At 39.4% G+C, this 72,089-nt stretch overlaps 4 protein-coding genes and 1 long non-coding RNA gene across 6 annotated transcripts in view; 3 read left to right on the top strand and 2 right to left on the bottom strand.

Annotated features, from left to right (window-relative positions):
• stau1 (staufen double-stranded RNA binding protein 1) overlaps positions 1–1,885 on the top strand; it is a 13,922-nt gene extending 12,037 nt beyond the window's left edge. For both annotated transcript variants that reach the window (XM_062997436.1, XM_062997435.1), the window contains exon 15: positions 1,084–1,885. In XM_062997436.1, coding sequence (XP_062853506.1) covers positions 1,084–1,171 — 88 coding nt within the window. In that variant the 3' untranslated portion in view covers positions 1,172–1,885. The remainder of the gene's footprint in view (positions 1–1,083) is intronic.
• Positions 1,886–6,545: 4,660 nt separating this feature from the next.
• Positions 6,546–12,976, top strand: si:dkey-7k24.5 (somatomedin-B and thrombospondin type-1 domain-containing protein). The gene is made up of 5 exons (XM_062996620.1): positions 6,546–6,694; positions 8,835–9,029; positions 9,126–9,204; positions 9,285–9,467; positions 11,949–12,976. The coding sequence occupies exons 1-5, from the start codon at positions 6,604–6,606 to the stop codon at positions 12,064–12,066; spliced, it is 666 nt and encodes a 221-aa protein (XP_062852690.1). The 5' UTR covers positions 6,546–6,603; the 3' UTR covers positions 12,067–12,976.
• Positions 12,977–17,443: 4,467 nt separating this feature from the next.
• kcnb1 (potassium voltage-gated channel, Shab-related subfamily, member 1) lies at positions 17,444–42,638 on the bottom strand. Its single transcript, XM_062997158.1, has 2 exons — positions 42,063–42,638; positions 17,444–19,330 (listed from the first exon to the last, which is right to left on the bottom strand). Exons 1-2 carry the CDS (start codon positions 42,636–42,638, stop codon positions 17,444–17,446), a joined length of 2,463 nt encoding a protein of 820 aa, XP_062853228.1.
• A 5,700-nt stretch (positions 42,639–48,338) lies between these two features.
• Positions 48,339–61,310, bottom strand: ptgis (prostaglandin I2 (prostacyclin) synthase). The gene is made up of 10 exons (XM_062996619.1): positions 61,221–61,310; positions 58,883–59,006; positions 57,012–57,187; positions 55,641–55,787; positions 55,201–55,325; positions 53,256–53,437; positions 51,199–51,334; positions 49,691–49,872; positions 48,842–48,993; positions 48,339–48,597 (listed from the first exon to the last, which is right to left on the bottom strand). The coding sequence occupies exons 1-10, from the start codon at positions 61,292–61,294 to the stop codon at positions 48,453–48,455; spliced, it is 1,443 nt and encodes a 480-aa protein (XP_062852689.1). The 5' UTR covers positions 61,295–61,310; the 3' UTR covers positions 48,339–48,452.
• LOC134316289 (uncharacterized) lies at positions 52,471–70,364 on the top strand. Its single transcript, XR_010013072.1, has 3 exons — positions 52,471–52,495; positions 56,587–56,607; positions 70,298–70,364. It is a non-coding gene; the product is annotated as an uncharacterized LOC134316289 (long non-coding RNA).
• The last annotated feature ends 1,725 nt before the right edge of the window (positions 70,365–72,089 follow it).

Here is a 72,089-nt window from a genome sequence, read left to right as displayed (position 1 = left end):
AGTTTAAAATACATTAGGATTTTGATTTATCTTCCCCTGCAACCAAAACTTAAATTAGTAAAGTAAAGTAAACATTTTACAATGTTAGTTAATATAGGGTACACTATATGGACAAAAGCATTGGAGAATCCCTTATAATTATTGACTTCATGTGTTTCAGCCACATGGTCAGTTGTTCAAATTTTGGCCATGTAGTGTATTGGCATTGTGTTTATTTGAATGCTTGTAGTTTAAATTGGTATGTATTATGGTTTTTAAGCAGAGCTTCTTATAAAGTTCAACTGTGTGTTTGTGATTTAGCAGAGGAAATTATTATCAGTTCAAAATATGTGCCATGAATGTAAATCAATATAATTCTTGTTTTACACGTTTAACCTACAAGCACAATTGGGCATGCTGTGTCGCAGTGCAAGCTTAGTGGGTACTGGACTAGTAATGAGGATATCTCTGGTTCAAGCCCAAACTAAGCCAAGTTGCCAATGTTGGGGCCCCTGAGCAAGGCCCTTAACCTTACTTTTGCATTGTATCTGTCACCATTGTAAGTTGCTTTGGCTAAAAATAATAATTTAAATGTAAAATGTGTAGTAAGTGTAGTACAAAGTGACATTTTGCAATTCACAGGACTGTCAATACAGATATTTGATATAACTTGCTATATTTACTTACCAATATTGATCAAATTGATAAAACCAGAAATAGGCCCATACCTTTTCTACATAGAGTATTTCACATTTTAATTTCAACCACTAATGAATGTTCCTAACAAATCTGTGCTTATCACTAATACAAATACAAGTCTGTCTTTATCAAGGCCCTTTAAAATTAAATATGAATTTAATATCAGAAGCTTCACATCAGTTTATTTGTGTTTCAGTTTAATCTGATCAACCGACTTAACGTTTATGCTTATCCCTTCTTTCCTTATTTCTTTATGTAAAGTCAACAGGACTTGTCAGCTGCTTTCCAAAAAATCCATAGATGTTATTACATCTTCCTCTTTACAAAGAGGTGTACTTCTCAATGAATATTTGATCATGTGTATTTGTTGTTACACGTTTTTCACACTTCTTTTCTCTAATGCAGGTGTGGAAAACAAGAGCTTGAAGGCGACTTGCTGCTCAAACCGGCTAACTCAAACACCATGGGAAAAAGTCTGGACGGCACTGTCTAGAGTATCTGATTGGTCATGCCATTTAGGAAACACTAGAGAAAAGACAGATGCAGAGTTCATGTTGATTTTAAATCTTTCTAAAGTGTTTCACAGTTAAACAAGATTTACTGAGAGATCTCTGCTCCTTGATGTTGTTTAATTGTACTCATAGTTGTTTTTGCTTCATCATATCCAGTAGTGGTTTTGTTTATTTTTGTTATTGATTGCTAAAAAGTGTTTAAGAGTTATCACTTAAATGGTGACTTTTTTCTTCTGTTAAAATGAAGCCTAATGTTCTAATGTCATGCTTGTTTTTTTTTTAAATGCTGTTTCCGTGAGCACCCATAGAGAATGTGGTGGGATTGTTGTGCTAAAGCTGTAGTAACGTGCACTATAAAACCGCATGAGAGGATATGATGAAGCTAACGCAGGAGCTCTCTGTCGTGTTGATTTTTCTCCAGTGCTTTTAAAGTGGCAACCATAAAACTAGCATTAATTTGCATTTCCATGTAGGACCGGGAAGGTGTTTGATTTATAGTAGTGTCCTATAATCACCTAGCTATGTGTGTGTGAGGGAATGTAACAGACCTGTTTGAGTGTCCGAATGTTCGGTTCAAGCACGACCCATAACTTTCTCGTATAGTCAAACTGATGCACCCTTTCCCTCAGTGTAACCCAACCCATTTTGCCAGTTTTCCTCATGGAATGCAAGTAAAATGCATTTTGTGTTCTAAACGCTGCCGCTTTGTGTTTTATTGTGAAGAACAGTGAATGATGTGAAATGCCAGGAACATAGATGAAGCTAAGGAACATAGTGTCAAACTACCATGACCTTATCGTTTTAATCGTGCTTGAGCCACCCAGAGCTAAAATTTAACATGAGTTTAATATGAAATTCAACATGAATTTAAATGAATGATTCATACCAAAGTATCAAATTTTTTGGGACGGGGGCTTGGTTAAAATAGTTCAGGTTACCTGGAAAAGAAGAGATGGTGAGTATGAAATGATACACAGTCAAGTCGCATTATTATCACCGTTTCGTGAGCTGGCTTGGTGGGTATATAAGGTGTCTGATTGTCTGCACATATATCTCTCATTGCTGTCATAGGAGAAAAGTACCACTGGTAAAATTGTCTTTCCAGGAGTGGATGGGTTCTTTCAGCAAGATAATGCGACATGTCGCAAGGCTAGAAATGTCCGACATTGGTTGGAAGAGCATGACCAAAGACTTCCAAGAACTTTCCTGGTCCCCTAATTCCCCAGATTTAAACTCAAATGAGCATCTGTGGGACCACCTCGATCGTCATGTTCACTCTGTGGATCCTCCCCCAGGAACCCTCCAGCAGCTGTGGGATGCACTGCAGTCAGCATGGCTCCAGATACCTGTGACAACTAACCAGGACCTTGTTGAGTCACTCCCGGCCCGTCTAGCTGCTGTCTGTGCTGCACAGGGTGGTTACTCTGAATATTAGCTGGTGGTCATAATATTGTGACTTGACTGTGTAATAGTAAAGTGTGTTGGCTACAGAGTGAGCTTTGTCAAGGATACCATATAAAACTTCATGACATTGGAAAATGGAGCATTTCATTTAAAAAAATGCATAGTCCAAATTATTTTCAGAGCTCACAGTATTTTATGCAAATCATACTAACGCAGTCTGAAAAAATATTTCATGGATTTACTGAAATGACATTTACATGGTTGTAAATTTCCTATTAAACATTTATGTACAAAGTCAAAAAACCTTAGTGGAAAGCATGGAAATTGACAGGCTCTAGCTCAGACAGGTTGAGTTGAAATTCCTGGTCTGTGTGTGTCATGAATGTTTGTATATGTTTGCGGGTCATTGTGTCTGTGTGTGTAGTTTATCAGCATTTTTAGTGACATGACAAAACTGCAAGCTAGGTCAGCAAAGAGCCTGCAGTCCTAGAATAGAATGTAAACTTCCACCTGACCCTGACGCTCATTCAGACAATACACAGTCACGCGTATCTACAGTGGTGTTCAAAAAAATAGCAGTCCAACACCATTAACCTGATAAATCACTGTTTTTAGTAGAAGTGATATTTCTGCATAGCAAAAAATTTACTTGAAAGTGTAGTAGAGTAATGACAACAAAACAAACCCAACAATTAGGACATGCATGCCACTCACTCTGAGTAATCGAAGCATTGATTGAAAGGGGCTTGTTCAAAATAATAGCAGTGAGGAGTTCAATTGGTGAAGTCATTCATTCTGCAGAAGAACGGGTGTCAATTTTGGCCCTTATTTAAGGTAGGAGGGGGGCAAATGTTGCACAGCTTGGTCATAGCACATTTCCTTCTGAAATACTGGGTAAAATGGGTTGTTCCAGACATTGTTCTGATGAACGGCGTACTTTGATTAAAAAGTTGATTGTAGAGGGAAAAAACATACAGAGAAGTGCAGCAAATGATAGGCTGCTCAGCTAAAATGATCTCAAATGCCTTGAAGTGACAACCAAAACCTGAAAGATGCGGAAGGAAGTGTGGAACTACTGTTCAAAAGGATCGAAGAATAGCCAGAATGGCAAATACTCAGTCAATGATCACCTCCAGAAAGATCAAGGAACATCTGAAGTTATCAGTGAGTACAGAAGATGATTAAGTGAAGCCAATTTACCAGCAAGAACTCCTTGCAAAGTCCCGTTGTTAAGAAACAGACGTCCTGAATGGGTTAACATTTGCCAGGGAACACATTGACTGGTCCAAAGAGAAATGGCTCAACATTTTGTGGACTGGTGAAAGCAAAATTGTTCTTTTTGGGTCTAGTGGCCGTGGACAGTATGTCAGACGACCCCTGAGCACTGAATTCAAGCCCAAGTTCACTGTGAAGGTAGTAAAGCACGGTGGTACAAAATGATGATATGGGGATGTTTTTTATACCATTGTGTTACGTCTATTTATCACATACGAGGGATCATGGATCAGTTTAAATATATCAGAACACTTGAGATCATGTTGCCCTATGTCGAAAAAGAAATGTCCTTAAAATGGGTGTTTCAACATGACAATAACCAAAACATCTTGATTACAGACAAACAAGATTGAGGTAATAGAGTGACCAGCCCAATCCCCTGACTTCAATCCCAGAGAGAACTTGTGGGCTGATATCTGAAACATGTTTTTTTTTAGGCAAAACCCAAAATTGCAGAAGAACTGTGGAATGTCGTCTAATCATCCTGGACTGGAATACCTGTTCAGAGGTGCCAGAAGTTGGTCGACTCCATGCAACACAGATCTTAGAAACAATTGTTATATTAAATATTAGTTCAGTAATTTAAAGTAAAGTGAAACCTCAAACATTTTTTCATGTTATAGATAATTTTTTTTAGTATTTTTAAGAAAAATGCTGGCACTGCTATTTTTTTTAACAACCTAATATTCATTTTTCTTAATTTTCTGTAAAGGATGAACGCAAACTGGCTAAACTTTAATAATGTTTTGATTTAGAATTGAAAGTGTAGTATTTTCAATGCATTTACATTTATGGAAATAAAAGTTATTATAATGATTTTGTGCTTTATTCAGTTTTTTGAAATCACTGCTATTTTTTTTAACACTACTGTATAGGTGTGTATACATGCTTAAGAATTAAACAAAGCAAAAAGTAGGCCTACAATTTATCCTTTTAGATCAGTGATGAATTGTTTAACGGACCCGGTTAGTAACGAACCAGTGTCAGTTCTTGTCTCAGCTAACTATTTGTGAGGAATTGTTCGTGTAAATTACTGTTAAGAGCCAGGGTTTAAATCTTTGCTATTGGCTGGTCAGGCATCTATATAATTACATGACTGCCTGTACCTGGGCGCACCACATATCTGTCCACTTACACCTACAGACGGTTAGAGCAGATCTACTTGCTCCCATGTTATGGAAAGGTAGGAATAAACTACAATACCTGGACAAAACACATGCAAACATTGGGAGAACATGTCAAACTTTTCAAAGACAGTGAATGGAAATAAGGTACAGGTGATTTTCTTTGACACCAAATTTAGCATCCCATTTCTTGCAGTGTTTGAGGGAATTTGCGCCCATTTAGTCCAAAGAGGATTTGTGAGGTCAAATTTGTGTTTGTTGGGGTTAATGTCAGGGCTGTACAAAGGGGTGCACGGTGGCTTAGTGGGTAGCACTGTCGCCTCACAGCAAGAAGGTCCTGGGTTAGATCCCCAGTTGGGGCGGTCCGGGTCCTTTCTGTGCGGAGTTTGCATGTTCTCCCCGTGTCCGCGTATACGAGGTTTCCTCCGGGTGCTCCGGTTTCCTCCCACAGTCCAAAAACATGCCACCAGGCTAACTGGAAACACTGAATTGTCCTATAGATACCTAGCCGCTAGATGCACAAACCAGTGCATTGTAGTGCCGGTCCCAAGCCCGGATGAATAGGGAGGGTTGTGTCAGGAAGGGCGTCCGGCATAAAAACTGTGCCAAATCCCGCCGGCGACCCCTAACAGGAAGAAGCCGGAAAAGCTGACCCCGTAATCGAAAAACGGGACAAAGGCAGAGGAACAAGAATGTCAGGGGTGTACAGACTGTACAGTGCTTCACACAAGTTCCTCCACAACAAACCATGTTTTTATGGACCTCATTTTGTGCGTAGAAGTGCTGTCAAACTGGAACAGGAAAGGGCATTGGAAACATTTATTTTATATCATTGACAGTAGGGTGCCTGGGTTGCATAGCCGTCTGTTACCCTAGCTCATCATCTAGCTCAGGTTCTATCAGCCGGCTTGGCGTACAGACATGATTGGCCGTGTCTGGGGGAATGTAGAAAGCCCTGTAATAGTTTGGTGTATTTCTGCCCAACATTTCTGGGGAAACTAGATCCAGCATGACCTTGACAAGGATAAAGAAGAGGTAAAAATGAAATGATTGATTGTATTTCTTTTGGCAATTGGTGAGGCTGAAACACTTGAATTCAATAACTGATGAGTGTTCATAAAGTATACATTTGGCCATATAGTTAGAATGGGTTTCTACATGTGTGTTTTGTTATAAACTTGACAAGATACAATCACATTGTTTTTCTTTTCTTATCATTTATCTCATGCTTTAGCAGCTCATGTGTGTGCTGCAGTTATTTTCAACGAACCTAATAAGGTCACTGAATTGTTCAGCAGCCTTGGTGCACATCACTTATTCCATAACCCTCTTGTGAAGTTTGGAGTGGGGGGAAGATAATTCGGTGTGGTGCGTTAGTTCGGTTGATTACACCGCAGTGTTGGAGAAAGTGCGCATGTAGGATCGGGAGGTTCGGCATGTCTGTGCGCATCACTCCTCACCGCTCTCTGTTCCAGTTCCTGCAGCTGTATGTACCGCTGGGTATAACCCTGTGTATAACACTGGCTGTGAGCTCCGAAGCTGCAGGATCATGCCATGCTGCCAGTCTCTGCTGTGCCGATCGGAATGCCACATGTGTGGGTAAAGGTTGGATGTCAGAGCGCGTTCAGGAGAAGTGTTACTGCGATCAGGCTTGCAGAAGGACTCTGGACTGCTGTTATGATTATCACCTCACCTGCCCAGGTACACAGTACTCTACACTAACAGTAAAGTTCTTAACCCTTTGATGCACAACCTGGGTCAAAAGTGACCCAACTGAGTTTTTATTTTCTATATCTTTGCAATAAATTAATTTCGTCATTCAAGCTTCCATGAATTCTTCAATTAACTTGTTTCTGATCATCACAAATCCTTATTTCAGTTTTATATTTTTTATTTTTAATAAAAATCATTTTTGTATCACTACCCTTCTAATGCACATGGGTCAAAAATGACCCTTATGTATCTACTATGGAATTTGACAGAAACTACTGACATTTGTAAGTGTTTGTAGTCAAAAACATATTTACTGATCTTTTGAAAGACAACCAAAGATTAGGCTCTTGAATCTTGAATATGTCCAATACTATTTGCTTGCTAGCTGTTTACATATTCTAGTATAGATAGTTTTTATTAGCTAAGACAGCAAATACTTGAATATTCTTGAATGGATGAATATTGGTAATTTTTGACCCATGTTGTGCATTAGAAGGGGTTTGCTTAGCCTGTGCATCAAAGGGTTAACTGCGATGCCAAAAGACTATGGCTATGACTAATTCTATATAATTGTATTGGTGCTGCAATGAAATAATTAATACCAAAATATTACTAGTAAAAAATGAGTACTCAAAGATCTTTGTGCAACTTTATTTTGAATATTGTTGTCGCCTATGTAGTTTTATTTTACTTTTGGGTATGAAATGGTCAATAAGTTTGCATAACACGTAATAATACATTGGTTGAGGTGTGATTAAGAAGCCATTCTTTTTATTGCACTCAGATGTGTATTTGTGTCAAATGAACAGTGTGAAAAGAGAAGGGAAGTCTTAAGTAGGCCACTTTGGATCATTTTAATGTTTCAAACACCTAGGTTCTGCACTTCAGTTCTTAGAACCAATTGTGCTTCTAATAATATTATTTTGGTTGTACTGGCTATTCTGCTGTTTTTAACCTAAGCAATAATTCATATTGTATACCACATACCACTCTTTTTGACGCTACCCACTATTTCTAACCGGGCTTGTGGCCAGCACTGAATGTGCCTCCCAATAACTAGGCTGTTTCGACCATTCCCCCTGGGCATTAGCCAATCGTGTCCATGCAGACACCCGGCCACCTGAGAGCACCTCTAAGATTCAAACCCTGGATACCCAGATCTCAGCAGTAGTGGGCTAGTGTACTTTACCACTGCACCACCCAACCAAATTCTTACAAATGGTTATAAATGAGCTATACTTGGTGTCAGATTGTTAAGATAGAAAGTTTAGATCAGTTGTTAGACTTTTTTTTATCATGTTTACTGTAATAAGAACAATGCAGTGTGTGCCAGCTTATTCAGGCATGTGATAATATGAAGCTTAGTGATCAAATATGATAAGTATGCAGTACTCAAGGACAACAGCACTGAGGGTGAATTTATATGTGAAGAATGACATGACAGGACTTTACAAAAGTGTAGAGCAGGTTTTGCTAGCACTTGAGAGGAATCTGTTTCTCAAAACCATTTATGAGAAAAGAACAAAGAAAACTGGACCAGTGCTGCATTTTTTAGTCCCAATTTTATAAATATTTACTTTTGCATTGTGACATCTGACACCCACACTCTTTCCAAGAGCGCTTTCTGTTGATATTCTTCACATTGTTGAACACTATTTTCAATTATATTTTTGCATTTCCCCTTTTTCCTCAGTGACGATTTAATTCCCCAATTATAACTTCCTCATCTGATGCAGGCCCTCACCTGAGGAGAGCTGCAGACTATAATGGGTCTCCTCTGACATATGCACATTTGCTGGCCACTTCCGAGAGCCGTAATGAGTACATAACATGACCTGTTGTGAGTGAATCAACGATCCCTTGTGCACGTGCCTTAACCAGCCTGCAAAGGCCTAAATTGCAGCATCAATGAGGAACCCGTCCCTTGGCTTATTGTGCCTGTTAGATGTCCTACCAGGTTGATATCACAGCTATGATTAGAACTTGAGAGCTTGAGAGCTCAGTGATGGTTGGCAGCCAACCTGAGCACCAAGTCATTTTAGCTTTTGGAGGGCTGGCAGTAATGAGCATCAGTTCTAAATGCATGTCTATTGATTTCATTTTGGGTGTATGTGTGTGCTTGGGTTAGATGTATCTTGTGAAGTGAGTGAGTGGAGTGCGTGGTCAGGCTGTTCAGAGCCATGTAAGGTCTCTGTGCGTGTGAGGCAGCGGTCAGTGCTACAGAAGCCAGAGAATGGAGGTAAACCGTGTCCTCCACTTCAGCAAACAGCAGGCTGTGCAGAGTATCATCATCATCAGCATGGACACTGCCTTAAATCCCTGGGTAAATAAAGTCAATTCATATCATGTTACGTTTTCTGGCTTTACTCATTTTTGATAAAAACCCACAAGCATTTTGTTCTGTCATTATGAACTCCAGTACCTGCGCTCATAACTTCTGGGGGCTATGGCAGTGCCCGCAAGAAGAGAGAAGTTACTAATACAAGTGATGCCACGGGGTAAGACATTATTCTTCTACATATTTGTGGTAGTCATTCTTTTTAACAGCCCGTGTTACCCATGTGTGTGTTCTGTGTAGCTACTGTGTAGAGTTCGATCTCATCTCAGTGACCGTGGCTTGCCACCACAGTACTGGCCCTCACACACAGTGGATGCTGTACCTACGTGAGGGACACAGGGTCTGTATGGAATGTCAGTCGCCAGCTCTGGCAGCAAACCAGAAGCACTGTACTGGAGATGGAGAGAATGTGGAGCAAGACAGGTCAGACTGCTCATTAATTTTTTGCTACTGATACATACTGTAAGTAGGTATATGGATATAATACAGTTGAACATCAGAGAGAGAGAGTCAGTAGTTGGGACATGGCCAATTAAATATTAACAGATTACATTAGGTCAACAGAATATTTTATTTAATATTTATTAATTTAATATTTAAGCTACACTGTTTTGAAGTATTCCACGATTAGAACTGGCAACAGTTGAGGTAATTATGATTGAGCCTTCAAATGATCCTTCTTTTATACCCAGTCTTTGCAAGCAACTATAGGTTGTGGCTCACCAGTTAGTGCCAGACTTAATGAATGAACAGTTAAAAAAAACATTGGTCCACACCAAACACAACAGCCTTTGTTGACCTCATAGTTTGTTTTTCCTTGGACCACTGTCAGTAAATACTCACCACAGCTGCTTGTGAGCACCTCTTGCTATTTTGAAGATGCAACCCAGTTGTCTTGACCATAACAGTTTGGCTCTTAATTAAATTAAAAGTCAGTCAGGTGTTTATGACAGACAATATCTGCTGCATTCAGCAGTTGTTCTACGAGTAACTACCATTAGCCTACCATTTTATATATCCCTGACCATGACATGCATAGTTATAAAATTAGTGTTGCCATGATTATATGGAGATGCTCATCAGTTTTGGTTCATCAGTGTATATTGAGAAAAGCCATGTACTGTATATACAGGCCTTAAAATTAGATGTCCAACAAGCTCATGGTTAGTTGGACTGGCACATTGGCTTATTGATTTGATTTCCAGGTGGAGTGGTGTCTAGGTTCTTTTCTGTGTGGGGGTTGCATGTTCTTTCTGTGTCTGTGTGGGTTTTCTTCTAGAAGCTCCTGTTATCTCCCACAGTCCAAAGACATGTAAGTGCGGTGAACTAGAGATACAAAATTGCCCGTGACTGTGTTATACACTGAATTTGAAATGATGAATCATGTGTAACCTGTAACTACGTGTCCTGTCATGAATGGAACCAAGGTGTAAAACATGACGTTAAAATCCTAAAAAAAACAAAAATGATTTATTTAAAGGAAACATTTTGCGCATGTGCCAGTAGAGGGCACAGTGAGACTGTTTGGTCAGATGGCATTTACTGAATGCCTCATATACTGTATAACGTTTACAGATTCAATCCAAAATTGTATACATACAGTTGTCTGCAATGCCATTTGAATGTGATACACAGTCTGTCAGTGTAAAATGGACAAGTAAAACTGTCTGTCTAATTACACCAAATAAATGGCCAGCACAATATTTACCATGTTTCTCCTCTTTTTATTTGTTAATAATTTACCACTAGCCAAAAATGTGAAAACATGATCCTGGCATTTTGAGCAATATGTGTTTGACAGAACATTGTTGCCTTCAGGTGACTGCATTTTCTAATCGTGCTTTGAACTTTGACATGTCAGAACAAACAGCTCTTTGATGCTTACAGCTAAGGCCCTACCTAATTCACAGCCGTGAAAATCGTGTCACAGACCGTGCAATGAGCCATCTCCCGTGAAATGAGCAGTTTTCCGTGTAATATGCGATTTGCTGTACAAGTCCAAATTTAAGGTTTGTGTTCAGCGATTTACACCGATCAGGCATAACATCATGACCACCTAATATTGTGTTGGTCCCCCCTTTGCTGCCCCATACGCAACAAACTGTGATGCACTGTGTATTTTGACACCTTTCTATCAGAACCAACATTAACTTCTACAGGAATTTGATCTATAGTAGCTCATCTGTTGGATCGGACCACACGGGCCAGCCTTCGCTTCCCACGTGCATCAATGAGCCTTGGCCTCCCATGACCCTGTCGTCGGTTTACCACTGTTCCTTCCTTGGACCACTTTTGATAGATACTGACCACTGCAGACCAGGAACACCCCACAAGAGCTGCAGTTTTGGAGATGCTCTGACCCAGTTGTCTAGCCATCACAATTTGGTCCTTGTCAAACTCGCTCAAATCCTCACGCTTGCCCATTTTTCCTGCTTCTAACACATCAACATTGAGGATAAAATGTTCACTTGCTGCCTAATATATCTCACCCACTAACAGGTGCTGTGATGAAGAGATAATCAGTGTTATACACTTCACATGTTGGTGGTCATAATGTTATGCCTATTCGAAAAAGTACCCGGATGACCTACTGCGATAGTTTGTGTACAGCTTATTTCTAACTTTATAAACGCAGCAAACTCTAAAGATGCTCAATTACACTAGAAGTCAGTTAGACAAAATGTTCAAGATGTCGCAGTCTCAAGCAGCTAAAACATGACTCGGGTAACTGAGTTTGGAAAACTCCCAACCGATTCTGTAGAAGCAGAGGATGGTGTGTCAAAAAAACGACACAAAAAAACGAATTTAGTAGGGCCCTACTTATAGCCCTACTTATAGTTTGGGAGTTTAGGTTTTGTGTTTTTCTAACAGTGGACAAATATTAAATACTCTTTCTTCTTGTAGAAGCATGTCTCTGCAGTGGCAGGCCATGGGTAACCCGCAGTGCAGAGGGCTTTGGAGACGCATTCGCCGCCAACATTTCTGCTCTTGCCCCACTGTACACAGCTTTCTCTTCATTTAACACACAGAAGCAGTACCCAGCAGTTACATACTTACCACATATAAGTTGTAAAGCACCATCCTGTGGTAGGCCAACTAATCATCATTTATTTGATTTTAAGAACTGCATTGTAATTGCCAGAGTTAAACTGGGTTCAGGTAACAGGTAGGAATACACACTGGACAATGCAAAGGCATATCATCATTCACTTATCCAGACCTGAGAGAGCTTAGAGTAGCCAAATTAATAGGTAACATAGCATTAATAGGTAGCATAATTGGTAAGCACAATGCTTTTGGTGGTGCATTGTAAGACTAATTTACTGTAAACCTCACCGTAAACCCTACTTGTTCTGCAGGCTATAGGAACAAAATTACACAATTAAAGCAAAGAGCTGTGTAATCCACACCACTTCTAGTTCACTTGTGTAACAATAAATCACTATTGGTTTATTTTCATTAACCACCTCATGCTAATCAGGCTGGCGATGTGCTCGGTACCACCCAGAAACAATGGCTGCAAGCCAAAAATAGATCCTGAAAAGGGTCTAATGCAAACTGACACTTACCCACACGTTAACTTAATTACTGGCTCACACCTGGAGGCAATTTAAAGCAGCCAAGCCACCTACTGTGTGTTTTTGCGAAGTGAAACCCCATGTATATACAGGACTTGAAATTAGATGTCCAGCAAGCTAATGGTCAATTGGACTGGCACAGTAGCTGATTTAATTCAATTTGATTTCTATGTGGAGCGGTTCTGTGTGGCTTTCCTCCAGGAGCTCCTGTTTCCTTCCACAGTCCAAAGACATACTAGTGAGGTGAACTGATACGAAATTGCCCATGACTGTGTTTCAGATTGAACTTAAACTGATGAATCATGTGTAACCTCTAACTACCTGTCCTGTCATGAATGTAACCAAAGTGTAAAACATGACAATAAAATCCTATTAAACATAAACACAACATGGTCTGTTTTCCTTTTAATGTTAGCCTTACTTTGTACATCTGCTTTTTTAGATAAAAAGGGATAGAAAATGATAAACAAAACCTTTAATATTTTTTAATCATTTATTTAATGTTCAGCCAGTCAAAAGGGGCAGGGGTTCATTTTACTGAAAAGAAACATAAAGGACATTTTGACACATTTTCCCATTTCTATTCAAGACAAAGTAACATCACATACAGAACAAGATCTTCAGAGGTACTACGTGCATTAAACGACAGAACACATAACAGCAGAAACACCAGCATAGAAAGTCGACAGGTAGAAATTTTACAAAACACACCCCCTTTAGTCCTACAAACAACACTGTAAAAGAGTTTTAGGGGATTTGGGGTGTAAACAATGCTCTCTTCTGTTTTGTTCCCTGTAAATTAAATAGATGATGTTTTTAAATTAAGGCATATTTTAAATAAAATGAACAAGATCACAACTACTCTAAAGTGTCTTATGTAAAGTAATAATAATAGTAACAACAATAAAGCACTGTTTTTTTTCCAATTAATGCTACATTCAAACCATAAATTGAACTGGAGGATAAATAATTTTGAATATTTAATCACAGTCTTACTTATGAAGGATTTTTTTTGTATGTAATTTAGTAAACTAGACTAGTGAGTGCGTCGTCAGGAACATTCTGTAACTTGCCAATAACACAGCCATTAGTCATTGTTAAATAACTGATTGTCATCACTGTTTTGTTGAGTGTCACGTTAAATATTTTACACTGAAAATATCATACATTTATATGATATCTATAAGATTTGAAAATACTTCATAGTATAAAAGCAGCTGTAAAACATCCGCTACAGAATTCAACAAACACCGCGTCATAAAATAATGCTCTGCTAATAGGTCGACTGTACAACAAATTAATTCCTATTAATCAGATTAGGTCTGAAAAATAAATATAATGCATTTGCTTTGCTTACCTAAACAGCTTAAACTTCAATCCCTGTAAAATTAACATAGCCTAACATTTAATTAAGTACCTTAGTAGTAACCCGCCTAATAAATGCTTTTTTTTTTTACAAACTGGCTGCAATAACCTGCTGTGTTGCTATTCAGTTCACATTTGTGTTTGTTGAATAGCTTAGATAAAGATGGTACCATGCATGAAAACAACTTAATAGATTGATTCAATTATCCAGTCACTTCATCACGTCTTATTTATTGTGTATAAGCATATGATTTCAATAGATTAAATCATCCTACCCTTAGAGCCAATGCCTTGATAAGCACAATGACAAGGGTTTGTGGTTGTCATAGAAACTGCTTGCTGTCATTAACAGGACATCGTATACATGCAGTAGCAAAAGGAACCCTTTGAAGTTACCTGAATTTCTGCATTAATTACTCAAATTCAGTCTGATTTTCATTCATAATGCTAGTTGATCAATTTACTTTTAATGTCATTATTTACCACAGTGACTTAACATTCACAGGTCAGATATAAAAGGGATGAGAACCTCTGGGTTCCAGTTAATAAGATGAGAGTGGGTTGAAGGTGACCTTATAAAAAATCAAACAAAGTTTTACTCTGCACCACTAAAGATCTGTTTATATGTTCCTATCCCAATCCCAATAAACTTTACTGTGGGTGCAGGCTGATTTATATAAATATATATTTATTTATATCATTTATATCATGTTTGAAAGTTTACCAGCTTACTGGTTTACCATTTTTAGTTTACTAGTTACCCATTTTAACCATTTTGCAGGAGTTATTTGTATGTTAAGCAAAGCAGAATTAGAAGGTGGATCCATAGGCAATCAACCTTTAGTGAAATTCCACATTAAAGCAAAGGAAACACTGATTGCATTTGCAGGCTGGGCAGATTGGCATTGCACCTTGTAACCTTTGCTCTTCTAGCCTTTAATGTAAGAGTTTGACTTTATCCTAAAATAATGTATAAATGGTTTACATACACCGATCAGACATTACATTATGACCACCTTCCTAATATTGTGTTAATCCCCCTTTTGCTGCCAAAACAGCCCTGACCCGTCGAGGCATGGACTCCACTAGACCCCTGTGGTATCTGGCACCAAGATGTTAGCAGCAGATCCTTTAACTCCTGTAAGTTGCGAGGTGGGGCCTCTATGGATCGGACTTGTTTGTTCAGCACATCTTACAGATGCTCGATTGGATTGAGATCTGGGGAATTTGGAGGCCAAATCAACACCTCAAACTCATTGTTGTGCTCCTCAAACCATTCCTGAACCATTCTTTTTGCTTAGTGGCAGGGCGCATTATCCTGCTGAAAGAAGCCACAGCCATCAGAAAATACCAATTCCATGAAAGGGTGTACATGGTCTGCAACAATGCTTAGGTAGGTGGTACGTGTCAAAGTAACATCCACATGGATGGCAGGACCCAGGGTTTCCCAGCAGAACATTGCCCAAAGCATCACACTGCCTCCGCTGGCTTGCCTTCTTCCCATAGTGCATCCTGGTGCCATGTGTTCCCCAGGTAAGTGACACACATGCACCCGGCCATCCACGTGATGACACCTTTCTATCAGAACCAGCATTAACTTCTTCAGCAATTTGAGCTGTTGGATCAGACCACGACGAGCTAACCCTCACTCCCCACGTGCATCAATAAGCCTTGGCTGCCCATGAACCTGTCGCCGGTTTACCACTGTTCCTTCCTTGGAACACTTTGATAGATACTGACCACTGCAGACCAGGAACACCTCACAAGAGCTGCAGTTTTGGAGATGCTCTGACCCAGCCGTCTAGCCATCACAATTTGGCCCTTGTCAAATCATTACGCTTGCCCATTTTTTCTGCTTCTAACACATCAACTTTGAGGATAAAATGTTCACTTGCTGCCGAATATATCCCACCAACTAACAGGTGCCATGATGAACCTGTCAGTGGTCATAATGTTATGCCTAGTCAGTGTACATTTTTCTAGCTTGGACTGTAACTGATGTGCTCAATATAGACACGTAAAACATAACTGTTTGTGTGTTAAATTCAGCATAATGTGTTTGTATATAATTATGACTTAGGTGAAGGAAAGACTAATATGTGTAAGTTCATTAAATCTGAAATTCATGTAATTCCAAGGTGGTTACAAACATCTTCCTGCATTTGTACCTGTAAATCCCTGCAGCATATACAGTGTGGACCAAAAGTCTGAAACCACTGATAAAATGCTTTTAGTTACAAATGTCATACAAAGTGTTTTTATTAAAAATCATAGAATCACAATTGCATTTAAATAATTATATTTATAATGGGTGAACTATGCACGTTTCAACTTAGTCTTCTGATGAGGGTCTGATGGAACAATGCACAGTGGTGTCAAATACTACAAAATTGTGAAATGTATCTATTTTTTTTAGATATTCAGCGATTTCTTCCAGTTGTGATACTGGTTTATAAGGAAAAGACTGTATTAAATTTGAATTAAATGAAAAAAAGGAGCATTTTCAGTAGTGATCTCAGACTTTTAGCCATTGTGTGAAAATACGTGTGTGAAGAAAAAGGAAATGGTTTGATATGCTTTTAGAATCTGTTTATGTGATTAATCATATTGTATTACCCATAGAGACAGTCTTCCAGTAGACCACATATGAGCACAGTGTTCCCAAGTAGTAGTTCCCCATATTCAGTAGCACTTGTGTTCACTGGACATGCTGTTTCTGCTACTAGCCTGGCCTTGAGTGTGCAAATAAAATAAGATAAGAATGAAAAATAAAGAACTAAATTTAAACAAATCTGCACCCCATCTGTGTAAACGACATTCATAGTAATAACACAATTGACTGGCCCAACACAAACTGGTGAAAATGTCTACATTTCTATGTCTATATAAAAATAAATCCCACTTTCTGTGTACATATTTAAGAGTGTGCAGGAATGTCATCTGTTACACACATATAGCTTTTCTAATACTACACCCATTCATACACTTGCACTCAAACTTAATGGACATACCAGCAATTACTCCCCATACCTGCAATTAACTAAGGCCAGTTTTTAAGAGATATGGGCAATGATGCGCTTGTAAACAGGCTGTTACCTTGTTCTTTAAAGCCTAATCTTAAAAGCGGGCTCTGGATAATGGCTAGCTTAGATAGGCAGTGAATGACTGTCCCTGGCTATACCTTTACAGAATCACCCAAAACTGGCTGTTTCAGATTCTGGCAACACTTAGATCTGCGCCCATCAACCTCGTGGCATGCCACTGAAGGCTAGCTAACACTAACACAGCAAACACACAGTAGGTAGAGACTAAGAATCTGTGGTATGTCCACAGTAGGTTGACCACTGTTTGCCAATTTGACTTCAGGGACTGAGATTTCATCTGTCCTATTTAAAGTACCTTGGCCTCTTTCTCTTCTCTAACATCTTCCAAAGTAGCTTAGTAGGGTCAAGATGCTCAGAAGCTGTCGTCACAGATTCTGGAACGTCCTCTTTCCCCTTTAGATCTACGTAAAGCATCCAGTGCCACGTGATTCTCATGGCTTCCACTTGGAGTGCCTCCCAGTGGGAAGCGACAGTTCTGACCCAAGAACCTATGTGCAGCTTCAAGGTGGTTGGTACCCCCCTGGTAAGGTTTGGAGCCCAGACCTCCGAGTAGGCGGTCCGATTCACGAAGATGCTCTTCGTCGTCTGTGTCAGCATCAATGTACCTGTTAATAGAGGCATCATGAAATGTGAAGACAGTAGGTGTGAAGGCAATTCCTTCAGGTGTCTTTGGTGGAGTCCTGCTACTGGCTGTAGAATAGATCGATGTCTCAGGGCTGATAAGCGAGTGATCAGCTGAACTGTCTGAAAGAGGACCACAGGCTGGACCCAATTCCCCAAACCCATAATGAGTGACTCGGATAGAGTGTGTTTTCAAAGAGTTTCCTCCTTGTTGATGTGTACTGTCTGTGTCAGAAGGCTTTGCAGCAGAGCACGGTGGAGTAAGCATAGGTTCATGCTCCATAGTGGTCTGAAGGCTCGGGTTAGCACTGACGCGTCCTGACAAACCAGAACTGTGAGAAAACCGAGTGCTCTCTTTAAGTGACAAGACCCCCACTGGACTGAAAGGGAATCGTGGGTTTTCTTGGAAGTCTGTGGCACAGCTGATATAACTGTCAAGACTGGAAAGACTCTTCATGTCAAGGACTCCTTCACGACCCCCAAATGGGGCCGATTTTTGAACCGGCAAGGTGCCAAGTTCTATCTCATCTCTGCTGCAAACTGCTTTGGATGAACTCCTGTCTTTGGTGTTGAGGTTGGGCTGTGACTGGGTCTTGGTCATCTGGTTGTACATTTCCTCCAGTTCCTGGGGATTGATTCTCTGAGGGCTGGATACTGTGCCCTTGCCTGGGGAGCTTAGTTCTGGATTGAAAGAGCGATTGGAGCTGGTGTCAGATGCTGCTCGCTTTGAGGACCACTTCCAGCGATTAGGTGACAGATGACTGTCCTGAGGCCTCTCACCCTTCTCCATCACAACCACATCAAGAAGCTCTGCTCCACGGGAAAACGCTTCCCTAACATTCATCGATACTATGCTTCCATTGCGTTTTGCTCGTTCCAGAGCCTCACGTCTCTTTATGGCTTTCTCTTGTCTTTTTTGCTCCTTATAAAACTCAGAGAAGTTGTTTACAATGATAGGGATTGGAAGGGCAATGACCAACACTCCTGCAATGCAACAGAGACCACCCACAATCTTGCCTAACAGCGTTTTTGGGTATATATCTCCATATCCCACAGTAGTCATGGTAATAGTAGCCCACCAAAAGGAGGCAGGTATGCTTTTAAACTTTGTGTCATCTTCATCCTTTTCAGCAAAGAAGACCAGACTAGAAAAGATCATGATGCCCATTGCTAAGAAGAGGATTAGCAAACCCAGTTCATTGTAGCTTCGTCGTAACGTGAACCCCAGTGACTGTAGCCCGGTAGAGTGACGAGCTAATTTAAGAATCCTTAAAATTCGCATAATCCGAAAGATCTGCACCACCCTCCGCACATTCTGAAACTGCAGCACACTCTTGTTAGACTCGGTGAGGAAGATAGTGACATAGTATGGCAGAATGGCTAACAGGTCAATGACATTAAGTGGACCTTTGAAAAATTTCCATTTATTGGGTGCAGAAAGAAAGCGAAGAAGATACTCCATGGTAAACCAGGCGATGCATACTGCTTCGACATGGGCCAGCTGAGGATTGTCTGTGCTTTGGCCGAACTCATCAATGTCTTGCAATTCTGGAAGGGTGTTGAGAGACAGAGCGATGGTAGACAGCACAATGAACAGTATGGAAATAATCGCCAAAATCTGTGGATAACAGATAACAGAAAAGACAATTAGTGCAGAAGGAACAATATTATTCCAAAATACACTGACCAGGCATAACATTATGACCACTGACAGGTAAAGTGAATAAAACTGATTATTCCTTCATCACGGCACCTGTTAGTGGGTGGGATATATTAGGCAGCAAGTGAACATTTATTTATTTATTTTATTTAATTTTCCTCCTGATTTAGCGCACTCAATTTTGTCTTCCGCTGCTGAGAGATACCAGATTGCATCCGAGGAGAGCACGTCGCTGTACACGCCTCTTCCGACACGTGCACAGCCCTCCTCTTCTCGCCCCTGCATTCTGCACAGGCGTCTCTTCCGCCAATCAGGGTCCTTACACAGCGTATGAAGACCCACCCACCCACACATAGTCCGGCCCCCACCCTGCAGATACGGTGGCCAATTAGTATCTGCTGCAGGCACTGCCAATTATGCCCGCTAGATGGCGCCGACCGGTAGCAACACCGAGTTTCGAACCGAGGAGTTCAGAAACTCTGTGCTGGTGTGCAAGCGGAATATCCCGCTGCGCCACCTGGGCGCCCAGCAAGTGAACATTTTATCCTTAAAGTTGATGTGTTAGAAGCAGGAAAAATGGGCAAGCGTAAGGATTTGAGCCAGTTTGACAAGGGCCAAATTGTGATGGCTAGACGACTCGGTCAGAGCATCTCCAAAACTGCAGCTCTTGTGGGGTGTTCCCGGTCTGCAGTGGTCAGTATCTATCAAAAGCGGTCCAAGGAAAGAACAGTGGTAAACCGGCGACAGGGTCATGGGCGGCCAAGGCTCACTGATGCACGTGGGGGGCGAAGACTGGCCCGTGTGGTCCGACCCAACAGACGAGCTACTGTAGCTCAAATTGCTGTAGAAGTTAATGCTGGTTCTGATAGAAAGGTGTCAGAATACACAGTGCATCACAGTTTGTTGCATGTGGGGCAGTAAAACACCACACAACCAACACAATATTAGGAAGGTGATCATAATGTTATGCCTGATCGGTGTAACTCTTCTTTATATTGCACATTACAAAATGTCCCAACCCTTCTGGAAACAGAGTTTGTAGCTCCCATACAGTTTTTCTTGTTATTATGGATTATTTCTATTATTTTTCATCATACTTATTAGGATCACAGTGGGATTGGCACCCTACAGAACTATTGGGTGTAGGATAGGAATACACTTTGAACAGATCTAATTTTCTAATGCCTCCTAGTAGAGATGGGACGATCGATCGGCTATGAATCGGTATCAGCCGATTTTTAATCAAAATATGCTATCGGCGATCGGCCGATATTTCCTAAAAGTAGCTGATCCGATCGTGTGATATATAAAGACCATGTTAAGTTAACAGCTCAGTGGATTGATCCAGACTTTGAGCTACGACGCGCCAACCATCACATCACCATTCATCAACCATCGTACAGAAACCACAGTGAAAGCTCTTAATGACCTAAAATAACATCATTAACTTTGTGCATCATACATACGATGTAATTTTGCTGATTGTAATATTTACTTTAAAAAGATAATTCAACCCGGTCACATCTGAGTCGATTCTATCAGCACGTTATATAAACTCCTGGTTCACTTTGGTAAATCGTAAGCGGTTCTTACTTGTGATGTAGATGAGAACAGAAGACGTTACAGAGCCAATCAGAGGCAAAAGTTTATTCATTACCAAATTCGTTAGTTCAGGATCATCTGCTGAACTTTTAGCTCCTTATGCCTAGTTCACACTACACGATTTTTGCCCTGATTTTTGCTCGGCGACTGGTCGGCGATTGATTTTCCGGGTCGGGAGCAACTCAGCGTTCACTCGGCGATCAAAACTCGGCTCTCAGTCGCTATGTGTGAACTATCCAACAACTCGACCCGACCGGCGAGCGGTCCGGATCGAGTTTTCTAGCACGTCAGATATCTGATCTCAGATGGGCGACTGGGAATGAGTGACATGTCGAACAGCCAATGAGAACACAGGATGCGGTGTGAGGGGAAATGCAGGAGAGGATATAGTTTATATCAGGATACACCGGCACACACACGTAGTATTTCTGATTTGATCGTCCTCTACAAAACATAACACCCACGCTGCATTACAAAATTATTAATTAACATCCACTTTACTGCAGAACAAGCCATATACTGTTTGTGTTGCCAAATCCACTCAGATTCATTTATTTTTCCTCTTTGATTTTACGCTGCACATCAGACCACAAACAGCTTTGATCACTCGCTGCTTGTTGACGTGCATTTTTGGACGTGGTGTCATTAAAACCCTCGTCACTTCTCACGTGTGTTTTTGTTTAAAAGAAGAAAAAAAGGAGACCAGAGAAGCTCGCCTGAGATTCCAGTTGGTGATGGATCGTGTAGTGTGAAACCCCCTATCGCCGATCAGTCGTGTAGTGTGAAATATACACCGACTGAAAGACTCCCCGGTGCAAGAGATTCAGTCGTGTAGTGTGAACTGTACAGCGACCTGACGACTTGGAAAGTCGTGTAGTGTGAACTTGGCATTAGACGGAACGAGTCTGACGGTCGGTTACAGATCTGTGGTAATAGCAGTTTAATTAAGCTTTTTAATGAAGCTTTTTAATGTAAGAGAGTCACACAAAATGTTCTGTAGTAGTTGGTGTTTATTTAAAACCACGACATTTAATTAATAACAGTAAACACGGAGAGATAACTGAGAAGAGAAACTTACGCTTCGCGAAAAATGACTCGTGAATCAATGAATCACTTATAGCGATACTGTGAACAAAGCGTCTCTTCTAAAGGCGCACACACACACACACGCGCGCGCGCACTGCTCCGGTTTATCTTCACTGTGAGGCTCTTTTTAAGTTTATTTATTTTTTTACTGCTAACCCCCCCCCCCCCCCGCGATCGCAATCGGCTATCGGCCGATGTCCCTGAAAGGAGATCGGAGATCGGAATCGGTGCCAAAAACCCCGATCGTCCCATCTCTACCTCCTAGTGGAAACTGTCATCTTACAGGCAAAAATAAAAATCAGCCCCTAAAGAGGGGTAAGAGACATGAGTTCGAGAGGAATAATTTTCTAATGATTTACTCTATGTTATTTACTTTAATTCACATTCTCCAGATCACCAAGGGATCAGCTGTCATGCTCTTACACACTTCTCACCTGGGAGCAGTCAGCTGTTATCAATCCTATTTGCAACTCTTAATTTACAGACAGGATAAAAACCATTACCAAGGCTCAGAGGTTCTAAGTTGTTACTAAATGGCAGATAAGGTTCTTATGGGCTGAAATTAATAGTGTTTAGACAGAGTTAGTAAGTGCATTGTGACCCATAAGTGTCTGTTTTCTGCACTCTTCAGTATATTCAGTGTGTGTGGTTGGGTATAGGGATTTGCTCTACATCTCTTCCAACCACAGTACCATTCCACTATTTGTATCAATGTCTATTAAACGATTACTTGTCCACATTTTTCTATTTTATGTATGCATTTTTATCCCATTATCTCCCAATTTAGCGTAGTCAGTTTGTCTTACGCTGCTTGGGGATACCTGACTGGGTTCCCTTAGCGGAACCCTTTTTCACCTATGCACTTTGCACATATGCCTCTTTATCTGCTAATCAGGGTCCTTACATAGCGTTTTGAAGACCCCAACAACAAAGTTTGGTAATCCCGCCCTAGCAAAAACGTGTCTGCTGCAGGCACTGCCAATTATGGCCGCTAGATGGCACCCAGCTGATGGCAATGCCGAGTTTCGAACCAAGGAGCGCTGGTGTGCTAGCGTATTATCCTGCTGTGCCACCTGGGCACCCTATTTGTCCACATTTAACATTACATCTTAATACTTAAATAGGACAGTTGGTTTGTGAGTAGTACTTTTACTTTTCAACCTATCAGGCCCTTCACAAAGTGACACTGTCTCTATCAAGTCAAGTCAATTTTCTATATTTTCCCACAAATTCACATAATCGCTCATACACAGAACTAACTACCCAGAAACTGTCCTATGACTAAAAGTAGGTTTCTGTTCTCTTTTTGTTCATTCTCTTTTGTTTTCCTGACCTCTCCTGAAAGCAGAGGTTCAGCTATGTCTTAGTAGCCCTTGAGACATGGATCAAAACACAGCTGCGCACTACAAGCTGTCAGACAGCTGACCTAAATGACTGGTCCCTGGCAAATTTAGTCAACACCGTGCATACACTGAGAATACACCAAGGTAAAGTGTCAACCATCACAAGGCATAACCCAGTTACTTGTTTAAATTAGTGTAGATAATCCAACTACTGGCCTGTTTTTAGATGGTAGAAAGAAACCATTCTGTCCAGAGGAAACTCACAAGAGCATAGGGAGTACAAGCCAAACTCCAAATGGACAGTAATTAGAGCTAAGGATTGAACTTTAGAGCGTGGGGCTGAGCTGAATACCTTCTGGTGTGCTACTGTACCATTTAGATATCAAGATTACATGCCGCTCAGGTGGCGCAGTGGTAAAACACACGCAGAACACCAGAGCTGGGATCTCGAATACATCGTATCGAACCTCAGCTCTGCCGGCCGGCTAAGGCTGAGCTGCCACATGAACAGTGATTGGCCTGTTGTTCAGATAGGGGTGGGATATTAAAGCCGGATAGGGATTCTCTCATAACTAATGCAATTACAACCTCTGCTGGTTGACTGATGGCGCCTGCACAGAGACAGGAAAAGAGTGCTGTCAGGGCGTGTCTCTCCGTACACAGTGCTGATCTGCATTGCACTCGTCAAAGTGTGGGTGACAAAATGCATACGGCTGCTGCCCTCGTGTCGGAGGGGGCGTGGGTTAGCTTCGTTCTCCTTAATCAGAGCGGGGATCGGCATTGGTGGAGAGGAAGCATGACGCAATCGGGCAATTGGACGCGCTAAAAGGGAGAAAATGCATAAACAAAAATATAAAAAAAAGATGTCGAGATTATTATACCAATTATTATAAAATTAGATTACATTATTTTTTTAATCAAACAATAAATTGTACTGTACTTTTTAAATTTTATTATAGTACATTATATGCAAACCTAAATCTAAAAAGAAATGGCCTATAAAATAGGTGTCTGGTGATGCTGAGATAAGTTATGCATGGACTGTTGACGTCACACTGTTTGGCCCTCTAGCTCTGGTGCTATTGATATGATAAACAAAGTTTGTTATATCTTTTCATTGGTTTAATATACAGTAAGTGACAATGTTTCCTAATTTTATTTAAAATTAAACAGAATGAATCCAGATGAGACTAGGCAGCTGTTAGAACTTTTCTTTTCAGATAATTTATATTCATGGAGATCCAGGAATATAAATTATCCACATTTCAATTCCCAGGATCCATGAATGCAAAAGCCCTTAAAGTACTCTAGATAACAAGCTATTGTTCTCAGTTCATGTTGCCAACCTGCCTCAGTCTTGCTGATTCCATCTCTGCAACATCAAAAGCATCCAACCACTTTTTTTTAATTAACGCAGCTCAGCTCGTCCAGCTTCTTAAGCCTGGACAAGAGCAGCTCGTAGGTCTAGCAGGTCTTCCCATGTCCACCATCAAACCCTAGCAACTGATTTAAATTACAGCTGCATGCCTGGTGTTCAGACTACCTAAGTACTCCCATATCTAACTTACAGGATTTTATCAATTTGGTCTCTGTTCACATTGGACATGTATGAGGAAACATCTACTGAGAAGAATACAAAGCACTTTAGTAAGATGCTTTAGATAAACGTGTGTCATGAATGGTGTAAATGTTAATGTAGTTGACACACAAGTTGTAGTGCAACACTGGTTAGGGTACAAGGTTTTATAAGTATAGAATTTAGGTTTTAGCTGGTTCTTAACCTCAGGAACATCATGTGGGCACACGAGATGCAGTTCTATGCAGATACATCTAATGGTTTGCTTAAGAAATAATCAAAAATAAAGGTTCCTTAGCATTTAATAAATGCAACTGCCCAGGCATGAGGCTCTTGTAACACTGACCAAATACAATGTATGGGTGCACTAATTTCCATAATAGCACAGTTAAATGTGTCCAAACCATGTGCATTGTTTGCCTCTCTGGTATAAACTTTAGATGTGATATGTTGATTTACATGAGCTGATGATCAAAAGTCGTTAAATTACTTGCTCTTCTTTACAGCCACACACCTAAATAAAACCCTCTGAGGCAAGCGGTGGAATAACATACAACGGTCAGCCCTTAAATAGAGTCAAAATATTTTCCATAGATAATGTTAAATTTGATTTTATCATAAGATACTCTGGTGCATTAGATGACTTTATCCTTGTCCCGTCTTTGTTTTTCTAACCTCTGCTGAAATTGGTTCAGCTGTGTCCTGGCAGCCCTTGAGACATGAACCCAAATGCAGCTGCTTTTTACATGCTGTCAGGCAGCTGACCTAAATGTCCCTGGCGTAGCCACATTTTTCATTTATTATTCATGTTGCTGGGGGTGTATTGGGGAAAATCCTTTCTCGGGTCTATATTTAGACTGTTAAAGTGCTATTTATAGCAATGCCAAAGGGGGACTGCAGCCCTAAGAAGTGCCTTTTCTGCACGTGCACATATTGCATATCCACATGTGATTGATATGAGCGTATGTTGTGTCACAGGGAGAGGAAGCATACAGGACAGAAACATACATTCTCATGATTGATACACTCTGCTGATTTTAGCACAATTTGAGACCTAATAACATACAAAGAGTAAAATAAATCATTTTGGGATCATTTATGTGTAAATACTACCCATCCACTTTTTTATACCAGATTCTGCTTATACAGAGCAAAGATTGCAACTAGGGCTGGACGATATGGCTAAAATTTATATCACGATATAACTCCTAATCTCGGTCGATACGATATAATTCCGATATCGATATGAATAATACAAATGTCAGAAAAACTGCCAAAAACACCAAAATTGGATGGCAGTACCTGCAAACCTCTTTTCTGGTTTCTGGCAAGAAATACAAGCTGAAAAAAATACTGAATTAGTCCTTCCTCTCTTATTTCGTCTGCTTCTTTTTCAAATGTGGACAGTGGTGGAGCCAGACCATTTTCATAGGGGTGGCCAGACTGAGACCATTGCTCACACAGGGGTGGCAAAGAAACTGTCTGATACCTTATTTTTTGTATGTGGCTAGTGGCTGTTGATCTAGTAGTGTTTTGGTCACTCACTCATTAACCTATGGCAGTGAGTACCATGTAGAATTACATCAAGCCTACAATAATAAGCTTTTTATTTTTTCTCATTTTCCCTGACAAGTGAAAAACTAAAATATAGCCTATAAACTTAACATTATGAGGAAGAATTTCAAAGATATTCCTTTGCAATACTTGATCATTTGACTGCAAACTTGTGTGTACTGATGAGACTCATCTGAACCCCAGAACATGCTAGTGTGAATGCATGGAAAACAAATGTAAATTTTCTTTCAAGAATATGACACATTCTGACCAACATTATTAAGCCAAATCAGCATAGAAAATTGACTTTACTTTTAATAGCCTTTTACAATGTTGGGGCTTCTTAAAACTGAATATTCTCTTTTCAATTAAAGTGTTACTTAAATGCTATTAAATTGTTTTTCAAAAAAAAAAAACCCCCGCCCAATTTGGAGGAAAACCGCCCAATCTGGCAACAGTGGAACGCGCAGAGCCCGTTAGTGCCTGTAGGTAGCGTAGTGTAATCAGAGCGGTAACGCTGAGCACTGGCGTCGTGCGTGTGGCGTACGTCATCATGCACTGACGTCATGTATATCGATCGAATTTGTTTAAAAATCATATCACCGTTATTGAAACATTTTCTATCGCGATATATATCGATATCGAATTATTGTCCAGCACTAATTGCAACTATTCCTCTTTATGTGCAATATAATCTGAGCATTGTGTGCACATACAAGCAACATTAGGAGTATTTAGGAAGCACATAAATCACCTTCACAAACGCATACGTGTACCAGCTAATCTTGGCAGAGACAGCTGTGCGTCCAAGCATCGCATAAGACACTGTTGCCATGGTGACACTGACGACAGGCTTTTTAGCATTGCAGAGATGGTGGAGGAAGAATGAGTGTGAATGAGTGCGTATGTGACTGTGAGGGTGAGTATGAATCGGAGGACATTGATAAAGAATTCACAAGAATACCACAACAATACAACAAAATATACAATCTATTGTTATAGTTATGTTGACACCCATTCTAGTCATACATTTATTGATTCAGCCACGCCCACTGTTAAAAACAAATTATTATATTTTATATATTATATTATATACTGTATATACACTGCCATCAGCCTTAACATTAAAACCACGTCCTTGTTTCTACACTCACTGTCCATTTTATCAGCTCCACTTACCATATAGAAGCACTTTGTAGTTCTACAATTACAAACTGTAGTCCATCTACATACCTTTTTAGCCTGCTTTTACCCTGTTCTTCAATGGTCAGGACCACCACAGAGCAGGTATTATTTAAGTGGTGGATGATTCTTAGCACTGCAGTGACACTGACATGGTGGTGGTGTGTTAGTGTGTGTTGTGCTGGTATGAGTGGATCAGACACACAGCAGCGCTGCTGGAGTTTTTAAATACCGTGTCCACTCACTGTCCACTCTATTAGACACTCCTACCTAGTTGGTCCACCTTGTAGATGTAAAGTCAGAGACGTTTGCTTATCTATTGCTGCTCTTTGAGTTGGTCATCGTCTAGACCTTCATCAGTGGTCAAAGGACGCTGCCCACGGGGCGCTGTTGGCTGAATATTTTTCAATTCTTAGTTCAGCAGTGACAGTGAGGTGTTTAAAAACTCCAGCAGCGCTGCTTATGCACTCATACCAGCACAACACACACTAACACACCACCACCATGTCAGTGTCACTGCAGTGCTGAGAATCATCCACCACCTAAATAATACCTGCTCTGTGGTGGTCCTGACCATTGAAAAACAGGGTGAAAGCAGGCCAAAAAAGTATGTAGAGAAATAGATGGACTAGGCAGTTTTAGCCTAGCGGTTAAGGTACTGGACAAGTAATCAATAGGTTACTGGTTCAAGCCTCACCAATGCCAGGTTGCTTCTGTTGGGCCCTTGAGCAAGGCCCTTAACCCTCAATTGCTCAGACTGTATACTGTAACTGTAATGTAAGTCACTTTGGATATAGGCGTCTGCTAAATGCTGAAAATGTTAAATGTAAATGCAATGGACTACAGTCAGTAATTGTAGAACTACAAAGTGCTTCTATATGGTAAGTGGAGCTGATAAAGTGGACAGTGCAGCACTGATATCCGACGTAGTTCACCATGGCAACAACAGCTTGGTTGTCAATAGTGTAGGTGAATGGGTTTGCTATGATTAGAGGTGCAGACTTAAAACATTCTATTCACATCCAGTCTTTGTCAACACTCACACCAATTCTTTAGCTTCAAACATGCACAGTAAGTCATAACATATACAGCCACGAGCACTTTATTAGGTACAGCTATCTGGTATGTAGGTTCAATGTTTTTTTGGAAGCTACAACCTACCATAATAAACATTGTGGGTATAAAATTACTGACTGCAGTCTATCCGTGGCTCTGTCACCCTCACTGTATTTTGTTTATCAATTAAGAGTGCCCTTCATAGAATCACCTACTGACCTGATGATGTTTGGGTGGTAAACCATTCCTACTGCTGCAATGACACTAATATGTTAATATTATAGTACATTAATACAGGTGCAGCAGTGTTGTTGGGATTTTTATTAGAAAGTGAAAATTCATAATGAATTAGGTGTAGTTCAGCGGTCCCCAACCTTTTTTGCAGCACGGACCGGTTTCATATAAGATATGATCTCACGGAGACGCTGCTCCCACCTAGTGGTGATTGGAGACAATAACACCCAAAGAGTTTTGGAAATTTAATTGCTCTTGTAGCGATCTCTAATTATTTATTATTTCTGTGCAGCCCGGTACTAAATGACCCACGGAACAATTTCAAGAGTTTTTTTGAGCATACCCACAGCCACACCCAAAGAATTTGGAGATTTGCACTTTACTTAATTTCAACATTATACAAATGTTCTTACTGTTCCTACTAATTGTCTTAGACCAGTAGCAAACCGTGACTTGTAATCTTTGGCCCTCTGACCCCACCCCCCCAACCGTCTGAAAAAAAACTACGAAAATAAAATAAAATTTGAACTGAGACACAATATATTGTAGAATATCTTTGACCCTCTCTGAGGGCCTAGACAGCCATGATGATTCCCCTGTCTTTGTATCCTTATCCACTCTATCCATACAAATCAGACCATAATGCATTGAATGAAGTAATTATACATTAGGATATATGTATATGAAAAATAATACATTACCCAAGTTCCAAATTTCATTTTACTATGAATACTATGAATACAAAAAATGTAAGCCATCTTCTAGTAATTGTATTGTTATGTTTACCATAAATTATTTTCCTTAAATGACAGCTTGCAGCTGTTCAACATTTTGAACAACAGCTAATCCTCCTTAAAACATATTTAGTCATCAAATTTAAACAAGAGGCCTATTTTATTAAGTGCAATTGAAAAGCAAATGAAAAAGCCCTTTAGTGACCCACTGACACAAATGAGGCGCTGCAGAGGGATGATTAGATCTGATTGCCCAATAACACACCCCCTTGTGGCTCTCTGCATTCAGTGTTGGAGGTGACTCAGAGCGTTAGATGATTCATAAAACATTACTTGATCACTGTTCACCAGAACAATAGGACATGAAAAGATGTATGTTTCTGAGACATAGATCTGTGAGTCACTCAGGCTATTTACAATGTTTAATGATGTTCTGTACTTAATATGACTGTTACAGTGGGGAAATAAGTATTTGATCCCCTGCTGATTTTGTAAGTTTACCCCCTTACAAGGACTTGAACAGTCTATAATTTTTATAGAAGGTTTATTTTAACAGAGAGAGACAGAATATCAACAAAAAATCCAGAAAAAAAAACATTAAATAAAAGTTATAAATTAATTTGTATTTAATTAAGGGAAATAAGTATTTGATCCCCTACCAACCAGCAAGAATTCTGACCCCCACAGACCGGTTATGTGCCCATGAGGCACACAAATTAGTCCTGTCCCTGTATAAAAGACTCCTGTCACAGAATCAGTTTCTTCCGTTCAAATCTCTCAACCACCATGGGCAAGACCAAAGAGCTATCAAAGGACGTCAGGGACAAGATTGTAGACCTGCACAAGGCTGGAATGGGCTACAAGACCATCAGCAAGAAGCTTGGTGAGAAAGAGACCACTGTTGGTGCGATAATTCGAAAATGGAAGAAATACAACATCACAGTCAATCGCCCTCACTCTGGAGCTCCATGCAAGATCTCACCTGGTGGGGTAAGAATGATTCTGAGAAAGGTGAGGTCAGTCCAGAATTACATGGGAGGAGCTTGTCAATGATCTCAAGGGAGCTGGGAGCAGAGAAATGCTGGATATGACCCTAAGAACACCATCCCCACCGGGCATTTCTCTGCCTCCAAACACGGCGAGTGGAGTTGATGCCAAAGAGCTCAATTTTGGTCTCATCTGACCATATCACATTCTCCCAAGCTTTCTCTGAATCATTCAGGTGTTCATTGGCAAACTTCAGACGGGCCTGTACATGAGCCTTCTTGAGCAGAGGGACTTTGCAGGCACTGCAGGATCTCAATCCATTACGGCGAAGTGTGTTACTAATGGTTTTCTTGGTGACTGTGCTCCCAGCTCCCTTGAGATCATTGACAAGCTCCTCCCGTGTAATTCTGGACTGACCTCACCTTTCTCAGAATCATTCTGAGTTTTTCTGGATTTTTTGGTGATATTCTGTCTCTCTCTGTTAAAATAAACCTTCCATAAAATTATAGACTGTTCAAGTCTTTGTAAGGGGAAAATCAGCAGGGGATCAAATACTTATTTCCCCCACTGTATATCTGATGCTGGTTACTTTGCACGTTCACCTTTTCAAGTCTTTGGGAAAAAAGTATTAATTAAAAAGTTGTATAGGTACTTTTTCATGTTCTTCAAGATGTTCTTTTTCATTATCACAAATGTAGATGCCTGTGGCAGAACTTAACTTGAAAAAGCACAGAATGTAAGGTTATTAAACAGTGCTGAGGTGAACTGAAAGGCCAAATACAAGCAGGCTTAACATCAGTGCACTGTTCAGTTATGATGTCATGACTGAACAGAGGTAAATCCCCAGTCTTGTTCAATAATCTAGTATATAACTTCCCAGAAGAGTGAATGCTGGTATAGTCTTATGCAAAAGTTTAAGATCATCTACAGAGAACAAACTTTTAGTCCACAAGTACTCTTTAACTGCTGAATTACACTGAAAAATACACGTAATCATTTATGTCTTTATAGTGATTATACACTGATCAGCTATAACATTAAAACCACCTCCTTGTTTCTACACTCACTGTCCATGTTAACAGCTCCACTTACCATATATAAGCACAAGTTCTACAATTATTGACTGTAGTCCATCTATTTCTCTACATACTTTTTTAACCTGCTTTCACTCTGTTCTTCAATGGTCAGGACCCCCACAGAACCACCACAGATCAGGTATTATTTGGGTGGTGGATGATTCTCAGCACTGCAGTGACACAGACATGGTGGTGGTGTGTTAGTGTGTGTTGTGCTGGTATGAGTGGATCAGACACAGCAGCGCTGCTGGAGGTTTTAAATACTGTGTCCACTCACTGTCCACTCTATTAGACACTCCTACCTAGTTGGTCCACCTTGTAGATGTAAAGTCAGAGATGATCGCTCATCTATTGCTGCTGTTTGAGTTGGTCATCTTCTAGACCTTCAGTGGTCACAGGACGCTGCCCACAGGGTGCTGTTGGCTGGATATATTTTTGGTTGGTGGACTATTCTCAGTTCAGCAGGGACAGTGAGGTGTTTAAAAACTCCATCAGCGCTGCTGTGTCTTATCTACTCATACCAGCACAACACACACTAACACACCACCACCGTGTCAGTGTCACTGCAGTGCTGAGAATGATCCAGCACCCAAATAATACCTACTCTGTAGTGGTCCTGGGAGAGTCCTGACCATTGAAGAACAGCATGAAAGGGGGCTAACAAAGCATGCAGAGAAATAGATGGACTACAGTCAGTAATTGTAAAACTACAAAGTGCTCCTATATGGTAAGTGGAGCTGATAAAATGGACAGTGAGTGTAGAAACAAGGAGGTGGTTTTAACGTTATGACTGATCTGTGTATATGTATTATTTTAATATACTTAGACAAACGAGCAGATTGACCAGTGTAGTTAAGCATAACGCTGTAACACATAGTCATGGTAACAATAAGCAGCAAATGTGGAAATTTTATTCAGTTGTTTACATTTGAATAGTGAATAAACAATAATAAATATTTAGACCAATTCATGCTATTCCTTATTGGGCAGTGGTAGCACAGAGTTTAAGCTCCTGGTCCTGGACTAGTAATTGAAAGGTTGCTGGTTCAAGGCCCAACACTGTCTTGCTGCCATTGTAACGAGGTTCTTAATCCTTAAGAGTATGGATTGTATTTGGTCACAAACGTCAGTCGCTTTGGATAAAATCGTCTGCTAAAGGTCATAAATATATTAGTTTATTCAGAGCTAGATTGGCTAGTATTAAAGAAGGCAGTTTTGTTTTGTTTAGGTGATCATCTGCTGTATAGGAAATTAGCTTTGGCTCTATTTGCATAGCTGTTTTATTAGTATTTTTTTCATTCAACCCTCAAATGATATAATTTTCACCTCCATGAAAGAAAACCTCACTAGAGAATGCACATGCCTAACAGCCATCTGATCTCTGGTTTGAAGTGCTAATTTGAAGCAGCACAGACTTCTCAGGGTGTAAATATCTAGTGACATAATTATTTCCTTTTACACACAATAGAGGCATTAAAAAAGATGGGCTGCTCATGACATCATGTAGAGACGAGACCCTACGGGTGACTGTTCAGAATGTAAAACAGATGTCATGACACTTTTCAGCTTTGATTAGTACAGTGCATAGATAAATCAGTGCAAACCACCTCCTTGTTTCTACACTCACTGTCCATTTTATCAGCTCCACTTACCATATAGGAGCACTTTGTAGATCTACAATTACTGACTGTAGTCTATCTGTTTCTTTACATACTTTTTTTTAGCCTGCTTTTAGCCTGCTTTTCCTGTTCTTCAATGGTCAGGACCCCCACAGGACAGCAATGCTGATGGAGTTTTTAAACACTCACTGTCACTGCTGGACTGAGAATAGTCCACCAACCAAAAATATCCAGCCAACAGTGTCCCGTGGAAAGCGTCCTCTGACCACTGATGAAGGTCTAAAAGATGACCAACTCAAACAGCAGCAATAGATAAATGATCGTCTCTGACTTTACATCTACACGGTGGACCAACTAGGTAGGAGTGTCTAATAGAGTGGACAGTGAGTGAACATGGTATTTAAAAACTCCAGCAGCACTGCTGTGTCTGATTCACTCATACCAGCACAACACACACTAACACACCACCACCATGTCAGTGTCACTGCAGTACTGAGAATCATCCACCACCTAATAATAATACCTGCTCTGTGGTGGTCCTGAGCATTGAAGAACAGGGTAAAAGCAGGCTAAAAAGGTATGTAGATGGACTACAGTCAGTAATTGTAGAACTACAGTGCTTCTATATGGTAAGTGGAGCTGATAAAATGGACAGTGAGTGTAGAAACAAGGAAGTGGTTTTAATGTTGTGGTAAATAACTAAAATAATTTCTGATCTGAACTGAATGGTTTGTGTGACATAATTGATGAATCAGTCCAAGTTCTTTAATGATATCATTATGCCTAAATAAAATAAGAAGACAGGAAAAGATTATGATGCCAAATAGTAACACATCTGTTCTTTTCTTCCTATATCAAATATTACAGTTAGAATTATTATTAATACACCAGGATTTACCATCTATCTTTGTAACTTTGAGTTTCTGCCCCAGTGTATGAGGAGGAAAAGCAAATATGAACAAGACATCAGATAAAGACTTTTCTCCAGCTGTAATGGGGTGGAAGGTGTAATTGGTATTTGTCACAGCAACCATCAGCAGGTGGGATAATGATAAATTACTACATCCTATCAATCGAAATAAAAATGTCCTCCATTTCTGTGCTGTGCATAATGGTTATACCACCCAGGATGAACTCCTGTCCTTAAAGAATAAATCCAACACTTCTCCAATTATTTTACTGCTCAACACTCTTAATTACCAGGATTAGCAGGCATAATAAGACAGGTCAATTACAAACCATTAATGAGCATTAATGAACTGGCTAAGTCAAGAGTTCACAACAAGTTCACCACAGTAGTCCTATAAGGGCAGACTGTATCTGTATGGGAGATTTTGGCTTGGATGGGAACAAAGGCTTGGGACCAAGCTATTAGAATTTAGAATAAGCGGCCAAGAGCGCACACACACGCGACACAGACTTTTTTTTCCCCGATCGCGTTTTAAATCCGTTATCTGATATACAATCTAGCTCACTGTGTAGGGAACATAAATCAATTGTCTAATATACTGTCTAGTGCACTAGGTAGGGAACATAAATCCGTTATCTGATATACAATCTAGCTCACTGTGTAGGGAACATAAATCAATTGTCTAATATACTGTCTAGTGCACTATGTGGGGAACATAAATCCGTGATCTGATATACAATCTAGCTCACTGTGTAGGGAACATAAATCAATTGTCTAAAATACTATCTAGTGCACTATGTAGGAAACATAAATCCGTTATCTGATATACAATCTAGCTCACTGTGTAGGGAACATAAATCAATTGTCTAAAATACTATCTAGTGCACTATGTAGGGAACATAAATCCGTTATCCGATATACAATCTAGCGCACTATGTAGGGAACATAAATCAATTGTCTAATATACTGTCTTTTAACTTCATTTTCAGTTTTTTATCCCGAGGTGGTTCTCACAGAAACCTGTTTACCCCACCCGAGGTTGAAGCCTGCAAGTCGAGACTGCTGTGCCAAAAATGCTGATCCTTTTAGATATGACGGGAACCTAGAGTGTTTGAACCATAAATGTCCAGAACTCACTACAGACGTCAGCACAGACTGGACTGTATAATGAAGAACTTCAATTGTCAACATTATTATTACTATTTTTACTAGTTATAACTTTACTCACTCACTCACTTTCTTAACTGCTTATCCAATTAGGGTCGCTTTTCAATGGGCGCAAGGCACACAGTAACACCCTGGACGGGGCACCAGTCCATCGCAGGGCAAACACACATACACACATGCTCACCCATTCACCTACATGGCAATTCAGTGTCTCCAATTAACGTGACTGCATGTTTTTGGACTGTGGGAGGAAACCGGAGCTCCCGGAGGAAACCCACACAGACACGGGGAGAACATGCAAGCTCAGCACAGAAAGGACCCGGACCCTGGGGATCTTCTTGCTGTGAGGCGACAGTGTTACCCACCGAGCCACCGTGCCGCCTAGTTATAACTTTAGTTCAATTTAATTTTGTGTATGTATGATTTGTGTAAATCCTATTCATTTAAATGATCCTCCAGGCCATTCAAGGAGGATGGGGGTCCCTTCTGAGTCTGGTTCCTTTCAAGGTTTCTTCCTTTAAAGAAGTTTGAAATTTAAGGTAGTTTTTCCTTTCCACTGTCGCCCTCTGCTTGCTCAACCGGGGTTTTTGGTCTGTCAGTCCTGGATTCTGCAGAGTTGCTTGTAGACAATGTCCACTGTAAATACACTGTCCATTGCGCTATACAAATAAGTTTGACTTGACTTGACTAGTTTAACATTATGTAGCAAATAAGATACAGTTTAAGATTGAGCAGGTAATCACGTGTGAGCTGTGTAAACAATCTAAACAGTGACGCCTGCAAAACCCATGTAGCTACATCTTCAAAAGGAAGTTATGCCTCCACTACGCAAAGTGGAAGACCAACTTTCAAGAATCCAACTTTCAAGATGTTTTTGGAGATAACGGATTTTATATTTTCATAGCAATCATTACCAATGCAAACATTAAAAGCTAGCATTTCATGAGGAATTTGCACATCTGTAAAAGAACCATTATCTTTGCTGCTAATTAAATGTTTGTTTTAGAGAGACGATGCCAAGCCACATTCTACACATGGTAAAACAACGTAATTTATAGTTAAAGAGTGCAGGTGATAGACTGGCCTGACTGCAGTCCAGACCTGTCTCCTACTATGAACATATAGAGCATTACGAATGCAATATTTTGACAACAGAGACCCTGGACTGTTGAGCAGCTGAAGTGATATATTAAACAATAATTGCGGTGACAATGACATGGTGGTAGTCTGTTAGTGTGTGTTGTGCTGGTATGAGTGGATCAGACACAGCAGTGCTGCTGGAGTTTTTAAATGCTGTGTCCACTCACTGTCCACTATATTAGACACTCCTACCTAGTTGGTCCACCTTGTAGACGTAAAGTCAGAGACGATCGTTTATCTATTGCTGCTGTTTGAGTTTGTCATCTTCTAGACCTTCATTCGTGGTCACATGCAGAGGAACAGATGGACTACAGTCAGTAATTGTAGAACTCCAAAGTGCTCCTATATGGTAAGTGGAGCTGATAAAATGGACAGTGAGTGTAGAAACCAGGAGGTAATTTTGATGTTATGGCTGATCGGTGTATAACAGGTGTAAGAACTCTTGACGTTAATCTACAGTACTTGCTCTTACTCAAGCCACACAACCTCTGCTTTCTAGCAAAGAAAGAGCATTACGTAGTGTCCAGTAATGGTCACAGTTCTGTCCTATCAGTGTATGTAAGAAAAAAAAAAGAGTTCAAGTGATGAAATGTAAGTAGACTCTAATTTGCAATGATATGGTCGTGGTCAGCTATAATCTCATTGTGCGGTAGAACCATGCAGTAAAATGTGATTTGAGACAGATGTACACAGAGCTGGTTGGAATACGGATGGAGTGAAACAGAGGTAGTAAACGAAGAGCAAAGAAGGACAAAGAGTCTCCGTAAGAATAATTAATGTGACATTTCTCTGACATTTAGCTTGAGGTGCAGCGCAGGAGCCTGAAAGGAGGGCGAGCAGAAGATAGAGGGAGCGTAGGGGAAATAGAGAGGAGCGTTGAGACTAGAGCCAAGATTTATGACAACAGCAGAAGCTTAGTCAGTCCCTCTGGAACATTGATCATATCACTAGTGTCATTAAACAAAAAAGCCCAGTGATAAATGATGACCTGCTTGGAATTGAGTTTAAATGAACATATACAGTTGCAGGAAAATGCATGAAACCTTTTAAATTAAGACGGAATAAAACACAAGCACAGTCTGTCTAAACTAATAACACCAGAGTATTTGTACTGGTCAAGTCTTTACTGCAACTTACAGTACTGTGACAGTATACAGTCTGAGCAATTGAGGCGTAAGGGCCTTGCTCAAGGGCCCAACAGCAGCGACCTGGCAGTGGTGGGAGTTGAACCAGCGACCTTCTGACTACAAGTCCAGTACCTTAACCACTAGGCTACAGCTGGCTAGAAGTAGAAGATAGCAGAGGATGGTTTCGATCCATCGACCTCTGAATTATGGGACCAGCATGCCTTCACTGGGTCACTCTGCTTACAGAACACTACATTATGCAAACCTCCGGGTTTATGACTTCTCCAAACTCAACTGTTCCAGTTAATGAGATAATAATTAAACTAGAGATGTACCGATCAGGGTTTTTGACGCCGATTTCGATCTCCGATTTCTTTTCAGAGAGATCGGCCGATAGCCGATGTCGAATGGGGGGGGGGGGGGGGGGGGGGCGTGGGGGTTCAACCTGTGGGGCGCAAGTGCCTGACGAGGGGGTGTGGCAGCATTGTGAGATTTTTTTACTTCTAAAACTAAAGCAATTCATTTTTCACCCACGGGAGACACATTTCATTAGTCTAACTAGTTAGACTGGTTAACCAACCATGCACACACACACGTTAGATGTTATACAGTTCAGTCTGAAAAAACCTTAAAAATAGGACGAACAGTGAAGATAAACCGGTGACAGAAGCATTGACGTGTGTGTGCCTTTAAGAGAGACGCTCTGTTCACAGTATCGATATAAGTGATTCATGAGTTGATTCATTTTATGCGAAGCGTAAGTTTCTTTTCTCAGTTATCTCTCCATGTTTACTGTTATTAATTAATGTCGTGGTTTTAAATAAACACCAGCTACTACAGAACATTTTGTGTGACTCTCTTACATTAAAAAGCTTAATTAAACTGCTATTACCACATATCAGAACCGAGTCAGACTCATTCCGTCTGTGGAGCTAAAAGTTTTCTGTCAGTCAGAGCAGATGATCCTGAACTATGTATGATGCACAACGTTAATGATGTTATTTTAGGTCGTGAAGAGCTTTCACGATGGTTTCTGTACGATGGTTGATGAATGGTGATGTGATGGTTGGTGCTTTGTAGCTCAAAGTCTGGATCAATCCACTGAGCTGTTAAGCTTAACATGGTCTTTATATATCACACGATCGGATCAGCTACATTTGGAAAATATCGCCGATAGCATATTTTGATTAAAAATCGGCCGATATCAATTTATAGCCGATCGATCGTTCCATCTCTAAATTAAACATTGGAGGTGTGGGTCGTAGAGGTGCACTGACATATTAAAAAGGAACATCATGTCCTATACCACCTGAGGCTTTAAACCATCTTTCCTTTTCATTTAATTAATTAATTTTAATTAGTTATTTTTATGTTTACCACTGCTTCATCCTGGTCAGAATCACGGTGGGTCAGGTTTTCCTGGAATCACTGGGCGCAATGCAGTAACACACCTTCAGACATTGACAACCAAGTCTGTAAAGGCCTAACAGTATTGCTTTGGACTTGAATTCTGGATCCCAATGGGAGCAGGCTAGCGTAATTTAACACTGCGCCACTTGAGCCCCCCTTAGATTTAATTAATTATTCCATACTTTCTTATTCCTTTCTGTAATGCTTCAGATTTACAGCAAAATGCCCACAGAACATGATACTACTACCATCAACATGACTGACAGTAAGTACAGTGCTGTTTTGAATGGGTTTGAATGTCTTACCTTTCTTCTCCCCAAACAAACGTTTGGTCATTAGGGCAAAAATTCATCTGATTACAAAACTGACTCCCAGAAAGTTATAGTTTTGGTTGGAAATCTTTGGAGAAATATTTCTTTCTGTGTTTATAAATAGCCCAATAAAAATTTTTAGTGTCGGCTTTGTGGCTCTGTCTAATAATGCAGTCAAAGTGATATTATTTGTATTAATAAGTCACCAATTGTAATCAATTACAGTCAACATTAACAAAAAATTAAAACCCAGACTGCAAAGGTAAATTACATTATAGGTCATGCTTCCTCTCCACCAATGCCGATCCCTGCTCTGATTGAGGAGAACGAAGCTAACCCACGCCCCCTCCAACACGTGGGCAGCATGCCATATGCATCTTATCACCTGCACTTTGACGAGTGCAATGCAGCTCAGCGTTGTGTACAGAGAGACACACCCTGAGAGCACTCTTTTCTCATCTCTGTGCAGGCGCCATCAATCAGCCAGCAGAGGTCGTAATTGCACCAGTCATGGGAGAGAGACCCCATCCGGCTTTGTCCCGCCCATATCTGAACAACAGGCCAATCGGCAGCCAGAGCTGAGATTCGATACGATGTATTCGAGATCCCAGCTCTGGTTCCAGCGTGTGTTTTTACCGCTGCGCCACCTGAGCGGCTCCATTATAGGACTTTTTAAAGCACCAAATTATTAAACTGAATCACTGTTTGTACATTTCTCGCCCAGCAGATTTGGTTATACTTTTCAAACACCTACAATAATCCTATGAACAAATGTAAGTAGATGCATGTGTCGGTTGAAAAAACATTGAAATTGCAAGTCATGATATGCCCTTCAACTATACATAATTGGCTGCCCAAGCCAGTGACACAACCATTTTTGTTATTTAATTTAGTTAAAGTGCATAATAAATTCAGAAGCAAAAAGAAATGCATGCATGTATATGCTTGTTTTTCCCTCACTGTAAATGCATCAGGTTTCATCTGATCAGATGTTTCTGCACAATGCTACATTGTCATAGTTCAGCATTGTTCAAAAAATGCACTAAGAGTTGAACCTACTGCCAAAGAGCTCAAAACTGAAGTGATTTAACACACAGCACTTTTTTTCTTTGCCCTTTTAAGTTAATTGCCCATTTATATATGAGCCAAGCCCATAACAGAAATGTGGACGCAGCGATTTTATCTTGGCACAGAGAAAGGTTTCACAAAGCATCAGGGCTAGTGGTATTAGGAAATGACAACACTGGTTGTGTCATGGCTAAAAGCCGGATCCTACATTTCCATTAAACGTCAAACCCCAACAAGACACGGGGTAAAACAGAATGCTGAAATAAATCACAAACACTGATCTCAAGAGACTGATTCTTACATTTAAGGCTTTTTAATAGTAGTGTTGACACACGTGTACTGTATATGTTCTTTTTTTGTGATTTTCCTGCTACTATCTTCTCTACTGCTGCTACTACCTCTTTTGGAGAGATGCCATACAAAATTTCATGTTGGATTATACGCAAAAATTTTTATTTATGCATACATGAATGTGTTATTGCATATGAATGAGCACATGCAAGGGCAGATCAGCATTATAACTTAGCTGGCCGAGTGTCTCACACCCCAACCTAAAGTATGGGGACCAAGGTTCAATCCTCACCTCCGGTCACTATCTGTGATGCATTTGAGTGCGTTGCTGTAAGCCTGGAGCAGTGTGCATATAATTCTGTACCTGTGAGGGCATACGTTTGCAAGCATCCATCTCTACAACCTGATGTTGGTTACCGCATACACACTGGGGTGTCATATTAAAAAGATTGTGTGTTAAATATTAGGGCCACAATTTGCCAGAGGTCCCAGGAAAACCAGGGGAGATTGGGGTTTGAAGTAGGAAATGAACATTTAATGACATCAAAGTGTTACAGTAAATGAGATACTAATTAACATTGGGGGTGTGGGTTGTAGGGGTGCACTGACATATTTAAAAGGCGCATCATGTCCTGTACCACCTAAGATATTAAACCAGAATCTTCTCTTTTTATTTATTTAATTCATTTTAATTATTTATTTTCAAGGGTGGCATGGTGGCTTGGTGGGTAGCACTGTTGCCTTATAGCAAAAAGGTCCTGGGTTCGATCCTCAGGTGGAACGGTCTGGGTCCTTTCTGTGTGGAGTTTGCATGTTCTCCCTGTGTCTGCGTGGGTTTCCTCCGGGAGTTCTGGTTTCCACCCACATGTTTACCGGCTCTTTATCCTGGTCATTTTAATTATTTATTTTCAAGGGTGGCATGGTGGCTTGGTGGGTAGCACTGTTGCCTTACAGCAAAAAGGTCCTTGGTTTGATCTTCAGGTGGAACAGTCTGGGTCCTTTCTGTGTGGAGTTTGCATGTTCTCCCTGTGTCTGCGTGGGTTTCCTCCGGGAGTTCTGGTTTCCACCCACATGGTTACCGGCTCTTTGTCCTGGTCATAGTCACTGTATGTCCCTGAAATCACTGGGCACTATGCAGTAACACACCCTGGACTAGACTCCAATACATTCCCCCTCAGACATAGCCAAGAAGAAAAGGCATTTTCTGTAATAACTACCTTGGCTGCTACAGAAGAGCCGGGCTTCTCCAGCAGATCCCACAGCTTCTTGCGCTTCTCCGAGCAGCACGTGTTATCAAACTCCTCCCCCTCTCTTTCCTTCAGCGTATCAGCCTCACGCCTCAGCTCCTCGTTCATCTGCTCCTTCTTCTGGTGGTACCTCGCTTGGCAGCATGACTCCAGATAGATCTCATCCACGCCCCAGTAGTCCAGCTCCTGGCTGAACGAAAGTGCACACATCTCCTCCATCATGTGCAACTTGCCCGTGCGATAGAAGTTCAGAATGGATGTAAAGGCGCCCGGGTGCCGGTCAAAGAAGTACTCGTTCTCGTCCAGGTTGTAGTCATCACAGATGTCCATGAGCGCCTCATGTGTCGTGCATGCACGGAGTTTGCCCAGACGTGTGCGTGGTAGCCGCTCCAGCGTGCGCCAAAGCACCTCGTGTGGCAGGCCGCCCACATTCAGGCGCACCCGCCGGTAACACGACATGCTCCGTATGATGTCCACCGACTCCGGGGGCAGAGAGGCTGCTGACCGAGAGCCAGCCTTGTTCATCATGATGGACGGTCTGTCCATTTTTTCCTTGACACGGCCGCAAGTATTGTCAGCTAGGGCTTACTCCAGGCAGGCCACTGATCCTGCGCTACCACTCACTTTCTGAGCTGCTTTCATCCATTGCTGGAAAGAAAGAAAATAATAGGATACACAGTAATCCTTTTTTGTGAGAGGATAAAGGAACGAACAGAAAATAAAAGTCAGTTTTACACAGACACACTTTCCACAGTGGCTAGTGTTCCTTTCACAAAGGCATGGATTAAAAAGTGCTCATGAATGACACCATCAAGATAAAAGAAAAATAGGTACATACAAAGACATCATGAACCTAGATTTTCTTAAGATTGTTCAAGTAATGTGCAATTAATGCACATTTAAGCTAATACATTTCATAGATTGACTTGGGGTGCTCGAGTATTACAGCGGTAAAGTAAAGATCTGGGGGTCCAGGGTTCTAATCTCATCGATGAACTCAGTGGCGTAACTAGGAGCTCATGGGCCTCAACAAATTTCATATATAGACTTCAAGTCCAAATTCCTGGCTCTGGTATTTTTAATGCACAATTTTAGTTATTTTAATTGTACTTAACGAAATGATTGTAATATAATAATAATGACCTGGCAAGTGCAGCCAATAGGGGGGGCAGTGAGGTGATTGGTCAAGTTCATGTCCTGGAGGGACCCCCCCCCCCCCCCCCCCCTGCCATGGGCCCCAGTGCACCTGTCCCCCTGTAGTTACGCCCCTGGATGAACTCAATCAGTCGGACATCTGCATAAAAATGATTGGCTACATGGACAAAACAGGATGGCTGAAACTGCCTATACATCAAGAGTCACACTTATCAGTGCGCTCCCAGCGCTGGTCTCAAGCTCGGCTAGAGATCTGGTCTGGTATGCGGATCAGATCCACTGTGGCGACCACTATATATGAGAGCTGCCAAATGTAGAAAAACACATTTTGTGAATTGACCAAAAAGCTTATGAATGACTAGATAAAAATAAATGATTTTTGGTACATATACAAAAGCAAACATCATACACATAAACACAGGGGTAAATGGAGAAATGCCCAAACTCTGAGCTTCCCCTGTACATGGCTGAGCAACAAGGTCTACACAAAGTAGAACCCTATGATTAATTGTACTGTACTTGATTTATTTAGTAACATATTCCTTTTAAATACAAAAGAGGAACACATGTATTCTGAATACGGTCAAGTTAGACTTATCTATTTTATTACTGGCAGGGGAGGTTATGGGGGATCCAATTGGATGGCCAACAAACTTTCACACTGTAATTGTCCCCCTTAAGTGCACATTTTGTGAATGGCTTAATAGCTCCTGACAGTTAAACAAATGTAACCTCTAACAAACAACCCACAGCAGTTTAGAAGCACCACATTCTGGTGCTAAAATTATTCAGCCTATATGGAGTGCTGTAGGAAAAGCAGCTGTTTAGGAAAAGAATGTGTGTGCATTGTTAAACCATGTTAAGATATTTTCAGATATAATATTTTTAAATATTATATTTCTGGGGGGTTACAGTGTCACAGCTGATGGAGTGGGTGTGGTAGAGGAACATGGTCTTGGAGACTGGGGGCTTCCAGTTATTTACAAAAGTTTTTTACGTTCATCCTGCATAAGTGTGCATTTTCTCTGAGTGCTGTGGTCCTGCCAGCGTTCATAAACATAGGTAGGAAGACTGGCAGCTCTAAATCAGGGGCGGCTCGTTCCTTAGGGCGATTGGGCGACGCACCACCAAAGGGCGAAAAGGAAGACATTTTTCTATCACAGCTGTGACTGTTCTGGAGTCTGTCTTGCCTCTGAATATCGTAGTCCAATCAGCGTCGAGTTGTGTTCCAGACAGTACCGCCCTTTTTGGGATGACTTCACTCTCATAGCCTCTCATGTTAAGGCTCTTTTTTTCGAACTGCAGGCGCTGCAATACATTCTGAATGGCTTCCGGGAGGGCTCGCACTTACGTGCTTGCGTCACACGTAACCTGGTGTCGCGATCTCGTCACCATGACTACCATCACCTCAGTTCGGAGCAACTCCATCGTTTAATCAGGATAAATTACCAACTTAAGAATTAGGGCCACCCAGACCAAATTTAAACATCAAGTATCTACAAAGGGGGGAAATCATATAAGTTACAAGTAAATTACAAGTAAGTAATGTAATTTTTTAATTGTGAATTGTGATTGCACTTATTGTATTTCCCCAATTGTTTAATTGTACTTCTTTATTTATTGCACATCAGCCCCGATGCCAATCTTTATTCTGGATCTGCTGCACCTCGAATAAAATGCTATCTGATGAAGAATTAAATTGTTAGTGTGAAGGCTTTAATTTTATGATTAATGGTAAAGCTGGTCTCTCTACATGTTCAATGTTATTTGTGAGGACAAACTGACAGATGACTTAAGATGTTAAATATTAAGCTTTAATTTACCCATTGAACGGGTCACCTTGGCCATCATCGCAACAATAGCCCCCCCCCCGAGGGATTTGGCTGGAGCCGCCACTGCTCTAAATTGCTTCTAAGTATGAGCAAGTTGGGTAGTGACTATGTGTTGCCTTGTGATGAATTGGTGCCTGGTCCACCAGCATCTCCACGTACCAATGGTCCCACGATGACCCTATCCAAGATGGACCAGAATGTGGAAATGAATAAACAAACTTAGTTCAACAAATTAGTGCACAGCATCATGGGATCCGAGGTTTCTGGTTCGATCATCACATCATGTCAGTGTGTGTGAGGAGATCTGCATGTCCCTTGGGTACATTACTTTCCTGTCATGTCCTAAATCATGCCAACGATGGACTGGATGCTCTAAATTGCTATTAGGTGTGTATGTGGAAGTCTGATGTTTTTTCTGTCAGGGCTGCGCCTGATCCACCTAGATCCTGACCAATAAAAAAATAGTGGTGATGAATGATGAACTGAAATCAGTCAAAGCAAAGCAAAACACGTGCTTTACCAATTGATGCCAATCATTCAACAGCAGAGCTTGATTCTTAGATTTCTGTCTACATGCAAGAATAGTAAGATGTTTTATAGTGTTGTAGGTGTGCATATGTAGTGAAAGTCAAGTAAAATAATAATATTAATAGTAATACATGTAATTCTGACGAAAGATAAGTGAAAGCATACCTGAGTATGTGGTGGCGAAAGCCCAAAAGAGAAGAACCGTCAGTGCTCTTTCCTCATGTCTGGTATGAAATAAAGCCATTGCGGAGGACCGTTTTCCTCCATCCCGCACATATTTACCTCTCATCACAAGCCAGCTTTCTTCATATCCATCTTCCTCCTTCTTTCCTTAGGATGAGAAGAGAAAAAATCAACAAGTCCGGCGGTGGCGAATGTAAGAAGCAGATATAACGGAGCAGCTTGAGTGTGAGGAAGGCTGGATCTGTGATTAACCCTTCACTATCCACGCTGATTCACGAGCGCTTTTTCTCTCCTGCGCCACGGCCCACTGACCCCAAGCAAAATGGCGACACAAACAACAGTAGCCACTTTTAACTGCTCATTTTTTATTTACCAACAGCACCAAGTTGAATGACCAGCCAGTGAGGTGAATAAACAGTACTCAGATAAACCCTCCAGTTTTAATTTGTACAGTAAATGTACAAGTGAGGTTGAAAGTTTACATGAGCACCACATGGCCAAAAAACTAGTGTCCATGCGTCCAATTTTAGGGTGGACGGACCATTTTTTAAAATCTGTCTGTCCGTAGTCTGATGCAATGCCTGGACGGACACATATTTGTCCTCCTTTGGTAACTAGCAAGTAAAAAAAATTAGTTGTATTTCATTGGTTTACCGCCACCATTCTGTGAGGTAATCCACCACTTTGTTGAGGAGCGTCCAACCATGAAATACTAATTACTAAGTTTTAATAGTTGTTCACACTGTCTACATGCCAAAACAATAAACAGCGTACAGCTCTGAGTGGTCGGCTCACCACTCTTCCATTCCATTTCGGCTCACCACCCTTCCATTTCGAAGACTAGGAAAGATGAAAACAGACTTTTTTTATCTGCCTGTCCATAGTCTGATGCAATGCCTGGACAGACACGTATTTATCCTCCTTTGGAAGCTAACTGGATGCTTGTACTGATCATAATTATTTTGCCTGTCATTGGCTTATGAACATGTGAAAAGAAATTACTTGTATTTCATTGGTTTAAAGCCACCATTCTGTGAGGTCCTCCACCACTTTACTGAGGAATGTCCAGTCTACATGCCAAAACGAAAAACAGCATACAGCTCTAAGTGGTCGGCTCACCACCCTTCCATTTTGAAAACTAGGAAAGATGTTCCACACACTCCCAACTTCTGGACAGACCGGTTTTTATCTGCCTGTCCATAGTCCGACGCAATGCCTGGACAGACACGTATTTGTCCTCCTTTGGAAGCTAACCGGATGCTTGTACTGATCATAATTATTTTGCCTGTCATTGGCTTACAAACATGTGAAAAGAAATTACTTGTATTTCATTGGTTTAAAGCCACCATTCTGTGAGATTATCCACCACTTTGTTGAGGAATGTCCCATCATGAAATGCTAGTTAACCACTAAGTTTTAAAAGTTGTTTACACTGTCCACATGCCAAAACGAAAAACAGCATACAGCTTTGAGTGGTCGGCTCACCACCCTTGCATTTTAAAGACTAGGAAAGATGTTCCACACACTCCCCTCAAGTGTGTGTTTTAGTTTTTAGGGTGGATGGACCGTTTTTTTTTATCTGCCTGTCCATAGTCCGACGCAATGCCTGGACAGACGTGTATTTGTCCTTCTTTGGAAGCTAATCGGATGCTCATAACGATTGTGATTAATTTGCCTGTCACTTTCTTACAAACATGTCAAAAGAATTTACTTGTAGTTTATTGGTTTAAAGCCAACACTTCCTGTGAGGTTATCGACCACTTTATTGAGGAACGTCCAGCCATTAAATGCTAGTTAATTACTACGTTTTAATAATTATTCATGCTGTCTGCATGCCAAAACAAAAAACAGCATACAGCTCTAAGTGGTCGGGTCATCACCCTTCCATTTAGAAGACTAGGAAAGATGTTCCACAATCTCCCGTCAACTTCTGGACAGACCTTTTTTTTTTTATCTGCCTGTCCATAGTCTGATGCAATGCCTGGACAGACACGTATTTGTCCTCCTTTGGAAGTATTTCATTGGCCACCATTCTGTGAGGTTATCTACCACTTTATGGAGGAATGTCCACCCATGAAATGCTAGTTAATTACTAAGTTTTAATAACTGTTCACACTGTCACCTTGCTGAAATGAAAAAATGTACAGCTCTAAATGGTTGGCTCACCACTCTTCCATTTCTAAGATTAAGAAAGATGTTCCACACATTTGCTCCCCTCAATTCACCAGGCTTACCTACATTTCTCCCCAACTTTGGTCAATGCTTAACATTTAACCGCCTTATCCTGGTCACGATTCCAGCAGGTCTGGTTTCACCACAAAACCCTGGGCACAAGGCCGGAATAACCTAAGCAGTGTGCCAATTTATTGCATGGTTTCGTCCCCTGACCCCAAAGACACAGCCAATCATTTCTGTGTAGTCACCCAGCCGACCGATAGTACCACTGATATTTGAACCTTGGTCTCAGCGGTGGTGGGCTAGTGTAACATCCACTTGGCTGCGCGGCATTACTAACAACACTGTACAACACAATAAGATGAGCAAATGCTTAAGTAAAGTAAATTGTTTTTATTAAATTAAAGGTTCAACAAAATCGTACCAAATACGACTACAAGATAAAGCAAATTTATGTACATTTAAACTTGAAACTTGAAATCACAGTTTATTTCTTGAGTCTGTAGCGGATTTTCAAATCTCCATTCGGCTGGAGAATTCCAAATCCATAGCGGCTGGGGTCTATCTCTGGCATGATTGCATCAAGGTCACACAGCTCCAGGTCAAACTTTGTCAAAATCATGAACACAAATCTACAAGAGTGAAAAGAGTTTAGAAATGAATGGTAATCAATCAAAACATGAATACAAACAGACAGATACAAAAGACTGACTACAAAGCCACAAAGTTACTAGTAACTGTTGAGATTGGATCTCTGACTATGTAAATAAAATTGTAAAATTTAATTACAATCACATTGGATAATAACATCTAATACAAGCTACAATGTAGTTAAAGAACTTCAATAATGTAGAACACATGTGCAGGTATACTTACTGTTTTAGAGAGTTAACAGCAAAATGACGTCCTGGACACAAGTTGCTCCCTGCTCCCCATGGCATGGTGCCATACATCATCCTTAAGCCTTCTTTAAAGAATGTACTCTTTTCAGTCATGTCAGAATTTAGGAAGCGGTCAAACTTGAACTTCTAAAAAGAAATAAAGACAACACAGAGCTTAAGATAATTAAAATAAGTGTCAATCCACAGTCACATGACCAACATACACCGATGAGGCATAACATTATGACCACCTTCTTGTTTCTACACTTACTGTCCATTTTATCGGCTCCACTTACCATATAGAAGCACTTTGTAGTTCTACAATTACTGACTGTAGTCCATCTGTTTCTCTGCATACTTTTTAGCCTGCTTTCACCCTGTTCTTCAATGGTCAGGACCCCCACAGGACCGCCACAGAGCAGGTATACATCTACAGGGTGGACCAACTAGGTAGGAGTGTCTAATAGAGTGAGTGGACACGGTATTTAAAAACTCCAGCAGCGCTGCTGTGTCTGATCCACTAATAGCAGCACAACACACACTAACACACCACCACCATGTCATTGTCACTGCAGTGCTGAGAATCATCCACCACCTAAATAATACCTACTCTGTGGTCCTGTGGTGGTCCTAACCATTGAACAACAGGGTGAAAGCAGGCTAAAAAGGTATGTAGAGAAATAGATGAACTACTGTCAGTAATTACAGAACTTCAAAGTGCTTCTATATGGTAAGTGGAGCTGATAAAATAAACGGTGAGTGTAGAAACAAGGAGGTGATTTTAATGTTATGGCTGATCAGTGTATATCACTGTATGTAAACAGTATCAATGTGTTTATGCTACCTCTGGCTCATGGTGGATCTGGGGGTCCATCTGTGGACTGAGAAAAGGGAAAATACAGAGTCGATCTCCCTTCCTCAGAATGTATTCCTGGCCGTTGCTTAATTGAACTGTCTTGTCCTGAAGTACATCTCTGGTGATGAGGGCAGCAGCAGTGAGGCGCAGTGTCTCCTTTAGAGCACTATCTTTAAATAAAACACAGACACATTACTGTTGATTTGTGTTTTCATATATTTGATTTCTTTCATATACATACAATGTATATTATGCGTTTGCAGTAATGTACGCTTCATGGCCTAAAGTATTTGGACACCCATTTTAATCAAATTTTTCACAGTGAATTGAATTTCAATGTACAAGCACACAGTCTACAAAGACAAACCTGGCAGGAAAATGCCACTGCACAAGTTTTGCAATCTTTATTGTTTATTTAATTTTGGCCTTGTTACACCTGCCCTGGTCAACTGTATGTACAGTTTTAATCAAATACGAAATATAAGCAAGTAGCGCTTCACTACCAAATTCCAAACTGCCTTGGCAAACAATAACAAAGCAAAACAACTGTTCTTTGGGAGCTTTATGTATCGGGTTTCAGTAGTTGTAGAGCTGCACACAAGCTTTATCCTAGCATGCACAATCGTTACGCACTGGTTCCTAGTCTCTAATAAATTAAGAACTTATTTATTATTTTTTCTGTGTGGTAGCTGGAACGCAGATCCCAACCCACAGATTCTGAATGGGCAATAGGAAAGCAGCAGTCTTGATTCTTCATGCATACATAGTATACACATTAAAGAGCATAGACAATTATCATCGTATGCTTCCTCAGGCTGGCAACCTTTTAAGGGATGCCAGTAGTCCTTCCTCAGTGGCAATTATATAGTCATAGGCCATCAATTGAGCACCTGTCTTTTTATATAATAATCCTTAAGCAGAAGCAACGTTTTCCTTAGACTTTAGAGTAGTGGATATCTGTTGTCTAAAGTAATCAAGATTGGTTTGGGTAATTGTAAGATAACACTGTATGCCTAAATGATGGATGGATGGATGGATGGATGGATGGATGGATGGATAGAAAGGAAAAAAAGATGGATGATGGATGGATGGATGGATGGATATAGATAGATAGATAGATAGATAGATAGATAGATAGATAGATAGATAGATAGATAGATAGATAGATAGATAGATAGATAGATAGATAGAAAGGAAAAAAAGATGGATGATGGATGGATGGATATAGATAGATAGATAGATAGATAGATAGATAGATAGATAGATAGATAGATAGATAGATACTTTATCTAGGAAATTTAAGTAAGGGATTTGTCTTACTTTTTAATGCCACCTGACATTTTTTATATTTAAATATAAATTTATATATTGAAATATCTATTATATTTTTTATATTATTATCTTTAAAGCCACATACTTGGACTGTTTCAGTAAGAAACTGCCTGGACACAAGAAATATTCATAAAGAAATGATTGGTCAGTTTAAGTACACTTACCTAGCACTGGAGTAGCATCTCTCTTGTTTAAATTAAGCTGTTTTGATTTCTTTAGCTCGTCCTTTACTGCTTTTAGAGCCTCAGGGTGAGTAAGTAAAAAGCCCAGCAGCCAGAATGCAGCAGGGCCAGCATTACCCTACACATATGAAAACAACTGTTTTAAGAAATGCATACAATACAGTAACGGATTTTGCAGAAAGCAAATAAAGTTCAAGATTAAAACAGTTCAGGTAATTTTAAATCCTGCTTAAGCTTTTCAGTGTTATGATGGTGTGCATCAAAGCACATTGGAAGGCACTCGGGTGGCGCAGCTGTCTATTACACTAGCCCACCGCCCCTGAGACCTGAGTTCGAGTCTCAGTGGCCCATATCTGAGAAAAGGAAGGCCATATTGAATATTGTCATAGTGATTTCTGTGTGGGCAATGGTTAGAGACAAGTACAATGGGGCATGTGCTAGTTTTTAGTTCTCTTTGGCCAGAATAGATGTTGTGCATTAGGCAGAAGTTGACAGGGCAGTGGGTGGAATTAGATCTCCAAACTGGGAAAAAGCAGGCTGGAAAGAATTGAAATTTGGGCTGGTTGTGGCAAAATACCTCAGTTTGAAAAAGTTTTATGGGATGGTCTGTACTAAAATGACACATTACACATCCCTAAATGTTTTAAATGTTGTATCAACATGTTTTTTTCTATTATATTTTAATTAAAAACAACTACTGTGAGATATATCCACTTGTCCTGTTTGCATTACACAGGAGAGACATCCTCTCCAGTTAAAAATGTAAATAAGTAACGTTTACTCTGAGTACATTTTAAATTAGTTACTTTCTACTTTTTAAGTATTTTTACTAGTACTTAAGTAAAAATTCATTAAAGTAATAGTACTTTTACTTGAATACAATATTTTAGTACTCTTTTCACCACTGCTCAACTCTGTGGCATGTTTTCCCCAATGCACCTGGTCAGTTTAAAGTAAATCAAGTTCTAAACCATTTGCTTGTGTAAAGAGTCAGGGTAATAAGCAGATGTGCAAAATGTTTGCAGTGGTTTAACATATACTGCCTTCTTGTGTTTGAGAGATGTATTGCAACAACATTCTTCAAGTTCTGACCAAGACGACAACACATGGTCGATGTAAAGAGCAAAAAGCAACCCTATAACGTCATGCAAATGACACTCACTGTATTTTGCAGTTGAGATTGATACCTGGCCAATGTGTTTTTTTAGATAAAGATCACACACATTTAGAGATCAATTCATCAAGACACAAGACCACAAGATGTCCTGCCATTTAGCTGGTAAGTGTTGCTTTAGTTTGTTTTAGTAAAGGTGCTTTACAAAGCTTACATACAGGCCTGTGGTGTAACACCTTGGACATGGTTGATTTCATCACCATTGGTCATATCCTCTGACATCATTAAATTGACCATTGATGTCACAGTTGCCACTCTAACAAATGCCTGTCTAGCTTATTGCATACACATTTGCAGTGGTGGTCTGACCCAGTGGCTTTATTTTACGTTTTCGTAACAAGGGTGGTCTTGCATCCTTCTTTAGACTGGTGCTTTTTTTATTATTAGATCACTGACTTGTTTAAAATGTCAATTTGATAATTACAAAAAGTGTGCCATGACTGTGTTCGATATAACCTTGAGAAGTGATGAACCTTGTGTAATGAGTAACTACCGTGTGTCTGTCATGAATGTAACCAAAGAGTGTAAAAAATGACATAAATAAATAAACAGAATAAACAAAACAAAAAGTGTGAATACTTCTAAAATCTAACTTTTAACTTATTTCTACGGTTAAAATGCTTTGGGTTTTTTATTTTGGAATAAAAGTAAGCAGTTTTATAAATCAATTCTAAAATACTCTATTTAAAATGCATAAACACAATAGTTAATGGGACTTAATACTTTTTAAGCTGCTGTACGATTTAACAGTCACTACACACTTATATAGCCTGCAGACAGCTTATAATGTGATTAGCTGATGTATTTAGTCATGGACATGGATGGGTCATGAACCTTCAAAAACATGTATGTTTATACAGCTTACCTGTGTAACCCACAGCTGAAGAAGCAAGGCTCGCCTTTGGGTGTCTGTATCCAGACCCTGTTCTTTCAGGTGCTGTGCATAGGTCTGCAGCCACGACTGAGCCTCAGTTCCACTAGGAAACCCGGTTGGACGCAACAGCTGCCACAAACGCTGTCGTGCTGAGTTTGCAACTTTCATCTCATCTAATGCCCACATACACACAAAGATTTGTAATTAGCTGACACATCGATTTAGATACAGTGCCTTGCAAAAGTATTCAGCCCCCTTGAACTTTTCAACCTTTTGCCACATTTCAGGCTTCAAACATAACGATATGAAATTGTAATTTTTTGTGAAGAATCAACAACAAGTGGGACACAATCGTGAAGTAGAACGAAATTTATTGGATATTTTAAACTTTTTTTAGAAATAAAAAACTAAAAAGTGGGGCGTGCAATATTATTCAGCCCCTTTACTTTCAGTGCAGCAAACTCACTCCAGAAGTTCAGTGAGGATCTCTGAATGATCCAATGTTGACCTAAATGACTGATGGTGATAAATAGAATCCACCTGTGTGTAATCAAGTCTCCGTATAAATGCACCTGCTCTGTGACAGTCTCAGAGTTCTGTTTAAAGCGCAGAGAGCATCATGAAGACCAAGGAACACACCAGGCAGGTCCGAGATACTGTTGTGGAGAAGTTTAAAGCCGAATTTGGATACAAAAAGATTTCCCAAGCTTTAAACATCTCAAGGAGCACTGTGCAAGCGATCATATTGAAATGGAAGGAGTATCAGACCACTGCAAATCTACCAAGACCCGGCCGTCCCTCTAAACTTTCAGCTCAAACAAGGAGAAGACTGATCAGAGATGCAGCCAAGAGGCCCATGATCACTCTGAATGAACTGCAGAGATCTACAGCTGAGGTGGGAGACTCTGTCCATAGGACACAATCAGTCGTACACTGCACAAATCTGGCCTTTATGGAAGAGTGGCAAGAAGAAAGCCATTTCTCAAAGATATCTATAAAAAGTCACCTGGGAGACACACCAAACATGTGGAAGAAGGTGCTCTGGTCAGATGAAACCAAAATCGAACTTTTTGGCCACAATGCAAAACGTTATGTTTGGCGTAAAAGCAACACAGCTCATCACCCTGAACACACCATCCCCACTGTCAAACATGGTGGTGGCAGCATCATGGTTTGGGCCTGCTTTTCTTCAGCAGGGACAGGGAAGATGGTTAAAATTTATGGGAAGATGGATGGAGCCAAATACAGGACCATTCTGGAAGAAAACCTGTTGCAGTCTGCAAAAGACCTGAGACTGGGACGGAGATTTATCTTCCAACAAGACAATGATCCAAAACATAAAGCAAAATCTACAATGGAATGGTTCACAAATAAACGTATCCAGGTGTTAGAATGGCCAAGTCAAAGTCCAGACCTGAATCCCATCGAGAATCTGTGGAAAGAGCTGAAAACTGCTGTTCACAAACGCTCTCCATCCAACCTCACTGAGCTCGAGCTGTTTTGCAAGGAAGAATGGGCAAAAATTTCTGTCTCTCGATGTGCAAAACTGATAGAGACATACCCCAAGCGACTTGCAGCTGTAATCGCAGCAAAAGGTGGCGCTACAAAGTATTAACGCAAGGGGGCTGAATAATATTGCACGCCCCACTTTTCAGTTTTTTATTTCTAAAAAAAGTTTAAAATATCCAATAAATTTCGTTCCACTTCACGATTGTGTCCCACTTGTCGTTGATTCTTCACAAAAAATTACAATTTCATATCGTTATGTTTGAAGCCTGAAATGTGGCAAAAGGTTGAAAAGTTCAAGGGGGCTGAATACTTTTGCAAGGCACTGTACATCATGTTCCAGAGTGGGCACACCTATTATCCATGAAGTACAAAGACACAGTGTTCTTACGTATGCCAGTGACTGACACCTTTTTTTCCTAGAGATTACCTTTCTTGGCTGAACATCGTGCAAGTTTTGCTAGAATCTTGTCAAACCGACGAAACTCCTCATAAACCTCTGTTAACTCAGCACTGTTATTGTTATCTGTTCCAAACAGGGTGAGATATCCAGCCCTAAGGAACAAACACAACAAAACAATATTCAGAAATATTCAAAGCAATATTCAAAACATGTTAGTGACAAATTATTTATAGATAATAACACCACTGCAGCAGTACTCAACTTCAGTTCTTCACTGACCTGAAAAAGCTAAGACACACCCTACAAATACTTGCGCCAAGACTCACGGTTTCTGTAAATGACTGTGTGTGATCGTGTTACACAATTCACAAGTGTAAAAATGTTCTGTGGAAGCAGAATGCCTGAAAGTGAATACTGAATTTAGACTGAACACATAAACAGTCTATTAATTGTACTTGTTAACATACTTGAACAGCAGGCTGTAACAGAAGCTGAAAAGTTCGTCGGTTTTCCATTCTGCTGGATTCAAGGTGTTTTTACATGGCATCATGAGAGATTGAAGATTACTGTGCATCAGGCTTGAGAGTCTAGACAGATTTAGATGTTCAAAGAACCTGGAAGAGAGACACACACAATGCCAAATGTAAAAGTTTATTTTAGTTTTAAGCTTTTCTTAGGCTTTGTTTTCTTTGACATAGAGAACAAGATGCCCATTATCTTTATGAAGTGAAATAGTATGAGAGGATGAATCATCAGAATACAGCAATTTCCACTCAGCATCAGGCCGAGCCCAGTAAAGTCAACACCATTACTCAACGTTGTCACATTGCTTCCACTGTGTATAGTATTTCTGTAGTATTCTTAATTTAGACTTGTGGATGAATCAACCATGGTGTTGATTGGCAATGGTTTGTCAAAGCATTGCTGAGATGATGTGGAGATACCCATCATAGAAGCAGGCCAGTTATTGTACATCTACTTCTGAGGGATAATAAGCCATAGCTATTCGGTAGGCACTGTAATTCAGATGCCCTGATTTTATTTATATTATGCACTGTAAGGATGAAATAATACTTGAAATTGATTGTTAATAAAACAGTTTTTCAGCTCTTGGATTTTTTACTGATGCATTGCTTGACAGTGGCAAGCCTCAACACATTTTTGCTGTAATGGACTAGTCCTAATTATTAAGGACTAGTAATTTATGGATGCTTCCTTTTATACCCAAGCATGTGTGCATTAATGGCTCTGGATTAAATGTTTTCCAAGTCTCCAATAGGCCATCTCAACTTCCTGGAACATGCCGCAGGCGATGAAGTAAATAGGGTTAAACATTAAACATCTTGTTTTTGTATGTTTTAGGTTGAATACAGGTCAAAGTGTACTAATCACCGCCTTTCATTTCATTTGCAGCTCACTGTTCCTGAAAACAAGGTTTGGTCCTCTGCTTGACTTGCACTCTGGTTTAAAGCAGACAATGTAAAGTAAAGTGTTTATTCAATCTCCAACAGCTGTTACTGCCCATTTTGGTTAAAATACCCTCAGCAAACTTTGTAAACAAAGCTGCTTATCATCTGTTATCATCTGAAGTATGAAAAAAGCTTTGCTATTCTTTTTTTAATGGAGGCAAAGACTACCACCTTGGGAGTAAAGGTGGTAAAGTGATTAAAATGTATGCCTTTGGCAGCAGTTACAGTATACAAAAAACTGACCAAAATTAATGATCAAAAATACATTAAGCATGATTACTGCTTTCAAACAAACATTTGGTTTTGGTAACTGCTTACCTACTAAAAACACATAGAAAAATTAAAATCAAATGCTGTGCCAACACTTACCTCTCCACCCTCATCCTCTCTGACACTTGGTCATGAGTAGGCAAACGAAGGCTGAAGATCCTGTCCATCAGAAGCTGACTATAGACAATCAGATCCAGTGACTGTGTGTCAGCGAGCAAATCATCATAGCAATTAGAGTCCAGCAAAACAGTCAAATACTGTCCAGCTACGCACACCTGTAGACCAAATACAAACAAAAATCTCAGATGAACACATCTTAAGCTCAGAACATTTATGAACTCAATGAACCTTTAAAAGCGCTCTGTACATTTTCAGTTTCTGTGCACTGCCTGAAACAACATGATGTCATGTTTGATAATGCTGAAACTACATAGTGACACTATCAAATATAGATGAAAACAAAACAGAGTACCAACTAGGAGAAAACCTGACAAGCTGGTTTACATTACATTGTTTATAAGAATGTATGAATTCTTGTCGCATTTATAACCTTCTATTCATTAGCTAACTGAGTAGCACTTGAAATAGCACTTCTCTGTTTCTCTTAACTAAAGATTTTAATAATTGTTTGTACATTAAAAGAGCCAAAACGTTTATTCAAAATTAATATAATCAAAACAGCTTTTCATTAAAATGTTAAATGGGTGTAATATGCCACGTTTTTATTGTTAATTCAGTTAAATTACTGATATGTGTTTGATAACATTTCCAATTATATACTATAGTTATTTTTAAACAGATCATCAGTCTGACTACCCAGAAAATATCAGGGTAAGCAATTACAGATTAATAACATATTATATTTTATACTTATTTAACACTAAAATATTTTAAAACTAAATTGTAGTGCATTCATTACACAATAAATTCAATATTTTATAAACATTGTATTTTTAGAGTTTATACGACCTTTCTTGAAAAACTAAAAAAGGCTTAACCATGACTTGAAATTCATTATTTTTCATAGTTTGGGCTGATTTTTGTCACTGTACCATAGTGGTTACTTGCAGTGTTAGAGTGTCTCACTTTATAAACCACCAAAATAACAATCTTTTTAAAATGCAAGGTTCTATGTATTTGGCACTTAGATCGTATCCTTTTAAATGACTTTTTAAATAAGTAACAATGTTATAGAGTTACATTGGTCTCCAGACTAGCAAGGCAACACTTACCAATTCCTACCAATGCGATTACATAGTACAGTAGACCCTTGAGTTACGAACGGTTTACCATACGAACATTTTGGGTTACGAACTATCTTTTTCAACTTAACGTACGAACAAATTTCGAATTACGAACCGAAATTCGCGAAACACGTGACGTCACAAACAAGACTCCGACCGTCTCTCGTATTATTTACTTCTTTTGAAATAAAGAAGTAAATAATAGAGAAATATGAGCGTTATTGTTGTTTCTGGTAGAAAAATTTTATAAAAAAAGAAGGAAATGCATTATGGTGTATGGTACAACACATGTACTGTACTGAAATGTGATGTGTGTGTGTTTTTATGTACAGTACAGTACAACTGTGTATTGTTGGTTATTACAGGACTGTCTATTTTATAATTTAAGATTTAAGGGAAGATGTACTTGTTGTTATAACAAAAAAGACCATTTAAGACATTAGGTTAGGTAAGGGGGTGGTTCGGGGGGTCTGGCACTGATTAATTCTATGTACATTATTTCTTATGGGAAAAATAGGTTTAACTAACAAACATTTTGACTTCCCTTTGACAGCCAAGGGTCAAGGGTCTACTGTACCTGAATTTTACGTCAATTGATTTAGATACTAAGATATGCAAAATAACTAATTGTTAAGGACAATTTTATGTCTGGAAATGTTCAGTTCAGTTATTAGTAATTTGTTAAACTAAATAGTTTGCAAGTAAAAGTAACATGACGAAACTCACAGTAAAAATGTCTCCATGCTTCTCTTTCATGCGTGTCAAGAACTTGGCAGCATCTTTCCCAAACTCAAAAGCATGACCAAGCCATGGAACTCTTCCTTTATCCAATGGAGGCTCATTTCTCCGTCTTTAGAAAGACCAAAACATTTCTCATTTCAAACAAAGAGACCTCACAGTAACACCTAATTAACATTTTAAAGATAGCAGTCTGAAGTGTGCAAATGTATTAGAAACATTGTTGAACTCAGTTACTATTATTTTGGAACAGGCATAATAATGTTACATATCTTAATATAAAAATTGTAAATGATAAACAAATGTATTCAGTATTTGGGCTTTCAATCCTTGGAAAATTTTAAACAGTTAATAAGATGTTCTAAGCTTCCTGGAAAGTTGATTTACATTTCTGAATAACCTGTTTGTCATATTTGTTTAATCATGCACTAACAGACCACAAAAATGTGTCTATTCTTCAATACGTTACTATCCTCAAAGATTATAATTCTAATTATAATAAATAAAAATAATTCTATTTTAATTCCAAAACGTAACACCTTTATTTTAGACCCTAAATATTCTAAAACGTCACATATATTCAAAGCCCAAATAAAGAAAGTTATTTAATGGATTACTGTGTTGCTTTTATATGGTGATTGAGAGACTTCTATGAAACATACAAACCCTATTTTAAAACATTTGGGCCATTTTGTAAAATGCAAGAATCTGTGGTTTGTTAATTTTATTACACCTTTATTTAACCGACAAAAGTAGAAAGAAAAGCTTTGCAGTGTTTTCACTGACCAACTTAATTTGGCATTCTTGTCAATTCTTGCTTGATGCAAGACTTCAGCTGCAAAACAATCCGTAATTGCTGTTGTCTGATTCTCCTTTTCATACATTTTCAATAGAAAACAACTGGACCTCATGTAGGCCAGTCAATTAAACACACTCAAAGAAGTTGCAGAAATCACTGAACTCCCAGGAATGCCATGAAATAAACTATATGGCCAAAAGTATGTAGACATCTCACCATGTTAACCACCTTGTTGACCATTTACTGTACCAAAACCATAATCCATCTTAGTGGCTACAACCACAACAACAGCCTCCACTCTGGGAAGGCTTTTCACTATTTAGTCAACAGTGCATTTGTGAGATCAAGTACTGATGTTGGATGAGAAGCAGTGCCTTACAACTGACCTTTTAATACATCATAAAAATGTTTAATGTGTCTTTATGGATCTCACTTTGTGCACAGGGGCACAGTCATGCCCACAGTCAGGCTTTTCCCAAACTGTGGCTACAAAATTAAATGCATTTAATTCAGTTAACATATTTTTGTATATGTAAACTTGAAACATCAAATGTACATGCTGTACCTTCAAGGAAAGTCAGTGTTTTTTTTTTTATTATATTGCATTATTATAGGTGGTAATTAAGTAATGGTCAGTTATTAATTTTGATCTTAAAATAAATGTTTGAATATGTAGGCAGTTGTAGCCTGGGGATGGGATGGGAACCTGGCGTGTTTGCACCAAAAATGTCCAGAACTTACAACGGACTTTATCAGACTGGACTGAACAATGAAAAACTCCAATAATTTATTTATTAAGTTTTGCTAGTTATAACTTTCAGTTTAATTTAATTTTGTGTTAGTATGATTTGTGTAAATCTTATTTATTTAAAGTATCATCCAGGCCACCCAAGAAGGATGGGTCCCTGCTGGGTCTGGTTCCCTGCTGGGTCTGGTTACAAGGTTTCTTCCTGTAATTTTAAGGGAGTTTTTCCTTGCCACTGTTGCCCTCGCTTGCTCAATAGGGGTTTTTGGTCTGTTGGTCCTGGATTCTGTAAAGTTGCTTTGAGACAATGTTCATCGTAAAAAGCGCTATATAAATAAATTTGACTTGACTAGCCTAGTGGTTAAAGTACTGGACTAGTAACCAGAAGGTCACTGGTTCAAGCCCCACCACTGCCAGGTTGCTGCTGTTCGGCCCTTGAGCAAGGCCCTTAACCCTAAACTGTAAGTCGCTTTGAATAAAGGCGTCTACATGCCGAAAATGTAAATTTGTACTTTGAAATGTGTACTTATTGTAAAAGTCTTAAACATGCAAGACAAAGTTTACATAACACAGGTCCAACACAGCAAAGCATGTCAGAACAATGTTCCATGATCTAACCACTGATTACGTTACACAGAAAAAACCCTGCAGTTATGTCAAGTTACCAGAGTGCAATTGTGCAATGCAGCAACATTTCGCACAGTTCTTACACAGGCATTACACGTGTGGTAAGATTTAATTAACCACCGAGGTCAGGGTCACGGCGAGTAAACCTTACTCACCTGGTGCGTCTAGTGTAGATAAACAAAAGGACTGGAAATAGTCCAACAAGCAGCAGTCCTACTGTCCACATCATTCTGCAGTCCTCAGTCCTCACTGTCTCCGTCTCTGCCAGCTGTTAAACCGTTCAGTGCTTTTATACGAGAGGCAGCACTAAAAATAACAGGCGTCATTCATGTTTACGAAATCGAGGAGTACTAATGGTGGAAGTGAAGTGTTAAAGTGAAGTGTTCGTGTGGGCGGATCAGTCAGTGGCTGAAGCTTCTGGTTACCTCACAGATTCCAGTCACTGAAACGTTTCTGACTTATTTTGATGAGTTAATCATGGTGACTACACGGAACCGAAACTTCATCAAAGTTCATGAATTTTAATTTAAGCATAATCTTTATTATAACAAATATAAAAGCCCCAAACTTAAACGTTTGTGCAGGATTTAAACCTTATTTGTTTCCTGACCTGAGCTAGATCACTGACTGTGATACATTGCTAATAATATGCTAATTAAAACTTTCAAGTATTTACATAGTTTTTAGTCATAAAATCCAACATAAGCACAAAATCTCCTTTACATGCCACATATTAAAAACAATAAGTACAATAAGTTCTAAACACAATTTGGCAAAAACTGATTTTTAATATAAAAAGTGTGTAGCCTACATTTTTTAAATGAACTCCCTTTGTGTATAAAGTGTTTACACTAGATAAATCTCCTTTACTATGCCACATATTAAAAACAATAAGTACAATACATTCTAAAAACACAATCTGGCAAAAACTGATTTTTAAAATACAAAGTGTGTAGTCTACATTTTTCAAATTAACTCCCTTTGTGTATAAAGTGTTTACACTATATAAATGTCCTTTACTAAGGCACATATTAAAAACAATAAGTACAATACATTCTAAAAACACAATCTGGCAAAAACTGATTTTTAAAATACAAAGTGTGTAGTCTACATTTTTAAAATGAACTCCCTTTGTGTATAAAGTGTTTACACTATATAAATCTCCTTTACATGCCACATATTAAAAACAATAAGTACAATAAGTTCTAAACACAATTTGGCAAAAACTGTGATTTTTAATATAAAAAGTGTGTAGCCTACATTTTTTAAATGAACTCCCTTTGTGTATAAAGTGTTTACACTATATAAATCTCCTTTACTAAGGCACATATTAAAAACAATAAGTACAATACATTCTAAAAACACAATCTGGCAAAAACTGATTTTTAAAATACAAAGTGTGTAGCCTACATTTTTTAAATGAACTCCCTTTGTGTATAAAGTGTTTACACTATATAAATCTCCTTTACTAAGGCACATATTAAAAACAATAAGTACAATACATTCTAAAAACACAATCTGGCAAAAACTGATTTTTAAAATACAAAGTGTGTAGTCTACATTTTAAAAATTAAATCCCTTTGTGTATAAAGTGTTTACACTATATTAATCTCCTTTACTAAGGCACATATTAAAAACAATAAGTACAATACATTCTAAAAACACAATTTGGCAAAAACTGATTTTTAAAATACAAAGTGTGTAGCCTACATTTTTTAAATGAACTCCCTTTGTGTATAAAGTGTTTACACTATATAAATCTCCTTTACTAAGGCACATATTAAAAACAATAAGTACAATACATTCTAAAAACACAATCTGGCAAAAACTGATTTTTAAAATACAAAGTGTGTAGTCTACATTTTTAAAATTAAATCCCTTTGTGTATAAAGTGTTTACACTATATTAATCTCCTTTACTAAGGCACATATTAAAAACAATAAGTACAATACATTCTAAAAACACAATCTGGCAAAAACTGATTTTTAAAATACAAAGTGTGTAGTCTACATTTTTTAAATTAAATCCCTTTGTGTATAAAGTGTTTACACTATATAAATCTCCTTTACTAAGGCACATATTAAAAACAATAAGTACAATACATTCTAAAAACACAATCTGGCAAAAACTGATTTTTAAAATACAAAGTGTGTAGTCTACATTTTAAAAATTAACTCCCTTTGTGTATAAAGTGTTTACACTATATAAATCTCCTTTACTAAGGCACATATTAAAAACAATAAGTACAATACATTCTAAAAACACAATCTGGCAAAAACTGATTTTTAAAATACAAAGTGTGTAGTCTACATTTTTAAAATTAACTCCCTTTGTGTATAAAGTGTTTACACTATATAAATCTCCTTTACTATGCCACATATTAAAAACAATAAGTACAATACATTCTAAAAACACAATCTGGCAAAAACTGATTTTTAAAATACAAAGTGTGTAGCCTACATTTTTAAAATTAACGCCCTTTGTGTATAAAGTGTTTTTACTATATTATCAAATGTGGCACTTACTTTCTTTGTCCAAACTTTTGCAAAGGACTGTATATAATGTTTAAAACTGATAACATTAAAAACTCCAGAGTTAAACACAACCAATTAGACCAATTTGTTGGATCCCAACAGATCCAACACATTTCTAAATCTTGTTTCTTTAATTTTTCCTAGTCTGTGTTTGTTTCATCATTTCATTAAAAAAAAACCTTTAACTAGTATGAAACATGTATATTCTTGTAAAGAATGACTGGAGGTAAACAGCAAACCCAGCATTCACACTACCTACTGTAGAAACATAATGTTTTTTTTCATTAGTACATATTATGTTTTAAGAAAGGTATTGCTCTGCTGTAAATCTTTGTTGACTCAAATATTAAGCAGGATTTAAGCACTGTGTTGTTAAACATTGTGTTGTCTGTTTCATGCGTTGCCATTACACCTCTGTAACCTTTACCTCAGCTGCAAAAAGGGGCTTTTGGATAGTTGTACTCCTTGTTCTTGTACAGACAAGCCCAGTTACATCCCATGCAAGCAGATGTAAGATGAAAGCAGCTGAATTTAGGATTAAAGGTAATGAAGCCTTTGCTTACCCTGAGACTGTTTAACCCAGCAAGTCTGGACACAGTTTGTTATTTAACATTTATGGCACTGATCATTTTGCTTTAAAATACATATTTGGTTATTCCACAGGGGGGAGACTGTGTTGCACTTAATGTTCTGAAAGCCAAAAAAAGCTCTAAGAAAAAAAGTATATTATATTTTCATTTATATTTAGTTTAGGCACTATAACATGTATGACACAAAATAATAAAATAATTTAAATTTAAATAATGTATCTATGCACTGGTTAAGTGTGAAATCAAACAAAAATGTGAGCCCAAATATACAGTGTATCACAAAAGTGAGTACACCCCTCACATTTCTGCAAATATTTCATTATATCTTTTCATGGGACAACACTATAGACATGAAACTTGGATATAACTTAGAGTAGTCAGTGTACAGCTTGTATAGCAGTGTAGATTTACTGTCTTCTGAAAATAACTCAACACACAGCCATTAATGTCTAAATAGCTGGCAACATAAGTGAGTACACCCCACAGTGAACATGTCCAAATTGTGCTCAAATGTGTCGTTGTCCCTCCCTGGTGTCATGTGTCAAGGTCCCAGGTGTAAATGGGGAGCAGGGCTGTTAAATTTGGTGTTTTGGGTACAATTCTCTCATACTGGCCACTGGATATTCAACATGGCACCTCATGGCAAAGAACTCTCTGAGGATGTGAGAAATAGAATTGTTGCTCTCCACAAAGATGGCCTGGGCTATAAGAAGATTGCTAACACCCTGAAACTGAGCTACAGCATGGTGGCCAAGGTCATACAGCGGTTTTCCAGGACAGGTTCCACTCGGAACAGGCTTCGCCAGGGTCGACCAAAGAAGTTGAGTCCACGTGTTCGGCGTCATATCCAGAGGTTGGCTTTAAAAAATAGACACATGAGTGCTGCCAGCATTGCTGCAGAGGTTGAAGACGTGGGAGGTCAGCCTGTCAGTGCTCAGACCATACGCCGCACACTGCATCAACTCGGTCTGCATAGTCGTCATCCCAGAAGGAAGCTGACGCACAAGAAAGCCCGCAAACAGTTTGCTGAAGACAAGCAGTCCAAGAACATGGATTACTGGAATGCCCTGTGGTCTGACGAGACCAAGATAAACTTGTTTGGCTCAGATGGTGTCCAGCATGTGTGGCGGCGCCCTGGTGAGAAGTACCAAGACAACTGTATCTTGCCTACAGTCAAGCATGGTGGTGGTAGCATCATGGTCTTGGGCTGCATGAGTGTTGCTGGCACTGGGGAGCTGCAGTTCATTGAGGGAAACATGAATTCCAACATGTACTGTGACATTCTGAAACAGAGCATGATCCCCTCCCTTCGAAAACTGGGCCTCATGGCAGTTTTCCAACAGGATAACGACCCCAAACACAACCTCCAAGATGACAACTGCCTTGCTGAGGAAGCTGAAGGTAAAGGTGATGGACTAAACCCGATTGAGCACCTGTGGCGCATCCTCAAGTGGAAGGTGGAGGAGTTCAAGGTGTCTAACATCCACCAGCTCCGTGATGTCATCATGGAGGAGTGGAAAAGGATTCCAGTAGCAACCTGTCCAGCTCTGGTGAATTCCATGCCCAGGAGGGTTAAGGCAGTGCTGGATAATAATGGTGGTCACACAAAATATTGACACTTTGGGCACAATTTGGACATGTTCACTGTGGGGTGTACTCACTTATGTTGCCAGCCATTTAGACATTAATGGCTGTGTGTTGAGTTATTTTCAGAAGACAGTAAATCTACACTGCTATACAAGTTGTACACTGACTACTCTAAGTTATATCCAAGTTTTATTTCTATAGTGTTGTCCCATGAAAAGATATAATAAAATATTTGCAGAAATGTGAGGGGTGTACTCACTTTTGTGATACACTGTACATGCTTGATTAGGGCAGTGGTTAAAAATAGCTTGTTTGGATGGAAGCATAAACCTGTCATTTGAAAAAAGGGCTGGTAGTTTAAATAAGGTTGTTCTAAACCTACCAAAACTGTTCTTTCCCATGCTCCGGTTTCCTCCCACAAGTCTAAAGACATACAGTCAGGCCAGCTTAAGCTACTGAAAATTGCCTTGTGTGGGTGAATGTGTGTGTGTGTGTGTGTGTGTGTGATGAAGTGGTAACCTGACTTCAGTTTCCTGCCTTTTACCCAATAAATAAGACCCACCATGACACTGACCAGGATAAAGCAAATAAAAACCAAGCTTTTCTTCATGTCTTTAGTGCACAGGGGCACAGACATGCTGGAACAGGAAAGGGTCTTGCCCTAAACAGTTTTTCTTATGTGATTAATTTTTTTACACATGTTAGTAATTGTTGTGTCTGAAACACATGAATTCAAACATTATAAGGCATTTCTGCTGTCTGCATATTGTCCATATATAGTAAAGAGAGAGAGAGAGAGAGAGAGAGAGAGAGAGAGAGCTCTTTTGCTTGCCTAAATTTTTTTTGCATTAGCCAAAAGTTACCAACTTTACAACTTTGAAAGCAGGAATGTATATAGGAACCCCACTTAATAGCCACTAATGCATGTTTTAATATACTAGAAATAAACTAATGTATGCTGTCTGATGTATGCAAAATGTCAATAAGGCAAAAAACAAACAAACAAACAAACAAAAAAACCCAGCAAAAGATATATAGACACATTCCTTTAAATGATGGTAGGAATTGCCAGTATTTCGCAAACCTTAAAAACCAAACAATACAAATATATATTAACAATATATATATTTATATAAAATGTATATAAATATCAATAATTTAATAAGTTGCAAGTAAAAAAAGCTCCCTCATATTTGGCAATAAATAAAAATATACAGTCACTGTAGCTGCGATAGCTCTGCGGTTACAGTGCAGGACTAATAAAAGGTTGTCAAGTAAAGTCAAATTAATTTGCAAAAAGCCTTTTACAATAGATATTGTCTTAAGACAACTTTTCAGAATTCAGAACCAAACAACAGAAAACCCTTGATGAAAAAGCCGAGGGCAACAGAGGCAGGAGAAATCCTCCTTAGAATTACAAGTAAGAAACCTTGAGTGGACCCAGACTTAACAGGGACCCTTCCTTGAGTGGCCTGGAATTAGAATTAGATTAAACAAACCATACATATAAAATAAAAGTTCTTTATCACTCAGACCAGTCTGTGGTAAAGTCTAATAGTGAGTTTTGGACATTGTTAGAGCAGACATGGCACAGCAGCCTCAACCTTGCAGGCTTCCACCTAAATAAAAACAGAAGAATGTGTTATTAACAAAATTATTAACAGTAAAATGTCAGTTGTGCTGAGAATAGCATAAAACTCCAACACCCCTTATTACAGCACAGCTGAAAGAATTGTATTCGGTCACACACATAAATGTAAGTCACTTTGGATAAAAGCAACTGCTAAATGTCATAAATGTAAAAGTAAGCATGAAATACATTTTGTTAGCTGAGTGTATCCAACCACAGTGTGAGTTTTGGATGCACAGTATGATTTTACAGGTGTTTTCTATCTCTATCTCTAATATTAAATACATATAGCCTGGCATGCTTTCCTAAATTGGTCCGAAATTGCTGGTATGTGGATTTTAGTTTTGTTTCATAGAACCCACTGTATAAAACCAAGCTGGTGCAATGCTGGTGCCAGGGTTGTGAAATAGAAAGACAAAAACACATTATTTACACATTATTTATGAATCCAGTGTTTTAGTATACAAAATATTATTCTGCACCTTTATGCTTTCAGATCCTTTGGATGGAATGTATTGATTTAGGTATTTATATACCTTATCAGATAAATTCTGGACATTTAACTATCAAGTAAAGTTTGATATTTAACTATCAAGTTAATTTTTAGACAAATTACACTGAGAACATAACGTGACAGCTCAGATTCTGAAGTAGTTTGGCAGCTGACCCATGTCGAGTCATGTTTTTCTGTGCTCCCATTTTTGGCCGGCAGAGGGGGCACAAAGGTGCAGATGATTAATGTGTCAGTTTCTCTTGATTGACAATCACCCGTGCCTTGTAAGCGTTAATGTGCTTCAGGTGGAGGTGAAAATATAAATATCAGGTGTAAATAACACAGTTTCCCCCTTTTACACCTGCTCAAGTTCAAATTTAAGAGGCTTTCAGATAATTCAGATATATATGAGTACATATTGAAACTAAACATTTCTCCAGGACCAGGGTGCAACACAGAACACAAAAACACAGTACAATAAAGACTAGGGATGCATCAATACCATTTTTTCCCAACCGAGCACGAGTACAAGTACATGTATTTTTGTACTCGCCGATACCGATACCGATACCTATTTAGAATCTGGAGCATTATGGAATAGTGTAGTTTTTAGTGTAAAATAGTGCAGTGGAACAGTTGCTTGGGTTGCCATCACTAATTGTAAAAAAAAAACACCGCACAGACATCATTGAGAAAGCTTCTGACAAGCTAACGTAAACGTTCATTAATAAACGCATGGAATTAACATTGTGCACATCATACATGCGATGCGATTATGCTGATTGAAATATTTACTTTAAAAGGATAATACAGTCCGATCCCATCTGAGCCGATTCTATCAGCACATACATTCGGGGTTCACCTCGGTAAATCGTAAACAACTCTGAGTCGGCTCCCGCTCTGTGGTAATAACCAGTCGACTCCTGAATCACTTGTATCGACACTGTGAACAGAGTATTGAACACAAACACATCCTAAAACAGCGGTCGCTGCTTTTGTAACCGGTTATCTTCAAACGGAACTAAAGAACATTAAACGTGCGTGTGAGCATGGTCAGTGAGAATAATTCAATCTGTCTCCCGTGGGTGAAAAATTAATTGCTTTAGTTTTAGAAGTAAAAAAATCTCGCAATGTCACGCCCCCCGGTCAGGCACTCGCGCCCCCCCAGACAAGCACTGCCGCCCCACAGGTTGAAAATCCCTGCGTTAACGCAGCAACGTGCACTAGGCACAAGGTATCGGATGTTTAGTATCGGAACCTCGTTTGCGAGTACGAGTACGAGTTAATGAGCGCGGTATCGGGCTAATACCCGATACTAGTATCCGTACTCATGCATCTCTAATAAAGACAGTGACTACAATCAATACAAGGCACATTCCAACACATTACGACATTACGAGACCAAAGACAAGTGTGCTGTTGGCCAGTACTGAGTAATAAGGCATACTTGTGTTGTTTCATTGAAGTTATAATACTGGGCTGCTTAGTCCAGTCCAGTCTTCCACTGGCATTCTCTATCTTTCTTTAAACTCACCCCAGTGTTGCTGTGTTATGGAAATTGGATTGCTTAAAGTTCCCTCCCCTTTTTCAGTGACATCCAGTTCTCGGTTCTGTGCTGTCCCTGTTCTTTTCACTTTCTTTTTTACTTTTTAGCAGCTCAAAGTTTCTGTTGCACTGGTCCTGTAACATTATGTTACTAGTTCAAAATCTGGTCTGTTCAGTGTAATATCTGATGTTTGCCTTTTTTCTTTTGTGCTTCATATAACTAACACATAGAAACATGTACAGCTGATCACAAACTTGCTTCAATCTACAAATTGAAATGAAACAGTTAGCTAAAACAGTAATTAGCTGGCACTACTTTTCCTTAAAAGGGTGAGGTAGGTTGGGCCAAGTGTTGGAGGCTTGCAAAAAGGACAGAAGCTCAAAAGTCCAAGTTCCCAGTGCTATTGTTTTATTTGCAAACACAAGAAATGACGATTTATCTGATTCATCTCACAAACGATTCATCAGTTGATGAATAAAAACCAAAGCTGGTTGACATAAGTAACCTCATTTACCTTAGTCAACTAAAAGGCAGTTACCAATGAGATAAGCTTTAGACCATAGCGGCCTCACTATAAGGCGGTAGTTGCAAGCTACATAAGACTTTCCGCCATCTTTCCTTTTCCCTCCTCAATTCCTCCTGCTTTAACAAAAAGGCCCCTTCCCTCTAGGACCTGGCGGCCAGTCCTGAAGCAGGAGAAATTAGAGAAGGCATCTAAACACAGACAACAAATCACATTCATATGGCCATATCATTCAGTGTACACATTCATTCACAATACATAATGCATAAGCAGAACTTAAATCAATAATTCAGCTAGCTTTATTCATTATTGTTCTTTTCTATCTTCAGGTACCTTCTACACATCAAAGTTCTGAACCAGCACCAACCCCGCTGACACCCGGATATTCTCCCAACAACAGGTAAGTACCTATTTATTTATTTACACTATTTACATTGGGTAAAGTAGTCTAGTCTCCTGGTAATCCATACAGACAGCCTTGGTGATGTGTAAGGAGTACTTACATCATCACACATGCGCAAGATGCTCAGGATTTCTTTATGTATGCCGTAAAGGCCCACCGTTTTAAAGTTTCAATAGATATTTTCTCCCAACATACCTGTTCTGGGTCATCGGGGATTAATAATATATAATAATAATAAGCTCATTAGCTAAATCAGGTGTTTTGGAAGGAGAAAAAAACTAAAAACTCCTGCTGTTTAGAATCCATGCTTAATATTGGCAAATAAAGAGTTCAAATAACATGGTTTATTCTTACAATATAAAAGCCTCTAATATGATTCATTTAGATGCAATAAAATCCATCTCTTTCTCTCCATTTCTGTCTCTTTCTTTGTATCTCCAGTTAATTTGGTTAATTAATTTGGTTACTTTGAAACTCAATGTAATTTTATTTTACCCACACAACATTAGGGTCTCTGACAGTAAAGTTAACAGTGTTAAACAGAGAGAGCCTACTGACAAAAACAAGAACACAGACAACCAGAAATGAATTTTCTTGTTATTGATGCGAGTTTATTAGCTCTTTGAGAAAGAGCTAATAAAAGGTTTGGCTAATGGAGTAGGAATATGAACTAGGCTTTTGGTATTACACTAGGGCCTTGAAAATGCAGTACTGTTTTTATTAGGTGTGTATTTTTATGCTTTAGCAGTTTATGTAATGCTTTCTCGTGATCATTGCACCTAAATCTTTTATATTATCTTGCAAGCAAAAACAGCTCTCCAGTATCATACGATGGTGGTTTGTTGTGCATTGTGCAGCTAATAAACACTAGTAATTCAACTATTCCACCAGCAATAAAGTGATGCTTAGAGATGTACATATACATTGTTTGGTTTAAATATTAATTGTTTACTGTTTTGTTAATATGTTGATATGTATTGTTTTAATACCAGCATATGATTTTACTATCACACTTCCCCCACCCACACATACTTACTTGCAGTTCAAGAACACCTAGCCATTTGTTATTCATGTATTCATGTCATATGGCTGCAGTACAATGCAAAAAATGTACAAATATGCAGGTCAAGAGATTCACCGGTAGTAAACTTTGACAGGTTACATGGTTGTCACTGTCAGATGGGGTGGTTTTCGTAAGTTGAAATTCCAGTGTATGAGACAATTGTACAGAAATCCAGGATTCAATTAGTAAGAATTTCATCACAGAAACTCAATGTTTGGGTGTGGTCCTAAGGAGACAGTGGATGGTGTCCAGTGGGATCCATTCCCAGACCTGGATCAGGGCGTCACTGAGCTCCTGGAGAGTCTGTGGCACTACTTGATGACGTTGGATGCACTGATACATATTGTCCCAGAGGTTCTTAGTTTGATTCAGGTATGTGAGGGCCAGTCAAGGGCATCAATGCCTTTGTCATCCAGGAATTACCTTCATATTCTGGACACATGAGGCTGGGCATTGTTCTACACCGAGGGAACTCAGGGCCCACTGCACCAGCATACAGTCTGGCAATGGCTCAGAGGTTTTTTATCCCAATACCTAACAGCAGTCAGGGTACCATTGGCTACCACAACAGTTTTGTGCGACCCCTCTAGGATATGCCTCACCAGACCATCACTGACCCACCGTCAAACCGGTTATGTTGCATGATGTTGCAGGC

The sequence above is a fragment of the Trichomycterus rosablanca genome, chromosome 6 (genome assembly GCF_030014385.1).
Source record: "Trichomycterus rosablanca isolate fTriRos1 chromosome 6, fTriRos1.hap1, whole genome shotgun sequence".
NCBI classification, from domain to species: Eukaryota; Metazoa; Chordata; class Actinopteri; order Siluriformes; family Trichomycteridae; genus Trichomycterus; species Trichomycterus rosablanca.
The sequence above is the reverse complement of the archived record's forward strand: the minus strand, read 5'-3'. Positions and strand labels throughout refer to the sequence as shown.

What these genes read in the sequence shown, in the direction of transcription:
- kcnb1 (XM_062997158.1), bottom strand. Translation starts at nt 42,638, where the DNA reads ATGGACAGACCGTCCATCATGATGAACAAGGCTGGCTCTCGGTCAGCA. An exon ending in GCTCTTCTGTAGCAGCCAAG is followed by an intron (nt 19,331 to 42,062) that starts GTAGTTATTACA and finishes TGTTATCCACAG; the next exon opens with ATTTTGGCGATTATTTCCAT.
- si:dkey-7k24.5 (XM_062996620.1), top strand. Translation starts at nt 6,604, where the DNA reads ATGTCAGAGCGCGTTCAGGAGAAGTGTTACTGCGATCAGGCTTGCAGA. An exon ending in TTATCACCTCACCTGCCCAG is followed by an intron (nt 6,695 to 8,834) that starts GTACACAGTACT and finishes TGCTTGGGTTAG; the next exon opens with ATGTATCTTGTGAAGTGAGT. An exon ending in GAGAATGTGGAGCAAGACAG is followed by an intron (nt 9,468 to 11,948) that starts GTCAGACTGCTC and finishes TTCTTCTTGTAG; the next exon opens with AAGCATGTCTCTGCAGTGGC.
- ptgis (XM_062996619.1), bottom strand. Translation starts at nt 61,294, where the DNA reads ATGATGTGGACAGTAGGACTGCTGCTTGTTGGACTATTTCCAGTCCTT. An exon ending in ACGATGTTCAGCCAAGAAAG is followed by an intron (nt 53,438 to 55,200) that starts GTAATCTCTAGG and finishes TGTGGGCATTAG; the next exon opens with ATGAGATGAAAGTTGCAAAC. An exon ending in TTCAGCTGTGGGTTACACAG is followed by an intron (nt 51,335 to 53,255) that starts GTAAGCTGTATA and finishes TCATATGTGTAG; the next exon opens with GGTAATGCTGGCCCTGCTGC.